Source organism: Toxorhynchites rutilus, chromosome 2, assembly GCF_029784135.1.
Source record: "Toxorhynchites rutilus septentrionalis strain SRP chromosome 2, ASM2978413v1, whole genome shotgun sequence".
Classification (NCBI taxonomy): domain Eukaryota; kingdom Metazoa; phylum Arthropoda; class Insecta; order Diptera; family Culicidae; genus Toxorhynchites; species Toxorhynchites rutilus.
The window spans coordinates 320566677-320638765 of record NC_073745.1 but is presented as its reverse complement, the minus strand read 5'-3'; the positions used below and the strand labels follow the sequence as shown (position 1 = coordinate 320638765).

Here is a 72089-nt window from a genome sequence, read left to right as displayed (position 1 = left end):
TGAAATTCTGTAAAATTACTAGTCCATTTAATAGGTAACTAATCCAAACAGTACTAATTGCGCATCCATTTCCTGTCTTGCAGATACGAGCGGTTGCTTCGCCGTGCGAAATCGGAAGACCTATCGGAAGTGTCCGGCATTGGCTGCCTGTACCAGAGTGGCGTGGATCGTCTTGGCCGACCGGTGATAGTGTTCTGTGGCAAATGGTTCCCCGCGCATAATATCGATCTGGAAAAGGTACTTGGGTGTAGTTTTTACTGTTCATAACTAATGATACACATTTTGATATTTTTTGTAGGCCCTACTGTATCTGATATATCTGCTGGATCCCATTGTCAAAGGTGATTACGTGATTGCCTATTTCCACACCCTCACCAGTTCGAACAATTACCCCTCGCTGCAGTGGTTGAAGGAAGTTTACAGCATATTGCCGTACAAGTGAGTATTGATTTACCATAATTCTGCGTTATGCCAGAAAATATTATAAGTTATTAGCCGAAACAAATCTATTTTGTCAATAATCATAAACGGTTTCACTAATAGGAATTTGATTTTTGTGAAGACATGACGACATAGTTTTGTCTTAAGAAAATATGAATCGATTGCACGGTTAGTATCGAGGGTCATTATGTTACGATCATCCCCTCTCGCTAGCATGTATTTCGTCTTAGACACACTGATACTAAGCCCAATCAGCCCTCATTCGTGTTTCAGTCGGCAATACAAGTCTGTTACCGTTGCATGTATACTTTCGATTATGGTTATGGCGAATCAGATAAGCTTCCATCGCCTTGTCGAAGTTTTTTGAGATTCTCAAACGGTTCCGACAGATTTCCTGAGATCCGCACACTGCACTGCACACCGTTCACCGTTGCCTGAACAAGTCCTGTCAGCTTTTGAGAAAACGCGTGCTCATTCGTGTTTCTTCATAGCTACCGTTGGTCGATAGTAATCATATGCGGCTTTGAAGTCGTTTAAGACGTGGGGCGTAGGAACTTGATATTTGTGACTCTTTTAGAAGATATGCCACAGGCTAAACAAATGGCCCGTCTCCAATCATCCGTCTCCACATGCAAATGGCGCTATTTTATAGGCAACATTCATGATCGTGATTGCACGACAGCATCTACCAACGTCTCCGAAGGCGTTATATGCGGAGAACAAAATACCCCGCTGCTGGACTGGTCATCCTGTACTTTAGATTGCAATCCCATTGAGAAGCTCGGGGGAATCTTGGCTTACAATTTTTTCCACTTTCCGTTTTTAAACGGTTTTATTTAGCTTGCCCTGTAATATGTTTATATGTTTGTAACATGTTTGTCTGTAGCGCTGACCCATATTAATAGAAATTTGACCCCCTTTCTGTTGATCGATTGATCTGTAGTTTGGAACACACCTTTATCTCTGTAGTTATTATAAAACTGTGTATTTCATTATCTTGAAAATCCAAGATAGCGGCCACTACAAAATGGCAGTTCACAAATTTTCTCAAAACCTAATCAATATGGATTTTCCTAAACCCCATCAATACGAGGGTCGTTCAAAAAGTTTCAGTGCCTCAGAAATCGCGGAAAAACAAATTTAGGACAAAAAACAAGGTGATTTTCGTAAGCTACGTTTTATTTTCTATATTTGTACATAATCGCCGTAACGTTCGAGGCATTTTTCATAGCGTGGCACAAGTTTTTCTATTCCGAGCGCGAAGTGCGGGGCGTCCACGTTTTTAAGTACGATGTAACGAATCGTTGACATCAAAACTCCATTAATATGAAAGGGCTTGAATAGTAGATTACAGTAGATCATAAAAAATCCAAATCCAAGATGGCCGCAATCACAAAATAGCAAATTACATTATTAAACGGTTTTATTCAGCTTGAACTGTTTGTATGTCTGTAGGGTTGTCCCGCATTAATAGAAATTTGACCAATAGGAACTGACCGAACTTATAAAACACCTTTATCTCTGCTGTCATCTTGAAACTGCCTATACCATGATCTTGAAAAATCCAATTTGACCACCGCTACAAAAAAGCTGATTCCATATTATCTCAAAAAAAAGTTGAATGTGATATGTGTATCAAACGAACGGACTTGACTTGTTAAACACACTATGTATTTTTTTGCAATCCACTCAATATCGGTATCAAATTAAATTATTTGATTAATAGAATACATTACAATGGTTTTATTGTAGAGAAATATTCTAATTAAACAGATAATGTACTAAAAAACTAGAAAAAAAATAAGTAAAAAAAACTTTTTAAGTTAAACGGTTTCATTGTGATTAAACATAATAACGTACTAAAAGCTAGAAAATATCTAGGCAAGTAGCAGTTAGCAGTTATCACACCTCTTCTTCATTATTCTAGGGCATTGATAAGACTAAAATGAAATCGTGGGGCACGTTGGATTTACATTATCCACAATTAGCGACTTCATCATATGGTTCCAACAGGACATTTACCCCTCCCCAAATTCACCTCGAAGGTTGCGAAGCGCTATTTCCAGTCCAAAAAGATTAAAATGCTTGAGTGGCCACCCCAGTCCCCAGACCTCAACCCCAGTGAGCATCTATGGACAATACTGGATAAAAAATCCATTGTACGAGTATGCATGCAGCGTAGGATGCGATTCCTCAAAAAATGTTGCATAATTTGATCGAAAGTATGCCCAAACGACTAATAGCAGTAATGGATCTTGGAGGACATACTTAATATTGATATATTATCCAAGAGCGTCGTTTCATTTTCAATGTTCTGTTTTTATCATGTTTATTACTTTTTTTTTATTTCCTAAGCTAAATCACTGATATTTGAAACAAAAAAAGAAGAATGGTTTGGAGTAATATAAATTTGAAAATGAATACAAACAACAATGGCTTGTTTTGCATACAAATTACAGTGAATTTTCCAAAAAAAATCATGAAAAAGTATTTTGCGTAATACTCTTTATTTTTTTTCTTTCCAAAACTGTATTTTACTGTGTGATTTCCCTTTTAGTTTCACTCTAGATAGCTATCAGCCAAAACCATGTGTTGAGGATGAGATTTTATATTAAAACTAGCTGACCAGGCAAACTTCGTCCCGCCCAAAATTTGTTTTTTGTTATCAATACCTTCAAACATCCACGTTTTCTTACTATGAGCAAGTTCATGGGTCCAATCGCAGAACTTTTCATTGATTGATCTTCTAATCGACCCCGTTGAATTTACCTTTTACTATAAAATTCCTAGTATTACTAACAAAGCTCACCATTATAATATCAGATCATTTTCAGACATAATTCTCGTTCAAGATTTTTCAGCCACTTGCAAATACCATGTTTCTCCCTTACATGGAATAAATGTTTTATACAGAAAATATGATAGAATAAAAAAAGCCTTAAATCGGACAATTCTTTCCTCGAGTTCTGCTCGTATCAACACATTCGGTGATACTTTTTTATTGGTGTAGATAGAAGAAGATATAGGAGTGCGTTTCATCACATTAAAATCCATTTCCAGTTTCGAACAAAGATCAAAGACCAAATCACCTACGCTCCAATGTTATTCCGTCGATATTTTCGGAAAAATATGGGAAAGTTGGATCTGATAAAATGTTCTTTACTGACGGTTCATTCATAAACGGGTCAACTGGCTTCGGCATCTTCAATGAAAATTCCAGTGCCTCTTTCAAACTCAAAGATCCTTGTTCCGTGTATGTCGCTGAACTGGGTGCGATATATTACGCATTAGGGATCATTGAAACATTGCCCATCGACCACTATTTTATTTTTTCAGACAGTCTCAGCTCAATAGAGGCAATCCGCTCAATGAAAGTTGATAAACGCTCATCTTATTTCCTAACAAGAATAAGGCATCTATTGAGTGTTTTGGTCGAAAAATTATTCAAGATTACCTTAGCATGGGTTCCCTCTCATTGCTCGATTCCGGGGAATGAGAAAGCGGACTCGCTAGCTAAGGTGGGCGCTTCAGAAGGCACACTTTTTGAAAGGCAAATTGCTTATAACGAATTTTTTCACATTCCTCGTCAGGACACACTCGTTAGTTGGCAGCGCATGTGGAGTGAAGATGAGTTCGGTCGTTGGTTACACACGATTATCCCTAAGGTCTCGACGAGTGCATGGTTCAAGAGATTGAATGTAGGTCGTGATTTCATTCGCGTGATATCTCGGCTTATGTCCAATCACTACAACCTAAACGCGCATCTCTATCGCATTGGGCTCGCAGCAAACAATCTTTGTGATTGTGGCGATGGCTACCACGACATCGAGCATGTTGTCTGGTCGTGTATCCGGTTCCATGCTGCTCGCAGACAGACAATCGGATATCCCCGTCCGGGATATCTTAGGTAGCCGGGATCCTGATCTTCTGCTTCATCTATACCTGTTCCTCAGAAACGCCGATGTCAACGTTTAATGATGTTTCCTTCGTTGTGTCCCCGTTTCATATCCCTCCTATCCGATCGATAAACTTTTACTTAGTCGCGGCAATACATACACACACTCTTTACAGATGCACGGGCCAAAGGTTGTGCAGTCCACTGATCGTTCAACAAGAGCCAAAGGTTGTACCGCTCATGACAACTCTACACGAACTGATGATTGCGCCGGCTAGTGACCATTCTATCCTGGATTCCTCGAGTCGAGAAAGACGCACCACGCTAGATATGGGGTACAGACTAGGGAGCGTTGCTGATTAATGGTCAGCTGCATCCCAATAGGAAGTAGCCCGTGTCGGGCACACGTATAGAGCATCGAAGACTGCAACATACCAATTATGAGAACACTTGTAATACTAACCTCGAGCCAACCGCGAGTAATCGGTTACATATTACTAACATAGTTGTAAGACAAAAATTGTCAAAGTATTGGACTCCCGGCCCCGTCAGGCTAACGCCACATGTGCCTTAATAAAAAATATATTTTGGAAAAAAAAAGATCAATTTCGCTAGCGCATCACATCAAATGGACTAACAGCACTTGTAGTATATAATGTAATTGTAGAACATATGGGAATTTAATTTTCTGAATTTTCCCTTTTTCGTTCAGAGTTTTCCAAAAACTTTCAGTTGTCATGTTTGGTTGGAATATTTTTGGTTGAAATTTATGTAATATTTTTATGGGACCCCCTCTCCATTCCAGAGGAGGGAGGGATGTCCTACCATCATAGAAACATTTATCATACCCAAAAACCCTCACATCCTAAATTGTGCGTGATTAGTTCTCGAGTTATGCAGAAATTTGTGTTTCATTTGTATGGCAGCCCCCCCTAAAAGAGGAGGGAGGAGTATCTAACCACCGTAAAAACATTTATTGCACCCTAAAACCTCCACATTCCAAATTTGGCTCAATTTGATTGATTAGTTTTCTAGTAATGCAGAAATTTGTGTTTCATTTGTATGGCAGCTCCCCCTTAGAGAAGGGGGTGGAGTGTCTAACCACCGTGAAAACATTTATTGCACCCTAAAACCTCCACATGCCAAATTTAGTTTCATTTGCTTGATTAATTCCCGAGTAATGTAGAAATTTGTGTTTAATTTGTATTGCAACTATTGAAATGTACGTTATCGCAAATAGCTGCCAAGTTTATTATGGCGAAAGTATAGAGACATGTTTTATGGACGTTTTTCGAGCACTGAACAGACAAACCAATGATATTTTCAATATGAATTATTTTACTTTTTAATTCCTCTTTTCAGAATATAACAATATTTAACAAAAAATAAGTGGGTTGAGTTGAAAGAGTCCCAATTCCATGGCGTACCACAAAAAAATCCAGTAGATTCCTAATCAGTAGACTCTGCTATGGTTTGAATCTCATATAAGCCTAAAAATGTTTTTCACCAAAATGGCCGCAGTTTGAAAGTAAAAACAACTTTTTTTTTGCAAATCTTCCTCAACTGTACTTTTTTTTCAGAAATCTGTACTGAAACCGCTACCATTGGAATGTTAGTTGCAAAGAAAAATCTGTTTTCTTAGCATAACATATATTTCTTTAGCCTCAATTTTCTCATCTGTTTGATGATATTTATACTTACTCTTGCTAAACTTAGACTGCTTACTAATAGTTGTTTAACAATTTCGAGCTTCCACACAAATGCCTACACCCTAAATTGATTTTTAGCTCATGTTTTGTCATCCTGATTTATGACATTAAATGAGACATTACATAACAGAAAATGTCATGACTCACACATACTGGTAAGCATTTGTATAATTGTCATTTCCACGATCCGTACACAATAAAAACATTGTATATTACATACGTCAGATCAATTCTCGAATACTGTAGTATTGTATGGTCCCCCTACATAACTTCACACGAAGACAGAATTGAATCTGTACAAAAACAATTTTTGTTATTTGCACTTCGTAAACTAGGCTGGTTTTCATATCATCTACCTCCATATGAAGCACGCTGTATGCTAAAAAATATTAAAAGCCTAAAAGAACGTCGGAACTCTGCCATGATTCTATTTATTATTGATATCATATCACAACGAGTGGACTCAAAAGAAATATTAGGAAACCTAAATTTTTACGCACCGATTAGGAACCTGAGGAACTCTAACATTTTTTACATAGATTATCGAACAACGAATTATGCCAAATACAGTCCTATTAATCGTATGATGAGCCTCTGTAACGAACACAGTGAAACAATTGATGTAAGCATGTCAAGGTCAATGCTCAAAGACTATCTGAATAGAATAAGATATCGTTAAATTTCACTGTAATATTTGGGCAGCATATTTAGTCTACGCTGGTTTGACGAAATAAATAAATAAATAAAAAAAAAATTTATTCTGTTAAAATTGTCTTTTAAATTAAACGGATAAATTATCCAGCCAGCTCTCTTTAGATTTTTAGTTTTAAGTAGTATTAAGAATGTATCGGTCTACAATTTAGATTGACGACAATAAAATAAAAAATAAAATATACATGGTACAGCAATATAAGATTAATACGAGCGAGCGAAACAAAAGACTAATAGATATTGTTCTCCTTCATGCGCTCCTTTTTTACTCTTAGAAAACACCTCCCAACTTTATTTTATAATCAGGTGCAATATTATCACGTATTTGCTGAACAACTGCTGAAGCATCATTAGACATGTGGATAGCGTGGTCGTGTAAAATAGCTTTGCATTCCAGCCGGCCTTGGTTCGATCCCCATTGACGTCGTATGGACTTTTTTTTTGGCACAATCCCAAAAGAAATGAGAAAAGAGAACTGAAAGAGATGTCTGCACGCATACATAAAAACCATTTTTAAGCTTTTAAAACAGCTCATTATTTGCGCATTTGACTCTCCAGCACACAAAATGGCATCATTTCTGCCAAAGATGACATGTTTTCTGCCAACGCTAGTTTAGGTGTAGAAGCTCACCCGATAAACACTCATTAACTGTTATAAAACTATTCAGTTGAATAATGGCCGAACAACAGCATTAAGTGCTTAATGAAACGATATGCTTAACTACACCTGCTATGCTTGTTAAACAGAATAAAATTAAATCGAACAAATTTTGACAAACATTTAGAACGTTCTTTAGACAGCTGCATTTGCCAATGATTCCTTTGAGAATATCCCCCTGTAGTAGTAAGATAGAAGGTGGTTTTTCAGTTGTCTAGCAAAGCAAGTGGTGCGATGGAGGTGATAAGTTTGTATCTCGGTCATTTTATTGGGTTTTTTTCCAAAAGCTTATAGAAAGCTGAGCAAGTTTCGTCTAGCAGCCGTAAAAGACTTTTGCAAGCGCCTGACAAGGTGCTGAAAAGCGAATTCTATTTATAGGAATTTATAGAATAGAAAAGAGAAAATAATGCAGTCAGACGAAGATCGTCCTTTTCATAGCGCCGTCTAAGTACAACTAAACAAATCAAAAGATGGCTGAACAACCGTTTCCACCACCAATTGGATAAATGTTTTCCTAACTTTTTGAATGTAACGAACAAGACTAACTAAATCGTTTAAGTTGAATAATTTCTTCTTATTTGCGTGTGGTTTTGATGGCAAATAGTTCAAACATAGTACCAATATTGAAGATTAGCCATCGAAGCGTCAAAGTGCGAAAATCAGTCCTTTTGAGACTTCCAATTTTTTCATTAATAATGTACATGTGTCTTTTCTGCAACAGTAATTTCATCTCGTATCAGTTTCATTTTTGGGGCACGGTAATCGTTTTCCAGCTTTCGTAAATCTCCATCGTAGAGACCCAAAAACGATTCCACGATTACATTGATGCTTATTAGATTGGAAAAGATTCTGTACCCTACAGAATCTGCACCGAAAAAATCTGTCTTGTAGACAATCAAGAAACATGATGAAAACTTGTTCGAATTTCTAAACTAAAATACCCCCCCTAACTACATTGACCAACAAAGTTGCACATACACGACAATGAAACTGCATACCAACAATTTAATCAGACATTTCTGAACCTTGCGCACCGTGGTTTTGTAGAAACAGTTGAAGCTGATTCATTTTCTTCGCGAGAACAATACACAAGCAGATCATGTGTTGCAATTGGTTCCCGTATGTCAATGTTAAATTAATATTTCACTGAGTATTCTACTTGAACCATAGCGGAGATTTTTCTCACAGTTGACGCTCACTTGGTCACAGGTGATTATATTTTGTTCCGCCAGAACCATTTTTTCATTCGCAACCACTTCAATTTACCGTTAGCAACGCATAAAAACAACAATAAAGTGCGGGTGACGCAAAAATACAGGAGCAACCTCCAACAGGCGGCACGACGATCGAACAAAATTTCATTTTCCTTTATTTGGAGCAGAACCGCTGCTTAAAATCACGAATGGCTTATTTAGAACCAATAAGTTGATAATGGGCAGAAGCCTTAATTGCAATATTTCATCTCTCCGTATTATTTGTAGAACGAACGCAGCTTTTGAATTTTGTGTGACCGATTTACACGTGTTCGATTCATAGTGGTGAAGGATATTGTACCCTCCTTCCTTTTTTATTAAAGATGCTTTAAACTTGGAAGATCATTCGACAATTCCCGATTCGATTAATATGTTTATATGTTTGCAGCAAAAATAGTTACTAACATAGAAGCAATTTCATAATAAAAAGACCCATTTCTGATATGGCAAGCTCACTAAAAGACGTAGTACCACGTTAAAAACCAATGGTTATTCCAAAATGGTAGTGATTGGTAAGCCGCGAAGGGCTGTTATAGACCTGCACCGGCACCTGCATTGAATAACTAAAGCTGACACACTGCAGAACTTTCCACCTTCTAGTTTGTTTCATTGAGTGCGTTTGAAATACAACAACGAAAGAGATTTTTAGAATTGTTTGAGTCATCGTGAATGAACATGAAAATGCGTGAACGTTACATGAAATGCTATACAATCAATATTGAGTGATGATTTGTCAATGAGAGTGACTTTGTGACCATTTCGGACTTGATACAAACAGAACAAATGATAGACCTCAACAGGGCCACAGCTTTATACTTCCGCCAAAAGTATATTGTGAAGAACGAGACTGTGAACTCCCGTGGTGAATATTATTCGTGCCAAGCAAGAATAGGTGTGAAGCCTTCCAAGAATCCCCAGGGAATCCGAGGAAAAACCCTAACCGAACCACTTTCATTACGATAAAAACTTTTGGAATCTGTTGTCATTCACACTTCCAAATATGTCCAAAATTGTGCTATCGATAGGGTGCTGTCTGTCTTAGTTGCTATGAAGTGGCCTCAATCTAATTTTATCGATGTTCTCCGATTTCGGTACAAGTTGTACTTGGCAGTTCGGATTGGCCATAGCTGCTCAATTAATTTTCATAAATTCTATTGAGATCTGCGGGAACGACTATTCGCTACCGCCTCTGAATATTTCTCTCTATATTTGCTAATTTCGATCTACTGCCTCTAAAGGGTGTCCCACATCAAATTGCATCACGAAAAAAAACGCGGTAGAAAATTACTCATTGGGTATTATCTCTTGAAAATTTGGGTAGAAGTAGTTTAGAGTGTAAACAATCACTATATTTGTGTCGTTGTCAGTTTTTGAAAATTGAAAAAATTAACTAATCCGAAAAGTAACGTCGCGAATCGCAGGTACCTGGAAAAACCTCGACTATCTCATTGGGACATGTGATAAACAACTCGGAATCGTGCTGTCAACGCTGAATCGTATGATTAAACGTTACTACGAAACTCTGAGCATCGAACGGAAGTAGAATAAGGATCACAAGCGTGTTGTGAAAGCGTTGAGGCGAAATCCCAATACTTCGGTCAGAGATATGGCCAAAGAGTTGAATCTGTCCAAGTCTCGTTCAGAGAGCCAAGGACCCGGAGGGGCTGCATACGTACGAAGTGCAGAAGACTTCAAATCGTGACGAGCGGAAAAATATGGTGGGAAAATCACTGACCCGGGAACTATACATAATTGTCTCATCATGGATGATGAGACTTACGTCAAGGTGGACATCCGGCAGCTTTCGGGACTACTGTTCTTCACCGCCTAGCACAAGTTTAATGTTCCGGAGGAAGTAAGGAAGTAGAAACTTTCAAAGTTTGCCAAAAAATACACGATGTAGCAAGCTCATGTAGCAAACGGAGTGTGCGGTTCGTGAATACCGGGACTGTAAACGGACAGATCTAACTCAAGGAGTTTCTACAGTAGCGTCTGCTTCCTCTGTTAGAGCAACACGAAGGCCCGACGATCATCTGGCCGGATCTAGCTTCATGCCACTATTCAATGAATGTCCTGGAGTGGTACGAAGCCAACGGGATCACTTTTGTACCCAATGACATAAAATATACCCACTCCCCCCCCCCCTCCACGCATAGGAACTTAGGCCCATTCATCGAAAAATCCTGGGCTATTATAAAGCAGGCACTTCGGAAGCATCCCAAGGAGGCCAATTCTGAGGAAGACATAAAGAAAAAGTGGGTTTCCGCCCAGAAAAAGCTGCAGCCAGATGTTGTACAGAGCTTTAAGAATGGAGTTAAGTGTAAGGTACGATCATACGGTTATGGTATCGAAGTTTAATGAAATGATTATGTCAAAAGTCTTCTAATGGGTTATGTTTTATTGTCTGAAAGTTTGAAAAGGATTGGTCAACAAGGAAATTTTCACAGCGTTTTTTCCGTGGTGTAATTTGGTGTGATTCTTTAATATTCCTTATATAATTACATTTTCTTCTCATTCCAGATACAAGAAGAACCTGAAGGCATTCTACATCGTCCACCCGACGTTCTGGACCAAGATGATGACCTGGTGGTTCACGACATTCATGGCACCGGCCATAAAGACGAAAGTTCATTCGCTGCCCGGCGTCGAGCATCTGTATTCAGCGATTGCGAAGGATCAGTTGGAAATACCCGCGTACATCACCGAATACGACATGGCGGTGAGTGATTCCTCCGACTTGGACTTTGAATGCTTCTTTACTCAATTTTTAACATTTATTCTTCTCAGACGAATGGTATTCACTACTTCCAACCGATCACCAATACCTCCTCGCCTGCGTCCTAAGTTGGGCCCCCTAGCCCAATTCGTAGTGTCGCATTTGAAGTACTTCTCCTCTTGTGGAGTCCTCATGTTTTATCCGAAATCCTCACCACATTCACATACACACACACTCACTCCAACCGTTCCATTCCGGTCATCGTCACGCAGATGTCATGTAATGAATTTTCATAATTCGGCAAACGCAAATATCGTGGGTGGATATTGATGTTCGCGATAAGTTGATTTCATCTAGTGAGAGGTGTATTAAGCGAAACAAAATGAAAACAAAATCCTGCTTCCTTTCCGCCGTTGAGAAAAATAAATTGAACAAAAAAACTAGCGTCTATATATATATACAGATAAATATATTCAGCAGGAGAGATAGCGAAATTTTGTAGTGAACGATGCGACGCAAGGAAATAAGGAATAAGTGAAAAACTATAGCTTACAGAACAAAAATGGAGAAAAATATTATTCTTATCGTTTTATCGAGATTATGGTTAAAACTATACACAATTAAAACATTCTAGTTACTAGAAGGGAGAGGGAGAGGGTATAAATAAAACGATGATACAGAAAAAAATATTACATTGTTACAAAATTATGATCAAAAACCCAAACAGAAGAAGGAGCCTCAGCAAACGTTAGCAATTGCCGTAGCGAAAAACGAATCGCCGAGAGAGAGGTCAGTAGCAATCGAGGCGACTACTTTTCTGTAGTGTGGAAGAAGTTTGCTTAAATTGAAACAATCCGAATATAGCGCAGAAGCAGCAGCAACATCATTTCCCGCGCTTATGGGATGGAACCAAAGCCTAGACAAATCCGTAGATACTGAATCTTAAAAAAAGGAGGGAAAAGGAGGAGACAAATGCAGCAGTAGCTTACGTGGCCCACATTTGGGACAGTTTGTTTGTAGTACTCAGTTCATAAGAAGAAAACAGAAGAAGCAAAAATCGAACGAGACAAACAAATAAAAACAAAAAGTCAGATAAATTACGAAGCAATTTCTTGAAAAGAAGCCACATTTTAGAAAACATTTAGGAAGTATGTTGTTAAAGCTAAATACGAGTTAAAGTCGGAATTCGAGTGCAAATTAGCAGAAAAGTGGGGGTGACTCGTTAAATTGGGTGGTATAGTCAAATAAATTCTTGCTTGAGTTTAAAACGGGATGCTCATTTAGTTCTATGGCCGAACATCGGAGAGCATCACACGCTCGAGTTGTTGACTACGGTACTTAAACTCTTCGTGGGGCACGAATGTGAAAAACGGTGTGCTTCGAAGTCTTTTTTGTTAAAGCATATAAAATAAGCGAGCGTTGCAAGGTTTTTAGTTTCCTCCCGATCGTTCTTATATTGTGAAGTATAAATAATCAAAGTTTGAAATGCTACCATAAGAGTATATTACTTTCGACAGTTTCCCCAAATTTGCGACTAGCATCTAAGTGTTACGTTGAGAAGACTTGTTTAACGTTTATAGGAGATTATAGGTTAACTAACATTGCGTATTATTATTATCCATCATAAACAAAACTATTATTATACAAATACGCATATAAGCATACTGGGAAAAGAGTACACATATTGCAGAATAGAGCAACAGCAACAACAAAAACAACCGCAAGGCAAGCCTACAAGTGCTGAATAGTAACATAGAAACCAATGGCAAAGCAACATTTTCATAGAAAAAGTAACCGAAGAAATAACAGGAAATCGTAGAGTATATATTGTTGATGAATTACAGCCGAGCGTTTAGTTGAGTTGCAAAGCAAACTAGCAAACAAAACTGAGAACAAAATGAGTATATGTATAAGCAGATATTAGTAATTGATTTCGAGATGAGCAGCCAAAAATAAAGAAGAAACAAATATTACTTGTTGGTAAGGTTTTGAGACGAAAATTATGAAAAACAATGAGAACAGTTTTTTGATCCGAACATTCCCAGATGTTTCTTCTAGCTGATCAAATACTTGAGAGAAATGTTACAGACCATTATTAGCTTTACGTCAAGCCAAATCCTGGAGAAGCTGCAGAGGATTTTGTTAGAATCTACACAAAGATTGAAAAGATGAAACGTTGTGGGTGTAAAGACATGGATCATTTAAGCAACTTTGCATACTTCAAATCTTCAGAAAAGAATTAGAGAAGGAGAGTTTCTCGTGAGCAGCCATCGAAGACGGACTTCGTTGATTGCTCTGTGTTTTTTTTATTTTGTTGAAGTTCCGGTGATGTGCACTATTTCCTTTAAAGTCCAGAGGTTTCAACTAGAATTGTGTTGAAAATAATAACGAATGATAGTGACCAATAGCTAGTTTTCATTCTTCGGCATAAGCTTCGAGTAACCGGTCGTGTGCTGTGAGCGTCTCCGTTGAAGCATTGTTTTCGGTTACCGTTGGCTGTTATTATTTTTTTTTGTCGCCCGGGTGTGCTTTTTTCGCGCGTTTTCCAATTGTTCGAGATATCGTGGAACGCAGTGTGAACTCGGAATTGGTGAGAAAGGCTGAATCGTCAAAGCCTGGCAAGGCCAGCCGGCTTTCAGTTATCGCCGATTTGTCGCCATCGCAGTCGAAGTCGGACATCGGTGGTCAGTTGCACGCACACAATACCAGCGCGATTCGCTGCTAACTTACAGCAGTGTGAAGGAGAGCATCACTTCTTAGTGGTGTGTGATAGTGCCGAGCGCTCAAGCGCTCCGATTGAGAAGCAAGCAGCGGTTGCCAGTTCATCAGCACTGGGGTGCATTGTGGTGAATAGAAATAAATAAGATATAAGATTTATTTTGGCAGACTTATCTCACTTCTTAACTAGGTGAACCTAGCCAGAATTTTCACCTGCCCCCGGGCTTCTGAATGCCAAAGGGGGACTAGGCTCTGCGGAATGCACGTATCTGCATGCTCGTGCTGTTTCAGTCCTGACCGAGAAATTGTCGGACAATCGCGCAGGTGCTAAGGATGACCGACTTTTGGATGCCGGCCAATTCCTTCTCCATGTTCAACACCTTTAGCGCTTCCAGAAGTGTCTTCGGGACAATTCCAGTTCCAGAGAGAACGACTGGAACAATTCTTGGGACCTCTCTTAGCCCCCACAGTTCCTTGAGCTCCACGGCCAATGGTCGGTACTTGCAGATTTTGCGACCGTGGGTCTCCTCCAGATTCTGGTTCAGTGGAATAGCGACATCGATGATGGTGACTTTGCGGTCGCTCTTGTCGTAAACCATTATATCTGGGCGGTTGTGGTGGATCGAGAGGTCGGTCAGAACAGTGCGATCCCAGTACAGCTTGAAACGGTCATTTTCCAGGACAGGTGCAGGCAGGTACCGGTAGTTTGGTACGTTGTCTTCCAGTAGAGCACATTGGAGCGCCAGTTGTCGATGAACAATACGGGCCACGTTGTTGTGGCGCTCGGTGTAGGCTGCGTTGGCCAAAACGGGACAGCCTCCCATAATGTGCTCTATGTTTTCACCTGGTTGATGGCACATCCGGCAAATGTCATCAACGTCTTGATGCCAGACGTACCGCCTGCAGTTTCTCGTCGGCATTATCCTGTCCTGGATGGCTATCATGTCGGCTTCTACTACTGAAGAGAGTTCACCACGCGTTAGCCACAGATTAGATGCGGCCTTGTCGACGTGTGGCCGGTCCAGTTGATGCACTGCCTTCTGCTTCCAAGCTGCAATCTTCTCCTCCACTGTCTGCAGATTGCAGTTGAGTTGGTACTCCGCTTGCGCCAAGTGCAGAGCGCTGTATCCTCTGTCGGCGGCGCAGACAGCCCGGTATAGCGCGTTTTGGTTGGCGCGTTCTGCGAAGTACTCGCGCAGTTGTCGTACCTGGGCAACACACAGTGCAGATATGTCGACTATTCCAAGTCCCCCTTCTTTGCGTGGCAGTGAAACTCTCTCCAGTGCCGATTGAGGATGGTGCATTCCGGCCTCTTTGAATGCTTTCCTCATCCTCCTCTCAAGGTCCTCTAGGTTAGTTTTGCTCCATTTGACTACACCAAAACTGAAGGTCAGTAGGGGAACCGCGAATGTGTTGATCGCGCGTACCTTGTTCCCCGCGTTGAGGAAAGTCCTCAGGACACAGTTCACTCGACTCAAGAACTTGTCTCGCAGCTCCGTCTTGATGTCGGAGTGGCGAATCCCGGTGAGCTGTCGGAATCCAAGATATTTATAGGATTCGCCACGAACCATGTCTCTTATGAACTCGCCGTCATAGACCTCGTAACCTCCGGATTCGGTAAGCTGCCCTTTCAGCAGATGGACACAGCGGCACTTGTCGAGGCCGAACTCCATGCAGATGTCCCTGCTTATGTCTTCGACAACCCGGATAGCTACACCTAGACGCTGACGTGAATCAGCGTAGACCTTGAGATCATCCATGTAGAAGGTATGGGTCACTTCTTCGTGGGCGCCGTCGCCATACCTTATTTTATAGCCATGACCGTTTCTATTGAGCGTCCTACTGAGGGGGTTCAGTGCCAGACAAAACCAAAGCGGGCTGAAAGAGTCGCCTTGGAATATCCCCCTCTTTATCTGCAGCGTTCTAGACTGCAACACATTTTCCCCATCACTGAGGTGCAGAGACGTGCTCCACTGCCTCATCGCATGCTGCAGGAACCTAACGACGACGGGATCAATCTTGTATAGCTCCAATACCCGGACGAGAAACGAGTGAGGTATGGAGTCATAAGCCTTCCTGTAATCGATGTAGGCCATACTTAGGTTCCGCTGGTTATATACCGCCTGGCCGACTATGGCTGCGTCGATGATGGCCTGGTCTTTGCAGCCATGCGTATTTTTCCTGCATCCTTTCTGCTCTTCTGCGATGATATGGTGTTGTTCGCAGTGGGCAGAAACTTTGGCGGTTATGATGCTGCTTAATATCTTGTACAGACTCGATAGGCACGTTATCGGCCTGTACTTTGATGGGTTCAATGTGTTGCTGTCTTTCGGGAGGAGGAATGTGACGCCACGGGTGGCGAATTCAGGGAGGTTGTGTGGGTCACGTAGCACCTTGTTGAAGCACTCAGCTATCTTTTGATGTGCGACGGTCAGCTTCTTGTGCCAGAAGTTCTGAACACCATCGGGGCCCGGTGCTGCCCAGTTCCTCAGGTACCACGAGGCTTCGCGGACATCGTTCTCTTCGACGATGATAGCTGGCATCTCTCCAATTTCACCACAACTCTCCTCCTCCCGTCTTAACCACATTTGCCCGTCGCGATGTTGTACTGGGGTCTCCCAAATACCAGCCCAGAAGTTCGTCACATCGCTAATATCTGGCAAACCTTCGCGGTAGTCGGGCTTCTCGTCGCTAATGTGGTCGTAGAACGCTTTTTCGTTATCTCTGAACATCCGATTTTGTTCCTGGCGCTTTGCAGAGTCAGAGTAACGTTTCAGCCGTTTAGTTAGGACGCTCAATTGCTGTACCAGTGTGTCGAGTTTTTCCGTCAGCTGGTGAGCTCCCAGCTGGCGAAGTTCAGTAGGCCGCACGATCACAGCAACTTGGCGACATAATTTCGCCGATCTGCTGCCTCTTTTGTACGCCATCAGTCTTCCAATTGCGGCGCGCTTGTTTAGGATCCGTTGCTCCAATCTCCTTCGCCATGGAGGCTCACGCCTTTCACGGAGATGTTGGAGCAGTCCGCCTCTTGGCCTAATACGGTATCCTAAACTTTTGGCGGTCGCCACAGCAGCACAGTAAACTTTCAGTTGCAGCTCCTCCATGTTCTCAGCATCAACCAAGTGCAGCGGAAGAACGTGCTCGTTCATGAGCTTTACTGCACTTGTCAGCCTGCGGGAATGCTGCAACTTCGGGATCCTGGGGCGCGACAATGGGTCTGTGTCGCGGAACTGTGAGATCGCCTCGTCGTAGTGGAAGACCAGATCGCGTAGTAGTTGTTGATCTGGCTGTGGGTCTTCCGGCTCAGGGGGTTGTTGTACTGTGGCCTCCACTGGCGCTGATTCGCGTGCCCCACTCGCGAATGAATTGCTCAGCCGTACTGAACTTCGTCTCGACACATCGCTTGCTCTGTTGTTCCTGGAGCTTATTTCTCTCTGCACCTGCTGCTTGATCTCGTCGATTTGCGTTTGGGAGAGCATGTTGTTGCGTACTATCGCTCTACGCCTCGCGTTCATCGCGTTCTGATCAAGCCTCCCGACGAACTCTGGATACGCTTCCTCGAACATTGTTAGTATTCGAGGGCGACCGCTCATGTCCGTCTCCAAAGCAGTGCAGATGTAATAGGCGCGGATCACGAATTCATTCATTTCGTGTGTCCACATGATCCGGCGCCTAGTGGTACCCACAAGTGTGGACGACTGTCGTCTGGCAGTCGCAACACGTCTCGTAGGCGCAGCGTTTCTTGGGTGATGTCGATGGCTGCTGTTTCCGTGTGGCGGTAGCTCTTCGGGTTGAACCCGGCTGGTGGCCCGCTCTTGCACATCGCCCTCCAGCCGCTGGCCGCTCGCTCTTACGCCCGTTCCAGGACCAGCTCCAGTTCGGGGACCCTCCTCGGGTGATCGCATTCTAATTAATCTTCGTGATCGTAGCTCCATGTTATTGGGTGTATCTCCTTTGCCCGGGAGACAGCGGGTTGGCAAGGCCTCCATGACCCGGGAGGCCTTCCCCGGGAGAGATATAGCGCTCTGACTCGCTCGCACCCCCTCACTTAGCCACTTTCGACACCCGTTCTCGGAGCCAAGACCAGGTGTGTGTTTCCAGTTCACGCCCGATCTAAAAATGTCGTCATATGATCTTCGTGGAGGCGTGAGATAGGAACATTTGAGACCAACAGGCAGGCTCCTACCCTATGTTGCTCCCCATTTGAGAACCAATTAAGCACACAAGACACATATTTTTTTTTTTATTTTTTTTTTTTAATTATTATTATTATTATTAAAAACAAATTATTAGAATATAAGTACGAATTACAGAATGGCAGAAGGAGGGGGAGGATCTCCAGATATGGAGATCTCTGATGATGACTCCCCTCTGGTTGAAAAAAGTTCTAATAAAGGAACAGCGAAGACACTTAAACGCGTTCCTACATCAGAGGATGTTTCGTCCGGGGACGAGTCTGCTAACTCTAGCAAGCCCCCCTCTAAAAAACCTGCAAATACCTCCTCTCCAACCCCCCTCGCTCCTACAACAGCTCAGATTTCGCCTCCCCATCCTGTTGTCCCCGATCCCCTTCAATCCTCGTCATCTCCTTCTCGTCCTGTAGTCTTCTCTCCACGTGTCAAGGTCTATCCTGAAGATGCACCTGGAACTGGTCCGTGGGTTGTTTTCTTCAGGCCTAAGCCAAACGGAAAAGCACTTAATGTTATTCAGATCATGAAAGATCTGGCAAGATACTCCTCCGTGACAGAAATTTCGAAGGTTAGACCGACCAAACTGCGTGTTGTCGTAGCTGATCGGAAAGACGCAAACGGTATTGTCGTCGACCAGAGGTTTACCCTGGAATATCGTGTCTACGTGCCTTCCCATGACGTAGAAATCTCGGGGGTGATAACCGAAACGGGTCTGACGTGCAAATCAATTATGGAAGGAGATGGCAGATTTAAAAAGCTGCCTTTGATTAAGGTTAAAATCTTAGAATGCCGACAACTCGGCAAAGTCTCCCAGGAAGGGAAAGAATCGAAATTTACGCCGTCCGACTCGTTTAGAGTCACTTTTGCTGGCTCCGCCCTCCCTGACTACGTTATGGTGGACAAATTGAGGCTACCGCTGCGACTCTTCGTGCCAAAGCCCATGACTTGCCTGAAATGCAAGTCAGTTGGTCACACAGCAGCTTACTGCGCCAACAAGGAGCGCTGTGCCACTTGCGGAGAGCAACATGTGGACAAATCCTGCAGTGCGATTGAGCAAAAGTGTCCATATTGCGGAGGAACTCCGCACGTGCTCTCGGCTTGTGAAACTTACAAGAGTCGCTGGGAGAAGCAGAAGTGCTCTTTAAAGGAACGCTCGAAGCGCACTTTTGCGGAAATTTTAAAGGGCGCTTCTCCATTGGCCCAACAGCAACAACCTTTAACCGCAAACAATGTCTTCGCTTCGCTGCCAGTTGACGAAATGGAAGCGGATACAGCTAACGAGGGCACACCGTACATCTTCCAAGGGAATCCCCGGCGCAAAAATGTGACCACTCCCAAAGTTCAAGTACAAGCCCCTCCGGTTATACCCTCTGTTAGCATGCCTAAAAAATCGAGTGCAGCGGATAAGCAAAATCAGGTTCCTCCTGGTTTCCGTGGGAATAATTCACCTTCGAACGACTCAGCACTCGAAGGAACATCAAAAACCCCAACTGTCCCTATTTTACCGTCAAGTTCAACTTCCCAATCGGGATTTATAAAGTTGACTGACCTTGTGGCTCAAATCTTCACATGCTTTAATGTTTCCGACTCCATCAGAACCATTGTCATATCAATGCTTCCAGTATTAAAGACAATTTTGCAACAATTGATGCAAACATGGCCCCTCCTTGCAATGATTATCTCTCTTGATGTCTAATTCAAATAGAGAGGTCGGAGATATCACTGTTTTACAGTGGAATTGTCGTAGTCTTATCCCTAAATTGGATACATTCAAATTTTTAATTCATAAGTTCAATTGTGATGTTTTTGCTCTGTCCGAAACTTGGCTTTCTTCGCGAGATGATCTCTCTTTCCACGATTTTAATATTATACGCTTGGACCGTGATGACAGATACGGAGGGGTGCTATTGGGGATCAATAAGTGCCACTCATTTTTTCGAATTGACCTTCCACCTATTGGAGGGATTGAAGCTGTTGCTTGTCATGCAAACATCGGAGGAAAAGACCTCTGTATTGTCAGCTTGTATTGGCCTCCGAGAGCTGCGGTTAGCCGCAAGCAACTTGTTGACATATGCTCACTCCTTCCTGAGCCACGATTGATCTTGGGAGACTTCAACTCTCACGGAACTGCCTGGGGGGAACAGTACGACGACAATCGTTCACTGTTGATATATGATCTTTGTAACAGCTTCAATATGACACTTTTGAACACTGGGGAAACAACACGTGTACCTAAACCTCCTGCTAACCCAAGTGCTCTTGACCTCTCGCTTTGCTCGAATTCACTATCGTTAGATTGCAAGTGGAATGTAATCCAGGACCCCAACGGTAGTGATCACTTGCCAATCAAAATTTCCATCACCATTGGGTCGAATTCTTCTGAATCTATAAACATGGCATATGACCTCACAAGACACATTGACTGGAAAAAATATGCGGACGCGATTGCTCTAGCCATCAATTCCAGAGATGGTTTACCTCCATTGGAGGAGTATAACTTCCTTTCTCGTTTGATCTATGACAGCGCGGTTCGCGCTCAAACGAAACCCATCCCAGGTTCCACCATTTCCCGAAGGCCTCCCAATCTATGGTGGGATAGCCAATGTTCCAAGCTTTATGTAGAAAAATCGAATGCATTTAAAGCTTTTCGGAAACGTGGAACCCCTGAAAATTTTCAAATGTATTTAGCCCTTGAAGATCAATTTAAAAACTTAATCAAAGGGAAAAAACGTGCTTATTGGCGAAATTTCGTGGGAGGTTTGTCACGAGAAACGTCAATGAAAAAATTATGGAAAGTGGCTCGAAACATGAGAAATCGCTCTTCAACGAATGAAAGCGAAGAATATTCACATCGATGGATTTTTAATTTTGCACGGAAGGTTTGTCCTGATTCCGCTCCTGTGCAAAAAATTGTTCGAGATATACCACAAGATAGGTGCGATCTTGATTCCGAGTTTTCGATGGTAGAATTCTCTCTTGCTCTCCTTTCATGTAACAATTCTGCTCCGGGATCGGATAGAATTAAGTTCAACTTGCTGAAAAACCTCCCTGATGTGGCGAAACATCGCTTGTTGAATTTATTCAATCGGTTTCTGGAGAATAATATTGTTCCAGATGATTGGAGACAAGTACGAGTTATAGCTATTCAAAAACCCGGAAAACCCGCGTCCGACTTCAATTCGTACCGCCCAATAGCAATGCTGTCTTGTATACGGAAATTGTTGGAGAAAATGATCTTGTTTCGCCTTGATCGATGGGTTGAAACGAATGGCCTACTCTCAGATACACAATATGGGTTCCGCAGGGCCAAGGGGACGAATGATTGTCTTGCGTTGCTTTCTTCAGAAATTCAAATGGCTTACGCCGAAAAAAAACAAATGGCTTCAGTATTCTTGGACATAAAGGGGGCCTTTGATTCTGTTTCAATAGAGGTTTTGTCAGACAAATTACACTCTCGGGGTCTTCCGCCTCTATTGAATAATATTTTATATAACTTGCTTTGTGAGAAGCATTTGAACTTTTCTCACGGAGATTCGGCAGTAAGTCGGGTCTCTTACATGGGACTCCCCCAGGGCTCATGTTTAAGCCCCCTTTTGTACAACTTCTATGTAAGCGACATCGACAATTGCCTTACACAAAATTGCAGCCTAAGACAACTTGCAGATGATGGAGTGGTGTCTGTCGTAGGATCAAACGAATCCGACCTGCAAGGACCCTTACAAGATACTTTGAACAATTTTTCAACCTGGGCCATTGGGCTAGGGATCGAATTCTCCACGGAGAAAACAGAGATGGTGGTTTTTTCTAGGAAGCATAGACCAGCAAAACCAAAGCTTCAACTTTTGGGTAAACCGATCACTCATGCTATGTCATTCAAGTATCTTGGGGTCTGGTTCGACTCCAAATGTACTTGGGGGGCCCATATTAGGTATCTGAGTAAAAAATGTCAACAAAGAATAAACTTTCTCCGTACAATTACCGGCACCTGGTGGGGAGCCCATCCCGAAGATCTTATAATGTTGTATCGAACAACTATTCTCTCAGTGATGGAGTATGGCAGTTTCTGTTTTCAATCAGCTGCCAAAACACACCTCATTAAACTCGAGCGAATTCAGTATCTTTGTCTCCGTATCGCGTTGGGATGTATGCCCTCAACGCATACCATGAGTCTCGAGGTTTTGGCAGGCCTACTCCCACTAAAAGATCGCTTCAATTTATTATCTCTTCGGTTCTTCATCCGGTGTAAGGTCATGAACCCATTGGTGATCGGAAATTTTGAGCAGCTGATCGAGCTAAATTTTCACTCCGGATTCATGAGTTCATATCATGAATTCATCTCCATGCAGGTTGATCCTTCTTCGTATATTCCCAACCGTGTTTGTTTCCCTGACTACATCAATTCCTCTGTGCATTTTGATCTGTCCATGAAGCAAGATATCCATGGATATTCAGATTACCAACGATCGAGGATCGCTCCAACGATCTTCGATGAAAAGTATGGGGGTATCAATTGTGATAATATGTACTTTACTGATGGGTCCACTATAAATGAGTCCACAGGATTTGGAGTGTTCAACGAATTTTTTAGCACCTCACACAGTCTTCAGAATCCTTGCTCAGTGTATATTGCTGAATTGGCAGCAATTCATTGGGCGCTGGACAGCGTCGCCTCACGACCTGTTGAACACTATTACATTGTAACGGATAATCTTAGCTCTGTCGAAGCTATCCGTTCAGTGAGGCCGGAAAAGCACTCGCCGTACTTCCTTGAGAGAATACGAGAAAATTTGAGTGCTTTATCCAGACGCTGTTATGTCAATACCTTTGTGTGGGTCCCTTCTCATTGCTCAATTCCGGGTAATGAGAGGGCTGACTCATTAGCAAAGGTAGGTGCGATTGAAGGCGATATTTATCAGCGTCAAATCGCCTTCAATGAATTTTGTGTCCCAATGTGCCAATGTGCCCAATGTGCCGGTGAGAGATGTGTTGGCTCGGTTAGACCTTGATTACATGTCCCAAATATATGTTTTCCTTAAATCTATCGATGTTCGTGTGTGATTATCCTTATATCCTTATACCCTCCATTTCTTCCTTTATGAGTAATTGGTCCGCTTGCTATAAACAGGAGAATGAAATGTAAATTCACAATAGATGTACGAATAGATTTAAGAATTGAGTGTGTGTGATTATCAACATTGTAATAATTTCCTTATACCCCATCCTTTTCCTGAGAAAAATATGTCACCCTTCTAATCTCGAGTTCACCGCGAGTAATCGGTTTCCCACATTACTAACCATAGATTTAAGAAAATTGTTCATATATATAGTTTTAAAAATATATTTAAGATTTCGGCTCCTTTAAACTTATGCAACTGAGCCTGTAAAAATAAACGAATTTATAAAAAAAAAATAGCTAGTTTTCCAACGTTGTTTCTATAAATGTGAAAAGTGCATATATCTGGTGAAGAGCCATTATCCTCCGACATGTTTCGACGTGATCGAGCTTCATCTGTTATGTTACCGGTGTATAGAGTCGATTAGCAGCTAAATCAGAAGTGATTGAAATATCAGCGGAAAGAAAATGTGGTCCCAGTTAACAGGAAATGTAATGCTTAAGCATGCAGGATAAGTGTTTTTCTATTCTATTTCGTAATCATTTTTATTTTCAAATGGCGGAGTGATTGTAACATCCAAATCTATAAACTCTCCCTTTACCTTTATTATTGTTTAGATGGGAGAGTGAGAGAGGTTGAAGTGCTGAGAGTTTTGCGTTTGTATAAGTGGGCTTGTGTATGTATTGCGGTGGTTGCGAGTGTGTTCAGGGTGTTGTGAGGAGGTGAATGCAGTTGTGCCGATTGAATCTCGGAGACTTTGGGTGGTTTTCTAATGCTCGCTCTTTCACTGGGGACAAGTTTTCTTCTCATGGGGGTCTCCGTAGCCACATTGGTTGCGCGTTCGCTTAGTAAGCGATCGATCGTGAGTTCAAAACTCAGGACCCTCATTGACCATCTTTGTGTTGTTACAGAAGAATAGCTACGTCCACGCAACAATCATCAGCGATGGAGATCGATCCACGGTCGAAATAAGATCGATTCATCCATACAACTGCTCTGCTCTGCAAGACACATCGGGCTGCTGTTCTATAAATAACTCAACAATGATCAATCAACTGTCTCTGCTGTCCGGTGGTCCAACTGGATAATGGAAGAACAGACAGAATACTCTTACGCCTAAATGGCTACTGTGTGAATGTACCATATGTAATGGTATAGAAGGAATACTGGCGAACGGCAACTGTGTAATGTGCTAATTATAGATATGATAACCATGTGACATGTACACGATTAAAATTCGGCTCTGTTACAGCTGAAATGCTAATGAGCCTTAAATAAATAAATGGGATAAAAAAAAAAAAGTTTTCTTCTCTTCTATCTCTGTTCATCTTACGCTGGGCTTAGTAGTGGACTGTCTGAGGTGCCGATCGGGGAGAGCTTTTGGAGTCGTTAGCTCGGTGAATGAGGCTTGTTAGTGTGTGCAGGGTCCTTTGGGTGCATTCACCTCTAATTCGCTCTGAGGGGAGCATGGGGCTCAGTGGTTCTGAGGGGACCATGCATTTGAAAATATCTATGCAAGCGAACGCAAAAGTATTTTCAATTACCAATATAAAAACTATTCAATAAAGGTAAAATTATTTCAATTCTTATGATTTTCCGTTGCTCTACGTGCGGTGTGGAATAGAAATTTATAGTAAATATAGGAGTGACTGTGTAAAACGTTCGCTGTGCAGAAAAAGGGTGATAGTTGCTCTAAATAGATTTATTATAGATGGAGAAGATGCGTATATTTCTGGTTTTAGAGGTCTCTCGGTTACCTTCTCAGGTTTCCCACAGAAAGGGAGTTATGTTGTACTGTAGTTGTGGGAATATTTATGTGAAAATAATGTGTTTTCGTTTGTGGAAAGTTCAAAAATATTGTATTTCGGTGTCGCGTCTACAAGCATAGGATTGAAATTTAATCGCCCGTTTGTTTAAAATATGCGATTACTCCCGGTTCATTTTAAGGGCCGATTATGGAGATCTTTCGTGTATATGCCGAAAAATCAACGCACGATAAATCATGAATTATAAAGTTTATACGGATTTCTCGCGCGGTTGACTTTTTAGAGCTCTTGTTGAGATTATTCGCTGTCGCATAAATGTTCAATAAATTACAAAATATAAAGTTGGTGCGTTCTTTGTTCAACTTCGCTGGTTCTGGTCAATCACGGAGAGCAACTACGAAGTCTATTCCAGCTCAAATCATCAAATATAAACTCGATTCGGATTGTTTTAAAAGAGTTCTCCCGGTTGTCTTTATACTTCTGTCGTTGCGTAATGGTTCAATGGAAGAATAAACGTACGATGAATCAAGATACATATAGTAGGAACGTTATGTTATAGAACATTTCTACCGGTTGCTTATTTGATAACGAGAGATGTTGAGGGAGATGTGTTCAGTGGATTTTGCTCGCATTCGCAGGGTCCGTCTGCCGGTCGGGTGATTCTGGGGGTTTGCTTTGGTCGGCACTTCGAACAGTCTACGGTTGGGCTTGGCGTGGGATGAGTGAAGGTGGAGGAGAGCAGATGTTGTCTTTGGTGGGGGAGCGATGGTGACAGAACCGTGTAGGCTATTAATTCCAAAAATTTCAAATTCAATAATCTAAAACCGAAAAATTAAAAATGTGATATTCAAAATCTAAAATCGGAAATTCTTAAATTTTATGGTTTTTATAGTTTAATTCATACATCGCGACTAGAATTCGATAAAAAATATGCTCCGGTTCAAGTGATTTAAGAGGAGTTCTCCCTGTTACCTTCTCAGGTCTTCAAAAGAGGACTCCGCGATAACAATTGGAGTTTAATGAAGAATACGTGCGATGAATAACAATATACAATATATATTTCCGGTCTTATTGATTTTAGAGATCTCTCGGTCTGTCGGTTACCTTCTCAGGTTTCCCACAGTTAGTTCTCCGACATCGTGATTGGACTTTGATGAACGTTTTGTTGTGTGGTCGATAGTTCATGTTCACAAAATCACATCACTTACCTCAGTGAATCCTGATTCATACCTTTCCCACTAACCACTATCCCTTCCATGATAATCGCTAGGGAACCACGCTATAGAGGCGACCCTTCTGGCCTTCGGGCGGCGATTATTATACTAACATTCCTTCCCTTCCCCTGGTGACTGTAAGGACGTGGCCGGCGTCGTTATTGACCATTTAAAGCACGAATCACCGAAAATTGCACAACGAGAATGATTTGCTAGTCCCAAGCGTCATTCTGTGTGTTCTTTGTGCAATTTGGTTGGTTAAGGTCAATCACGGAGAGCAATTACGAATTGTACAGTCTACCCAAGCTCAAGCTCAAGCTCAAGCTCAAGCTCAAATCTTCAGAAAAGAATTAGAATACTTTTTGAAAAGAAGCAAAATTTTTTTCTTAATTTTCTAAAAAAAAATCAACTTGAAAACTATGATACCTACAAAATTCTGATCAAAGAATGAAATGTATGACCTAATTTTTCATAAAAAAATACAAAAAACATTTTTTGAAAAAGTTTTGCTGAAAAAAATATTTAAAAAATTAAAACTCATTTTTCTTAAAAACATATTTTTTTAATTCTTAAAAAAGTATATGTGAATAACCTTTTTAAATGACTTATTGGAAATTGTAAGGGCTATCTATTCTCTCAGAGTATTAAAAACACATAACTATTTTATTTTTCAAAATATTTTTTCAATGAATTTTGATTTTTTTTTTCAAAAATTCGTTTGATATTTTTTAATGAAAACCTAAACAATTTCCTACATTTCATTCATTAACTATCATTTTGTAGATTTTGTAGTTTTTAAATTAGGATGTTTAAAAAAAATGTTGAAAAAACTCAAAATTTCAAAAAATTCCACACATAATCTATTCGACCTACAAATTTTTAGTCAAAGAATGGAAAGTAGGAAATTCTTTATGTTTTTATCAAAAAATGTTTTTAGAAACTTAAAAGTCATGAATAGCCCTTACAATTTTCAACAAGTCATTCATACATCGGAAGATGGGCACTTTTACAGGGAAAAAGTTTTTCGAACAACAACATTTTTCATGTTGTTCATTGAAAAATTGCTATCAATTTTTAATTCGTAACATTTTTATGTATAAACTAGCTGACCCGGCAAACTTCGTCCCGCCCAAAATGTATTTTTCGCTCTCACTTTCTCGTTTTTTTACTAAGCGCACGATCATAGGTCCAATCGCAGAACTGTTCATTGATTGATTTTTAATCTACCCTTTAAAATTACCTTTCACTATAAAATTCCTAGCACTTCTACCAAAACTCGTGATTATAATATCATTAGGGGATTATTTTCAGACACAATTCTCGTTCAAGATTTTCCAACCACTTGCAAATAACATGTTTCTCCGTTACATGGAATAAATGTTTGATACAGAAAATATGATAGAATGAAGACAGCCCTAAATCGGACAATTCCTTTCTAGAGTTTTGCTCTAATCAACACATTCGGTGATCCATTTTTATTTATATAGATAGAAGACGATATAGAAGTGCGTTTTATCACACAAAAAAAAAATTGTCATGTTTGGTTGGAATATGTGTTGGGGGGAGGGGTCTAAAACTGTCACGAAAACCTTCCCCGGCCCCAAAAACTTCTACGTTCCAATTTTCATGTCGACCGGTTCAGTAGTTTCCGAGTCCATAAGAATCAGACAGACAGAAAGACAGACAGACATCACTCCATTTTTATATATCTAGATTATCTCAATTTACATGCTCTGTAACTTGTTTCTATTGAGAAACATGTCAAACGCGAGAATTTACACACAAAAATATTACGAGTAAAACATATTTTTTTCAGGTGTATCCATTCAAAAATGCTTTGTATTCCAGAAACTATAAAAGATAGAAAGTTGACGTCTTCGACGAAAGTTTATAAAGGGTGTGTCACATCAAATTGCATCACGGAAAAAACGCTGTAGAAATTTAATTTTTAGGAATTATATCTTCCGCTTTCGGTTATAATCAGATAAGAGTGTATAGATCACGTTGGCCATGCTTCACTGTCAATTTTTCGTAAATTTGGAAAAATGTCGTCGAACGAAAAAGAGCGTCGTGAATTAATCCTGTGCACTCATTTCGAGAATCCGGAGTTTTGACATCGGGACATCGGTAAGATGCTGGGAATCGTCCAATCCACGGTCAGCAGAGAACTAAAACGATACTTCGAGAACCTAACCATCGACCGGAAGGTGAAGAACGGCAAAAATGGATGCTTAGTCAGTGAAAAAGATCACAAGTTAAGCAGGTCACGTAGTTAAGCAGTTTAGACGTGATCCGAGAAGTTCGGTCCGGGATGTCGCCAATAAGCTGAATTTATCAAGTTCATTCGTCCAGCGGACCAAGCAGCGGGAGGGCCTGCGTACATACAAGGTTCAGAAGGCTCCTAACCGCGACGAAAGGCAAAACATGGTGGGGAAGACGCGAGCCCGGAAGCTGTACACCGAAATGCTGACGAATCCGCATTGCCTGGTAATGGACGACGAAACCTACGTCAAAGCGGACTTTCGTCAGCTGCCGGGACTGTTGTTCTTCTCCGCAGAGGACAAATTCAGCATTCCGGAGGAGATTCGCAAGCAGAAACTATCCAAGTTTGCCAAAAAGTACATGGTGTGGCGAGTGATCTGCTCTTGCGGAAAGCGGAGCGCCCCCTTCGTGATGACCGGCACGGTAAACGGGCAGGTTTACCTTAAGGAGTGCCTATAGAAGCGCTTACTACCACTATTGAAGCAGCACGAGGGCCCGACCATCTTCTGGCCGAATCTCGCTTCGTGCCACTATTCAAAGGACGTGTTGGAGTGGTACGAAGCCAACGGGGTCACCTTCGTGCCAAAGGAAATGAACCCGCCCAACGCGCCGGAGCTTCGCCCAATAGGGAAATATTGGGCGATTATGAAGCAGTCCCTCCGGAAGAACCCAAAAGTTGTCAAATCGGAGGGCGGACTTCAAGAGAAAATGGATTTCTGTTCAAAAAAAACTACAACCTGACGTTGTACAGAACCTTATGGACGGGGTAAAGAGGAAGGTGCGAGCATACGGGCTTGGGCTCGAAGTATGAATAAAAAGAAAATGCCAAAAGTTGTTTAATAGTTTTTATTTTACTGTCTAAAATTTTCAAAAGGATCGGTCTACTGTGCGAATTTCTACAGCGTTTTTTCCGTGATGCAATTTGATGTGACACACCCTTTACTTTAATAATATCTAAAACTTTGTCGAATTTATTGGGTGTACCGGTATGTTTCTTCGGTTTTACAACAGATGGCGTTACTTGATTATTATTCCAATGAATCAAATTTCCAGTCATTCGTTGGAAAGCTACTGCCATTGCGCGTCTTTTTCAGTATATATCAAAAAGTTGAAGCGTAAACGACATAGTTTTTTGCCACTTCGAATATGTCGAATTTCGTACCAACGAGAATGTTTTTGCGGGGAGTGTTACTTCATTACTTCAATATGAAGAAAAAATCTGCGGAAAGTCATCGCATTTTGGTGGATGTTTTTGGTGACCATGCTCAAACTGAACGAACGTGTCAGACGTGATTTGCACGGTGGTAATTTTGACATGGAAGAACGTTCCGGACCGCCAAAAAAGTTTGAAGATGATGAATTGGAGGCTTTACTCGATCAAGATCCGTCACAAACGCAACAAGAACTTGCAGATACACTTGGAGTAGCTCAGCAAATCATATCCGATCGTTTAAAAGCAATGGGAATGATCCGAAAGGTAGGACATTGGGTGCCGTATGAATTGAAGCCACGAGACGTCGAACGCCGTTTTTTTCACGTGCGAACAACTGCTCCAACGGCGTAAAAGAAAGGGTGTTTTACATCGAATCGTTACTGGCGATGAAAAGTGGGTCCATTACGACAATCCTAAACGTCGGGCAACGTATGGATACCCCGGCCGTGCTTCAATATCGACGGCCGCGCGGAACATCCACGGTCAGAAGGTTATGCTGTCTATTTGATGGGACCAGCTGGGTGTATGAGCTGCTAAAACCAAATGAAACCATTACGGGGTACCTCTACCGACGACAATTGATGCGTTTGAGCCGTGCACTGACAAGGACACGCAAAGACACGATAAAGTTATTTTGCAGCACGACAATGCTCGGCCGCTTGTCGCGAAACCTGTCAAAACATACTTGGAAACGCCGAAATGGGGGATCCTATTCCACCCGCCGTATTCTTCAGACATTGCTCCGTCCGATTACAAACTTTTTCGATCGATGCAACTTGGCCTGGTTGACCAGCACTTCTCCAATTTTGATGAAGTCAAAAATTGGATCGATTCATGGTTAGCCGACAAACCGGCCGATTATTTCCGCAAAGGGATCCGTGAACTGCCATCACACGTGATCTTAGCCACTCGAACTTTAATTTAAAGTTGTTTTCAATCACTTATTACTGGCAGTGATTCAAAGAAATGCACCAATTAGGAAAAAAAAGTAATTTCTGATCCTGGTGCCCCATGGATTAATTCTCAAATTCGACAATTGTTTAAGTTGGAAGCAAGAAAAAGGAAATGAGACAAAATGGAACACTTTTGCTCGATTAAGAAATACAACAAATCGTGAAATTCGTTCATTTAAGCGAGAATTTTTCACTTCTCAGCTGAATGCAAACCTTCCAGCAAATATTTAAATTACGGCACAAGCGACTTGGCCTCAAACGAACCCCAACTAGAGCCGATGGCGGTGACGTATCAGCAACTAGTTTGAATAACTTTTTCGTCTCTCACTACATTCCGCGTAGTTTTACCGGGTTCCCCTTGGAAATTAGTTATACAACAATATTTTCTTTCCGCTATATTACCACAAATGAGGTTCTTACAGAGATTTCTTCTGCTACGTGTAAATCGGTTGGAAATGATGAAACCCCCTTGAAAATCCTGAAAATGTCTATCTCAGTAACACTACCCTTTATTACAGATCTTTTGAATTTTTGTATCACTACATCAACATTTCCAAGGTTGCCGAAAATTGCTCGAGTCATTCCGATTGGAAAAGTTGATAATCCTGTAAAGGAGTCAAAATACCGACCAACCAGCATACTTCCAGCACTCTCTAAACTTTTGGAAAAGCTTCTCTCAAACCAGTTGAAGGTATTCCTCAATAAGCATGAACTACTCTGTCGCTTTCAATCAGGATATCGCATTGCAGCCCCACAACCGCTCTCATTAAAATTGATAATGACATTCGACGCGCTCTTGACAAAAAAAAAATGTTCACTGTGCTAGTGTTGCTCGACTTTAGTAAAGCATTTGATTCTATAAATCATCTTTTACTTTGTAAAAAAAATTGAACGCTGTTATATGCTGTATGATTCTGCTGTTGCGTTGATGTTAAGCTATTTGTCGAACCGCTCTCGATATGTTGATTTCGACGCTACGAAATCTGATATTGTCCAGATGAAAGTGGCATACCGCAAGGGTCTATCTTAGGCCCCTTTATTTTTTCAATATTCATCAATGACCTACCTAATCAAATGAACTACTGCACGGTTCATCAGTATGCCGATGACTGCCAGTTATACCTATCAGGGAAGCCTAATGATTTAACAAATATTGTAGTCATGATCAACATTGATATTCAAAATATGATATCTTGGAGCAATAACAATGGCTTGATTCTCAGTGCTCGTAAGATTCAAGCTATAATCTTTGAAACTAGACACATGAATATACACGGAGTACCGTTTATCAAAATGAACAACGAGGAAATTACTTACTCTGAAGTTGTTAAAAACCTTGGCATTTTAATGGACAGTAGCTTAAACTGGAATGCTCAGACTAATACAGTTTGTCAAAAAGTTTACTATGCGATGCAGACCTTGGTGGCACTCAAACAATTCACCCCTCAACATATCAAATTAAAACTTGTTCGATCATTGATTATTCCACTATTTGAATACGGTGATATACGTTAGCCTAAATCAATGAATGAAAATTTTCGAAAACTACAATTAGCTTTTAATTCTATTACCAGATTTTTGTATGGACTTGATAGATTTGACCATATTTCAGAATTTTCTAAATTAATACTCAACTGTAGTTATAGCGAATATTTAGATCTTCGAACGTGTACAATGACATTTAAAATTCTAAACAACGCCCCAAAATACTTGGAAAACTTTTTCATTGCGTCATCTCTTCCACGAACTCATAATTTGCTATTTTCAAGGTGCGAAACAAATATTTTAAGAGTTTCTTTCGACTATCGAGCAATAACGCTATGGAACAGCCTACCACGTGCGATTAAAGCAACAACTTCACTAGCTTGTAAAAAGCATTTATGTAATTTGAACCATTTTCGCAGAATAAAGCATTAATTTTTGAAAAAACGAAGAAACTTGCCCGTACTCCTATTATAAAAGATGGACTCGGAAACTACTGAACTGATCGACTTGAAAATTGGTATGTAGGGGTTTTTGGGGTCGGGGATGGTTCTAATGATAGTTCGAGACCCCTCCCTCCTCTCTAAGGGGGGGCTTCCATACGAATGAAACTCAAATTTCTGCATTACTCGAGAATTAATCAAGCAAATGAAACCAAATTTGGCATGTGGAGGTTTTAGGGAGCAATAAATCTTTTTATGGTGGTAAGACACTCCTTTCTAACGAGAGGAGGGGGGGAGGTTGCTGAACAACTCGAGAACTAATCAAACAAATGGAATCAAACTTAGCATATAGAGGTTTTAGGGATCGATAAACGTTTCTATGGTAGTTTGACACTCCTCCCCCATCTCTTAAGGGGGGCTCCAAATGAGAGCCATATTTGGCATGTAGAAGTGTTAGGGGGCACGAAACGTTTCTATGATGGTTCGACACACCTACCCCCTCTCATGGGGGCATGGGGGCTGCTGGATCCATGAACGTGCGCTTAGTAAGAAACCGTGAATCTGATAACGAAACATAAATTTTGGGCGAGACGAAGTTTTCCGGGTCAGCTAGTTTTTTTTATGAAAATATAAACAATTTTCTTTGACCAGATTTTTGCAGGTGTTATGGTTTTTGAGTTATATATTTTTTTTAAAATCAAGAAAAAAATTTTTGGCCCCATTCAAAAAGTAATCTAATCCTTTTTTGAATATTTCAAGTATGCGAAGTTTCTTAAAATACCCATGTATTCACACCCACAACGTTGCACTACTATCTGAGATGGTACTGCCAACGGTCAGTCGGGTTGGCATAAAATTCGTCGATTCTAACAAAATCCTCTACAGTTCCTTCAGGATTTGGCTTGACGTAAAGCTAATTTGCTACTTCCACAGAGAGTGGGCAACAAAGAACGGGTGAAGCAGTCAATAACTGGGATGTGCGAGACTTGTTATCTTATCGGAGCAGGCAATACGAAAACAAAATAATGCAATTGATATGAAGGGTTCTCCAATCGATGATCGAAAGTGAAAGATATTGGACCGATTTGCTCATGTTCGAGTGGCAATTGTCCGCAGTCGATAGCGAGCCCGGGAGACGTTAAGTAGTCGCGAAACAGTGAGTGCACTCCGCGGTGGTTTCAAGAAGTTAATCAGGAAGTGGAACTGCGTTCAGTTTGAGAATGTGATATACAGTATATGTGATTTTGAAAAATTGTGTAAAATGGATAAACAGAAATGGAACAAATCAACTCGAGTGTGGCGTATCAAACAGGAATGCATCAATTTGATAGGATTTTTCTGCTTAATTGTGGTAAACTTTTCTAGTGCACAAGGTATGTTCGAAAACGATAGAAATATGTCTATTCGCCAAATTCTTTGAATCGTTTGGAACGTTGTTTGTGATTAGATTCGTATCATTCCGACAGGAACAGTCATCAACGTCTGTTCGATCACTGATCAATCGAAAGGTTTGTGATGAAACAGATGAGAAGAGCTGTGCCGACGTTAAGTGTTAGCCATGTTCTGCTGGCAGTTACATGATTGTTGTTTGTGATTGTTGCGCAAAGACTTGCCAATGATATGAAAAATGATGGGAATTGGCATGCACTCTGGAGTAGTCGTTTTGTAGGCATGACATCTGATGTTGGTATGATGACAACGCATTCGTCCTGAGATTGGGAAATGATGATTGATAGGAATATGGGCTATACACTCGGAAATCAGCTTCTCACCACTCTGCTGAATACTATGTTCCTATGAGAGCATACAATTTTAGTCGACAGAGATCTTCTGTGAATGGTCTCTTTTTCTGCTGACAATCACTCACATATCGCTGATTCCGCTGAACACGGAGCGCTGTCCTCAGGTAACGAATAAGCCCAGAATCGACAAGTTATCAGCTTTATATGGTGTTTAAGACCATCTTTTGGAAAAATATACAGCTACTCCACCATGCTACCATAAAACCCTTCTAAATGTAGTTGTGCGGTCAAAATGCTGATTGCTGACAAGGAGTATTTGAATAGACTGTATACGCTGCTATACAACAGCTATACGTTCAAATATTTGCGGAAGTAAGTAACTGAAACGCAAATATAGGATTAGCTTGCTACACATGCTAATGCTCAATAGTTACCTGGATCTTCTGCTGAGACATTTTGGTTTGTAATAGATGTTGAAGGATGATGAGTGCTTTGTCTCGGTTGGTACGTTTTGATCGAAGATTTGACCCAGGAAACTTCTCTTTATGTGTCTTTTTAGCAGCACTATACATGTAACAATTGAACTCCCTCTTTTGTTTTCTAGTCGAATCATGTGGTTCCCATTCCTCTTCTTCCTTCCGATTATTACTCACCGTTCGTTGTTTCTGAAAGTTCGCTATATTGATTCACATTCATCTTCAATCTGAATGAAGTGTGTGAGTAATTCCATTGGTTTAAGACTAGCTGTACCTGGAGCCGAGCGACGCGACTAAAAATTATTAAAATGGTTTAAATGGAAGTCGATATAACAATATTTATTCTATTTTGGAATCAGTTATTCTGTCTAGTGCGTTCATAAACAAATAAGATAATTTTCCCATTCATGAGCAGGACGCATACTAAATTTGGAAAACTCGTGCTTCTCACATGAACTTCCAAATTTAGTTCACATGTTGTGGTGATTATCTCTATATCCTGGCCATGCAAAAGCAAGAGTTTGAATTCGGAATTCGACTGACGTATTACCTTCGATGGGACTTTGCATAAGCTTTTTAACTGAAAGCTCCCATTGTAAAGTGGTGGTGGGTTTATTGTGATGATATGTTGTACCAACTCCCATCCAAAACATTATCGTCGCCCTCTCAAACCATTTGGGACACCCCTATATTCAAGATCGAAAACATCCCAAACAATACTCCGCACTCCGCAACACGTTTCCGTTTTATTGCATCCTCTTCGGAAACGGTTCCGAGGACGAACCTAGCATGAATTTGAATTCGTAAATGCTATCAACGGATTACCTTCTTCAGAACAAACTTACAGTTGGTTTCTTTATTCTTGATTTTTTATTTGAAAACTCGAAAAAAAAAAAAACTATACGATAAGGGTACAAAATTTTCCAAATTAACCTACGATCTAAGGCGCATTTTCCGCGATCGATCCAAATCGCTCAAATTATAATTCAAACTAGATAAAGTAGCTGCTGGTTGCTACTTTTTCCCTTTGAAAGTCGATACTCGCGATTGAATCTACCAACGATTTGTTTAAGCGACGATTATCCCCTTGATTAGATAAGAACTCTTCAATCCATTAAAAAAAGTCACAGGAGAGTTACTTCCGAGACACGACCGCATAGTTGACGTAGGATTCCGTTAGGCCATCTCTTTATTTTGGATATGTTTGAAGAATTACATCGTTAAACTCTTTAATAATGATTTAATAATGACATCAAGTCTCTGTTAGGGAATACATTTCGGTGGGGGCGAAGGCTCCCCCTACTTTCATGTATTTGTAATGCCGAATTCTCTCAGGCAGGTTGGCAGCATTTTCACGGTGTGCTCAATTTTCGATTTTCAATTTGTAGCCCAATATGTTCCCGAAAGACGTAATCCTACGTCAAAATAAATTGCAGCATGGCATTCACAACTGGAAATCTGGAGTTATACGATTACAGTTCACAACTCAGATGTTATCTGCTTCTGGCTGCTAAAGGTTTCTGAGCCTTTCTTCTGTAACTCAAGGTCTGGTCGAAACAGTAGAAACAATTATGTTTCTCGAAGAAAGACAACAAGTGTTTTTGAAACATATAATCTCACGTCTCTCCGGTTATTTCCTCGACATTACCTACCCGTCGTTTTTTTGAAGGATATTACGCTACATATCGACTGAACAACGTTAAACCGATTAGGTGTGTCAATAAAGCAGGGTTTATTTTGGTTTATTGATGATAAACGACAAGGGTTCAGAAATGGCGAAGACTGACGGAGAAAGAACAATGAATTTTAAGGTTGTTCAAAGAGGACGGTCGGATAAAAGTTAAAAGTATGCGGAATCGAGTGTCCCGCTCTAAAATAAAGGAAAAACTGGGAGTCGAATATATGTGTGATATAACCGTAAGGTTAATAATAGAATAGGGCAAAGAATTTTTAAAGCTGAAAACATTGCGCTTCACTTTAGACTTACACCCCAGTACAGAAATGGAATACGTAGTCTTACGCCAAAATTGAGTGTTATAGTGACTTCAGTTAAATTGAATGAATAGCTGAACATCGAATGGATACTTCAAGCAAAACCGAAGCTTGTAATCACCCATAAGCAGAATCGGCTCATGTTTACCCCCAAATACAGGGTGTGAAAGGCAGAAAAAGTGGCGTTGTGTTTTCTGAGGAGAAAAAATATAAGTTTGGACGGACAGGACTGTTACAGTTGTTATTGGCATGATTTAGTTCAAACCAGCGTCATGAGATATGAACGGAACGTTACGGATGGAAGTTTGATGGTTTAGGGTACCTTTTCTCACCATGTAAAACTTCCTATTCGTTTCATCTCAACCCGAATGAATTCCAAAATAAATCTGGAGCTTTTGGAAGTCGTTTCAATCTGTTGTTACGTTGATGGCGCTGGATCGCCTTTTCCTTAGAAGCTAAAAACTGAAATATGACTCTTGAAGTTAATAATTGACATTCAGCATGTAAATAAATCAGGATGCATAACTTCTTCGTAACTATCATGTCCATTCCTATCTTCCCCTAGAATGCGAATCGCCAACATTCGACTTCACCCGTCTTTCGGTTGTGAACGGCGAAATCTCCGCCCGCGATGTAAATGTGGCGATCGCCACTCACAATGTCAGCAACGTGCGGAAGGTGGAAATAAGTGCCCTCGAGGGATTCAATCTCTACATCAACGCTGCCCTCAACTCGCAGTCGTCCCAACTGGTGATCAGTACCAACCAGGAGTTCGAGCACTTTCTGGAGACCGAAACCATTCCAACGCTCTTCAGCCAGCTTCAGTTCACTTGTGCTTCCGATTCGATCAAAATCATCCGCTTCCAGGTGCCGATTCGGGAGGAAAACCTTTACGCGCCAACCTTTAGCCGGATGGTGTACAGTATCGAGCTACCGTTGCCGCTGCCGAAAAATTTCGATCTCTCGCAGTACATTGATGGGGTGAGTTTTTGGATTTTTTCCGGTCTTTATGTTCTAGTTTTCTATACATTACAGGGGAACGGAATCCGAGCATACGACTACGACTTGTTCGGGAATGAAGTCAGCTTCACGCTGGACGAAAACCCGTACTTTCTAGTGGAGCAGCAGAAAGGGTCCACGGACAAGGAGTTCATAGCCAGACTTAGAACGAAGAGCACTCTGACGCGGCTCGACGAGCTTTCTCTAAAGATCACTGGAACGGTAAAGACCTGTTTTCACTGTATCGATTGAACCTCTACCGAACCATATTTGTAGGACGCCGGAACACCTCCCAAATCGGGCTCAGCGCAGCTGAACATCTCGGGTGATCCCTTTATTCGATACACCGAGCCGCCCCAGTTCCAACAATCGCTGTACGAAATCAGCCACAAAAAGCCGCAAGCCTTCGTTCCCATCGAGGTCACGCTTGAGACGAACACGTACGACGGAACGGTCACGTTCCGGCTGGGCGGGGAAGATGCGGGATTGTTCGCCATGACACCTAAGGCGGATCGCAGTGGTGCTACCATAACGTTGCGTCCGGGGATGGACATCCCAGGAGGGACATCTTTCGCCAGCTTGGTTGTTAGTGCCAACAGAACCGGTGCAGAACTAGAAGGAAGGACTGCTGTAGTGATCCAAATCGAGCAGGAAACGCCACCAGCGTTCGAACAGTCGGTGTACACCGGTAAGGTGAATAAGGAAGGTGTTGTTTCGGTGGATAGTGCGATCGCTCTGCTGCTGGAGAACTCTATGGGTGAGCTCACTGTGAAACTCATCGGATCGGACGCGCAGTATTTTACTGTGATACGTTCCGGCAATTCTGTCAATTTGGGAGTTTCTGACAATCTGACGGAGGAGGTTTTAGAGGATAGATTCTTTTTCCACCTCGAGTTGGAGGCCAGTAAGATCGATGTGGGTTTCGGTAGGGCGTTTGTCGTACTAGAGATTCTCAAAGAAGAGTTGCTCACACCACGGTTCGAGCAACTTTTCTACGAGGGAACTGTGACCGAGGAAGGGGTGGCCGTAATTCCAGAGATTAAAATAGTGGATGAAACGTTCGTAGATGAGTTATCTTTTGCGTTCAGCGGCGATCATACTATGTTTACGGTTGTAAATGAGCAGAATAAGATTACGCTCACGCCGAAGGGGATCACCGAGGAACAGCTGAAGGGGAAACAGTATCTGCTTGTAGGTGCGAGCGCCTCGCTCAGAAACATAACTGTTTCGGAAACGATCGTGATCGTGAAGGTCCTCCGACAAGAAATTATTACCCCGCGCTTCACACCAAATTTCCTTCAAGGTCGACTAGAAGAAAGTACGCACAGTCTGACGCCGATTAAAGTTGTACTCGACCCAGCTACCATTACAACCCTCACTGTAATAAACCTCTTCGATTCGAGCAGCATTTTTGAGTTGAATGCGACAACTGTCGCAAATGAGTTTGTAATCAGCTTACGGCCTGGAGTCTCCCTTCCGAACGATTCTCATATCACGCTGATTGTGGAAGCCACCACTCCCAAAGCACCCACGGTAATCTGCTTCGTGTTGGTTGAGGTTATCCGGGTACCTCCGGTACCACCCCAGTTCGAGCAGCTTCTGTACGAAGGACAGATTGACAGCAGCCATAAGCTGCAGGATTTTAAACTGAGGTTGAAGCAGGAGTCGTACGATGACACGGTCACGTTCAGCCTGCTCGAGGATGATGCGGATATGTTTAACTTGCAAAAGTTGGACGGTAACGAGATTCAGATTAGGCTTGCGAACTCCACGACCGAAGAGGATCTCACTGACAGGGATAGTCTGCGGTTCAATGTGCGTGCCGTGAAGGCGGATGGTTTGAACACCGCGGTTCCGGTGGTGATATTCATCGAGAAGGTGGACGTTAAGATCCCTAGGTTCGAGAAACAACTATACACTTCGAGTATTGGGACCGATCTCCGGCTGATCCCATTCGAAACGATCGAATTGGTGGAAGGAGGCATCGAAGATGGGTTGCAAACGTTTATCTTGCTCAACAATACAGATCTGTTCGTGGTGGAGTTGAAGAATGATTTGAAGGTTAACATTAGCTTGAAGAAACAGTTGACACCGGATGATTTGGAAGGATTCGAGCGATTCGAGCTTGTGATCGAGGTACGGAATCCGGTGGTTGGTTCAGGCTATGCCACGATTTTGGTAGATATAATTCGGGCAGCAATTGTATTCCCTGAGTTCACGGCTGCTTTTTACACGGGAGTGATCAATGAGGGTTCGAAGGAAATGATATTCCCCGAGAAAATTACTCTACAGGAAGCAACGATCACCGGGGATGTGAGTTACAACGTTTTGGGGGCAGACTCCCATTTTATTGTCATGAATGTGAACCAAGATCTTAGTTTGAAGTTCTCACTGAAAAATGAAGTAACTGACGAGGAATTGAAGAACAAACACCACCTCACCTTCCTCATTCAAGCCACCAATCCAGGAAGTACCGCATCCTCGGCAAGTGTTGTGGTTAACATAATTCGCCCGATCATGGCTGTTTTCACAAACTCCTCGTTCTCTGGTTTGCTAAAAGAAGGACAACCGACAGTTGATTTTGAATCCGATAAAATCACTTTGCTCGAAGGCACCTTTTTAAACGACACAACATTTACAACCGCCGGCGAGGACTCAACTCTGTTCGAAGTATCGGTAAGCTCGGAAAAAGTCGTTCAGCTTCTACTCAAGCCGACCCTCAGTTGGGATCAAATCCGTTACCGTTCATACCTCCGATTGTTCCTCCAGGCGACAAACCCCGAGGCTGCGCCAGCTGCTTGCACGATCATCATCGGCGTGGTGAACAACCCAGTGCCGACGCCCATCTTCACCAAGGCTGTCTACCGAGGTTCCCTCCATAAAGGGTATCCCGAGGTCGCCTTTGATGCACCAGAAGTGATTACGCTCGATCCGGCTACGATAACTGCCACACTGACGTTCGAAGTGAGTGAGAACGACCACTCAATGTTCAACGTCACCCGTAAAGACAACAAGTTCCAGGTTTCGCTCAAACCGACAGTTGGCGAAGAAGACATCGAAGGACGGGATATGTTGAGTTTCATCATTGAGGCCAACAACAGGTATGGACTTAGTGACACGGCAACGATCATCGTGGGCGTTCAACAGGATGTGTTTATCACTCCGGTTTTCATGGAAGCAATCTACTACGGATCGATTGAAGAAAACAGCACCGAACTGATCATACCATCGGAGATCTCGTTCCGACCAGGTACCACCACAAACAACACTGAAGTGGGGTTGATTGCCGGTGATTCGGATTGGTTCGCGGCGGTGATTGTAGACGCAAAAGTTAACATTACGCTCAAAGCCAACGACTCGATCAGCTGGGAAAGCATCAGTGATCGGAATCAGCTGAGCTTTTTACTGCAGGCCATCAATCCAGGAAGCGTGGCGGCATCTACGTTCATACTGTTAGACATTGGACGAGCATCACCCGTTGTACCGAGATTCAAAAAAATATCCTTCCGTGGCTACCTGGAAGTTAACTCCCGTGTGGTGCAGTTTTCTGAGAATGAAACCATTGAACTCGAGCAAGGAACGGTTCTGCCCGGTTCTACAGTTGAACTGCTCGATTTCGATTACGAGCTGTTCGATGCAATCGTGGAGAATAGCCAAGTCTTCATCTTACTGAAGGATTCGGTAGCCGTCGATGGTTTAACCGACGCACTGTATCTTCAATTCAGTGTGACGGTGGCGAACCCCAACGGTGAATCCGATTCGGCAACTGTAGTGGTAGATGTGAAGCGTGACACCACTCCCGTAAAGATCCCAGCATTCGAGAAGTCAACTTACAACGGCACGATTGGGAACGACTTCCGCCTACGTTTACATGAAACAATCTTCGTAACAGAAAACACGTTTACCGAGGGCACTTCATTCAACATTATCGAATCCAACAGTGATCTTATAGAGGTCATTACACGTGGACGGGAAGCTTTTGTACAGCTGACGAAGGCCGTTTCCACTGAAGATTTGCAGCAATTCGATAATTTGTATGTCACAATTGAAGCTATGAGCGATCAGAATGCTCGAAGTTCATGCTTTCTGGTCATTTCTCTCCCCATTGAAGAACACGGTAAGGGTATCACATCTCCCAAATTAACATCTTGGATACTCAGTTTCAGATCTTACAGAAACTTGCACCCCAACACCCCCCGTTATCGAGTGTACGGAATGCTACAACTGCTCAACCGGAGAACCGCTGGATGACGTTCCCGTATTCGCGTATGGAAACTATCGTTTCAATCTGAAGTCGGACAGCGTGGGAATGATCGGGGTTGTCAAAGCATCCGTTAAGGATCCTTCAGTGCTGTTGGAACATCGAATGGACACAAATGAGGGTGTGAATCATCAATCTACAAATAACAACCAGCGTTTTAATAGGTTCAATCTCTTGTATTCACTAGACTATCTGAGCGCCAACGTAGTCATCTCAACCGATGGTATCCTTCACATTGCGAACCCCCTTCTTCCCCGGAAGTACACCTTCCTAGTGATCGCCTCCAGTCCCCGTTCGGGAAAACAATCCACAGCGAACGTCACACTGGACATAGTCCAGGACTCGGAATGCCCCGCAAATCCGGAGGATCCAAAGATCACAACCGTAGAGCGGCTGCTAGTGATCGAGCACCTTCTCGAAGAAATGCCCCATCCTAACATATTCCCTTCGCAGCTCGGAACGTGCGAGTACGAGCTCGTCGATGAGAAACCCTACCAGAATTACAGCTATTTTGAGATAGACCCCGACACCCATTGGCTCGGCTCGCGATCGTTCGACAGAGAGAACACGACGCTTTTCCAAGGGATGAGCATTCCCCAGTTCCAACTGCGCCTACGGTTGATTTGCCCCGATCAAGGGAAGCAATCCCGCTTCCGGAAGCGAGCCCTCATCGAAACCGATAGTCTGCACTACGCTCGCGATGTCACCGTGATGAACGTGATCGTGGTGGATATTAACGATAACGATCCGCAGTTTGTGTATCCGCCGCCAGATCAAAAAGCATTCCACATAGGTTTCCCAAGTCCATCGATGGCAGCGAAGCTCATGCTGCCCGAGTTGATCACTGTCGTGGCGACTGATTTGGACGAGGGGTTGAACGCCAAGATCCGGTACAGTCTAGGCACAAACGATCATTTTGATATAAACCCGGAGCGTGGGGTGATCTACCCCATGAAGGACGCAATGAAATCAAGTGCCGTTGTTAGGCTTAACGTCAAAGCGACGGATCGGGATGGTGCTGTTGATGGGAGGAGTTCGGAAGTTACGCTTAGTGTTCATAGGTTGGAAGAGGAACAGTTGGTGTTGATGACCGTCATGGGCGAAGAAGATGCGGACAATGTGGTTAATCAGGTAAATGCTAAGACCAACACTGTTCAGTTAAGGGCATTGGTGCACGCTAGGGTACCTTCCACGGACCAAATTGACAGCAAGAATGTACTAATGGCAAGAAGCAGAGAAACCACCGTACTCCGCATTCTCGTATACGCATTCAACGAGCAGCACGAGTTGCAGGATTCGAGCACAATAGAAAGGTTGTTAAATTAATATTCTCATTAAAACTATTCTTGTCAAAGTATCGATATTTCCAGCATCATTCGTTCTTCGCCACTGTCGGAGAGTATAGAAACAGACTCATACAACGGAGCGGTTTGTTCAGACGTTACGTGCGAGCGACATAACCAGCTGGATTCAACCAACACGGGGCTCATCGTTGCCAGCTCTGTGCTGGGAGTACTGTTTCTACTCAGTGCTGGATTGGCTGTCTTCCTGTATTTACGGTTCATACGGCCACTCAATGCAGCGCCGACTGAAACTTCCGACGCGGTTCAGTTGGAGAATGATTTCGAAATATCGCCACCTCCTTCTCCCCCTATGGTGGGAGTGAAAAAGCTGGACAATGGGCCCGATCCCGATGATCGGAGGATCTCCATTAATATCTCTGGAATTACGGAACAAGGTATGTATAGTTCGAAAGCATCCATCTGATATTCGTGAAGAAAAAGCTTGATTCTAATAATTAGTGAATAAACAATAGCGCATGGTTCTGGTCGTGAATCCAAGATGGGTCTATGGTACTAGGTGAGGCCGTTTTATCACTAAGTTGGCTAGGGGAAAGGTATATGAAAACAGTACGGAAGAAAGCAATAAACGCGGGAATTATTTACCTGAAGCGTGAGAGAGAGAGAGGCTGATCGCGAGTGAGGTTATTCACAAGTGTATTGTGTTTTGTTTACTAACAGAACTTGCTTGTAGAAGTCTCCATTGTTGGTTTGACCAAGTTTTAGTAGCTTATCCCGCCAAATACGGAGCACTACTTTGGCATCGTGGATATTCGGCTTCCGCCTCAATGTTCAAGGTTGTCGGGCTTTACGTATGATCCTTGCTTTTAGGATTATGGTTGATTGTGATTGTGGCCATTTCCCGTTCCAGGTAACGAGTCGATGCAAAAATGACTTTCTTTTGTGTTGAACGGCAAGATTTCGGGCACGCAAAATCAGCGTTCAACATCTCTCGCTTTCAACCCATATGGCACATAATTTCCTTGATTTTGGATATGTCCTGTGGCTTTGAGTCGCTTAGAAATAGCTTGTCTAGTAACTCCCAATGATTCTACAAGCACAAATTTTGATCAGTAATGTCTTTAATTTTTCGGTTGTTTCGGGCGCTCTTTGTGATTGAAACTAAAATCACCACTTTTCAATCGTCCAAACGCTTCCCTACAAAATCTATCCGATAGTGCAGAGTCACCATAAACTTTCACAAGCATTCGATGCGCTTCAGTTGCACTTTTCTTCCAACGAAAACAGCAAACCTAAACTTTCCGCAGTAAAAATTGAACTTGTTTTGCAAGACTTATGGGTTTGTAAACAATATTTGGTTGACAGATGTCGACACTTCATAATTCACCAAACATTTGCTGTAATGGTCGACTATTTATAGCACTTTGAGCCATCTTGTGGAACGGAACGAATAAAGTTACACACCCAATACTTAAAGGCATTCCACACTCTCTACTGAATTTAGGGGTAAAAGTTATTGATTTAACCCTAGATTCTTATGCTCGAAGGAAACCCTTCAAATGCTTGGTTCTCATTTTGAAAGTAGCAAATTATGAGTTCGTGGAAGTGATGACGCAACGAAAAAGTTTTCCACATATTTTGGGGCATTTTTTAATATTTTAAAGATCATGGTGCACATTCGGAAATCGAAATATTTGTTATAGATACAGTTGAGGATTAATTAAAAAAAAAAATTGTAATGGGTTGTGTCTAGGACACGATCGCATATTTTCGACGTAGAACAACGCAATTACATTATGCAATCCACTTGTTTACCACTTCGAATATTTTTTTATTTTTTATTTCTCATAGATTATGTTCTTCGTTACAAATAAATTTGATGAACGTCCTTTTTTGTTTAATATGATGCCTAGAATTACCAAAATATGTGAACGGAAGAGTTGTCAAACGATCATTGTATCTTACATTTTCCTCTGAAATTATTGCACATCTCATGTTTACGTAGTTCTCGAACCGCGAAAGTTCATTCACCTCTAGTATCTGAAATGACTATTTTCTCAGGCTTCTCAGTTCAAAAGTATGTTTTAGGGAAACCTTTTCCGGTCTGCACAACGACAAGCGAGTACAAGAGTACTCAATACCAAGAAATACCCCCGACTTGCATGTGTTGCTTAGCGGATTCCCCCAGACACATTGTTTTTGGAGTATATATAATCGGTATATAAGCGAGCGCCGCTCGAAAATCCACTCAGTTATAATTGAACAGCGATTGGAACTTCGTTCATCATGAAAGTGCTGATGAACGGTGTCACCAAGAGCCTGTTTGTGCACCTTAGGCCAGAAGGGAATCCATCGGGAGGAGAATGATGCCACTGAAAAGGCGACCAAGAAAGTAACAGCATCGAAAATTGGTTCTCCTTTAGGCATCGGAGCAGCCGCCACACACACATATACACGCGCGCAACCCTTTTCGTTTGGTGGTTATCGAGTTAGCATTAACCACTGATGGACTTCGAGAATAATCTGGAGAGATGTCATCGTTACTGAAAAATAATCTGCCAGTTCCCCTTGGAATTGAAAACTACATTCAAGCGAAATAGTTTATTTTAATGTTTTCCATCCATATAATATTGCGACCAAATGCACTTTGTTTTGTGATTTTTCAATCAAGTGCAATTAGCAGGGAAGCTTCTGAAAATTATTCTTCCCATCAGTACAATATTTTCGTATCCAATATTGGATGCGCGCGCAACGGAAAATGTTTCGCATCGCGAAAATCTTATAATTTTCAATCGATTATTGCTCAGTCGCTGAAAGTTGCAAACTAAGATAGTTCATTCACCTCTAGTTCTCTCGATTCCATCACGGACAAAAAACATACTTAAGCGATATGCTGATGGTGAAAAGCGTTCATTCTTCGTGAGGACACCGACTGGACAACATCGTTGCTGGACTAGCTGGACGGCGAGGGATCGAATGCCTTTCTCAAGGCAATGATGGTGGAGGTGAAATGCTGGAAGAGTAAAATTTTCCAAGGGTCTTTTTCAAGGCTAGATACGAATGAACTGAAAAAGTTTGAAGTCTCTATAATTCAATACCTGCCTGCCTGCCTGATGAAAAGGCGATCAAGAGAGTACTAGAATTGAAAATTAGTTCCGTTTGATGCATCGTAGCAGCCGCCACAAACATACACGCGCGTAACTCTTTTCATTTGGTGCTTATCGAGTTAGCATTAACCACTGGTGGACTTCGAGAATAATCGAAAAGAATCCGGAAAGATGTCATCGTTGCTGAAAAATAATCTGCCAGTTTCCCTTGGAATTGAAAATTACACTCAAGCGAAAGAGTTTATTTTAATGTTTTCTATTCATATACAATATATTCAATACTACGATCAAATCCATTTCGTTTTGTGATTTTTTAGTCAAGTGCAATTAACAGGAAAACTTCCGAAGATTATGCTTCCCCATTTGTAGAATATTTTCTTATCCAATATTGGATGCATAAAACCTTGTGCCTTCAACGTAACGCTCTCGTTTTCGAAGTCCCCCAAATATTAATTGGGATCAGAATGGATTCAGATTAAACTTCAAACAAATGATCACTAAATCAACGATAGTCTTACGTCAACCTTGCAGTTATACCACAGATATAACCCACTTCCTGTTTTTCCATTTTCTATACGAATGCTCTGATAGATACACTTAAACATCTGTAATTTGTGAACAAATTATCGAAATGTCACGAAACTTCACACATAAGCTGGTGACAGTTGAACCTACCGATGTGAATTCTATACATTTTTGATGGCGCCATCTGTTGAAATATTCCGGGACTTTTCAGCCCATGTAGTATATTCATTTTTTTCCATTCAGATTGCAAATTACAGGTGTATACGCTCATAAGAATTAGCTGTATGTAGTTGAACTGTATTATATATTTTATTAAAAATAGAAGTTTTCCAGATGAATTTAAAAACAGATGGTTTAATGAGGAAACTGATACATCTCGCGCGCTTGTAGACTGCTGACTAGCGATGGGCGAGCGCTCACGAGCCGCTCATTTGAGCTGGTTCGTCAGAAAGAGCGTACGATCCACGGTTCTTTAAAAATGAGCCGCGGCTCTCAAATGAACGGTTCTTTTGTGAGCCGTGGCTCTTTCTCGAACCGTGGTTCATTTAAGAGACGTCCATTTGAGAACCACGGTTCAAAAAAGATCTGCGGTTCATAAAAGATCCATGTATCTTTTAAGAGCCGGCTTATTGGTAAAGAACCGTGGATCGTACGCTCGTTCTGATGAACCGTGGCCTGCAGCAGTGCGGAAGAAATACATGTTTCCCATGCTCCTTTTAAGCGGTTTTATTTAGCTGTTTGTATGTTCGTAAATTTTGGCGGATTACATATTCTCACGAAACCCTATAAATATGGGTATCTAATGAAAGGGCATGACTAGTAGGATACAGTCATTTATGTAAGTTTGAAATCCAAGATGGCGGCCGTTTCAAAATGGCAGATAACAAATTTCGTCAAAACCCCATCAATGTGGGTATCAAATGAAAGGACTTGACTAGTAGAACACAGTTATTTTTGGAAAATGTAAATCCAGAATGGCGACCTTTACAAAATGGCAGACTACATTTCTTCTGAAACCCCATCATATGGGTATCAGATGAAAGGGTTTGACTAGAGGAGCACAGTTATTTATGATAAATCCAACTACAAAATGGCCAATTACTTTTTTTATGCAACTCCCGCAAATAGGTATCGAATAAGATGATTTGACTAATATAATACAGTTATTCATAAAAACATTCCATTCGAAACATTTTAAAAATGTTTGGGATATAAAACGAGGAGAAAACTGAAAACAACAATATATCAATAGAAATGAGTTCTATTTTTTTTTTTTTGAAAATATTAAGTATTCCGGCGACTTCAGTACCATGTGAGCGAATTTTCCCGAAAGCAGGACATGTTTGCACTGAAAGATGTAGTCGACCTCAGCCAATAACGATTTTCTCTTTCATCTAAACTCGTTTTCTATCAAAAGCAGATCGACTGGGTTTTGACTTTTAATGGAAAAAGTCACAGAAGGTTGTGTCCGAGACACGACCGCATAGTTGACGTAGGATAACGTTAGGCTATCTGTCGCATGCTGATTTTGGATGTTTGAAAAAATATATTGTTAAACTCTATGATAATGATCTGATGGCCCTGAAAAGGGCCGTTTGGTTTGGTTGTTGGGTATTTTTTTGTTTTTTGGCAGCGGTAGCTTTTTCGGAGCCGCTGCTGCCTATTTCTGTTTTTATTTTGGTGGTTTTCGTTGACACCATCACGTCGAGCCAAACGGCGAATAGCGAGTTTGATTCACTGGATATTGTCATGTAGAACCTTGCGATACGCTTCGATCCTCCTTTGCCTTCCTTGCCGCATGAGGTCATGTTGGTTGATGTTGATCTGATGTGACCACACTTAAAACACTAAAAACATATATGTTTACCGATCTGAGCGTCGAACAAAATGAGAAATCTGACTGAGCAGCAGCATCAGCAGAAAGAGAGAACATGCCTAAAACTTTCTGCTCATGATGTTTGCTGTTGCCATCAGTACTGGACCGATGCGGAACACAGCACGATTGTTGATGTTAGGCCTCGATGTTTACCGCCGCTGCTGCTGCTACTGCCACTTAAGTTCGATATGAGACACAGCTCAATTGTTGGCCGCTCAGATTTGATGCTTCGATGTCTTGAAGTTCACTGCTGCACTTTCACGATTCCAAGAAGCGTGTGCTCGCACTTCTGATGGAGAGAGCGTGCCCGAAATGCTCCGCTCGCGATGCTTGCTGCTGCCACTAGTAGTAGTAGTAGTAGTTTGCCGCTGCTTATACTGCCATAGAAGCTTGATGTGAGGCACAGCTAGCCTATTGACCACACAGCTTCGATGCACGTCTATATATTAGCCGCGTCCACTGATGCTGCTCTCCACTGTTGTCCGTTCCACGTCCGTTGTAAAAATGAATAAAATCCACGAACGCTCCATCCTTTTATATCATTTGGTATGTGTGAAGTAGGCGCCTCCTACTCGATTGTCATGCAGCTTGCCGGTGAACGAACGAATCGGGCGCGAAAAAGAAATGACGTCAATTTCGATCAATCAGGCCTAGGTATCTTCTGTTTGGATAGTGGTTGAGATTTTTTAATTGTTCGATTGTTAGTTACATGATATATATTATTTTATTCAATGTGAAAAATTATTATGGAATGCCGACAACGTATGATGCAAACATCTCATCAATCCATCATGAAATGGATGAGCAATAAGCGTTTGAAATTGGACGGGTCGCTCATTTATTTTCTAACCGGGAAGCAGTTGACATACTACGCCGTCTATAGACGACATCCGCGCGACGAGCTGTGTGTACGAGCGTCGTCTTTAGACGACATGAAATTCATACTGCTCTTCGATCACACCAGCGCGATGTGCATACTTTTCGGCGCAATGCTCCGTACAGGGGTAGCACTTCGGCGGAGCACACTGCCGTAATGAAAGGGTTAAACCGACGCCGAACCGAATAGCGATGAACGCACCCATATCACGAACTTCGACATTTGATTTGCTATTATGGTGCTACTCGCCCGTGTAGTTCGCGCAAAGGCATTGGCAAAATATTATTTTAGAAAATTCCTTGAGCCATGACCGGAGCCGTTCTGCTATATATATATATATATATATATATATATATATATATATATATATATATATATATATATATATATATATATATATATATATATATATGCATACATATGTCATTCGCCTCCCTTACCGCATCCAGTCAGGTTGGTTGATGGAAAGTATGTTTCTGACGTGATAAGTTTCCTGTTAGTTGCACATGATCAAAGAAAATATAAAAGTAAACAGTATTTTTGATCGTAGTTTTATATCATTTTTATGATAAGTGGATAACAATAACATTAACTCTTTCGTTTCAAAGCAATATCGAAAGTCCTGAAAAGGACTGGAATGGTTAAATGGATTGTACGGAATCTGTTGCGTGCTAATGTGAGGTTTCAGTCAGATGTAGCAGTTGTTAACTTTTTGGCAGCGGTAGTTTTTTCCGAGTCGCTGCTGCTTTCCTTGGCTTTGACATCTTCGGCTTCTGTGCGTCGGTTTGCAAGTTAACACCATCGCGGTGAGCTAAACAACGGATAGCGGGTTTGATACACTGGATGTTGTCATGTGGAACCTTGCGATACACTCTTCCTCAACCGGATCCTTTGTCTCCTTTACCTCCATAACCGCATCCAATTGTATTGGTTGATGTGAACAGGAGTATCAGCAATGCACACTAGAAACACATTTGTTTATTGATCTGAGCGTCCAACAAGAATGAGAAATCTGACTGAGTAGCAACAGCAGCAGCAATAGAGAAAGAGAGCATGCCTGAAACTCTCTACTCATGATGTTTGTTGTTGCCAACAGTAGTGGACCGATGCGAAACACAGCTCGATTGTTGAGGTTCAGCCTTGATGTTTACCGCCGCTGCTGCTGCTACTGCCACTTATGTGAGACACAGCTCAATTGTTGGTCGCTCAGATTCAATACTGTACTTTCACGATGCCAAGAAACGTTCTCGCACTTCTGACGGAGAGAGTGTCCCTGAAACGATCCGCTCGTGATGCTTGCTGCTGCCACTAGTAGTAGATCGGTTTCAACAACCGTTGCTACTGTTTGCCGCTGCTTATGCTGCCATAGAAGCTCGATGTGAGACACAGCTCGCATTTTGACCGCTCAACTTCTATGCTCGCCTATATATTAGCCGCTTTCACTGTTGCTGCTCTCCACTTGTTGTCCGTTCCACGTCCGTTGTAAGAATGAATAAAATCCACGAATGCTCCTTCCTTTTATATCATTTGGTATGTGTGAAGTAGGCGCCTCCTACTCGATTGCCATGCAGCTTGCCGGTGAGAGAACGAATCGGGCGCGAAAAAGAAATGACGTCAATTTCGACCAATCAGGACTGGGTATCTCTGTTTGGATAGGGGTTGAATTTTTTCAATTGTTCGATAGTTAGTTATATGATATATACTATTTTATTCAATGTGAAAAATTGTTATGGAGTGCCGTAATCGTTGGATGCAAAAATTTCATCAATCCATCATGAAATGAATGAGTAACAAGCGTTTGAAATTGGACATTTTTCATGATGCGATCGATTTTCATTTTTCAATTTGTACCCCAATATGTTCCCGAAAGACGTAATCCTACGTCAAAAGCTTTCGTTTCGGGCTAAACTAAGAAATAATGACGAAAAGTTTTGATATCAAGAGTGTTTCTAGAAGCTCCCTTCTTGCGTGAACACCAGGCTCCACCTGCAAATATGAAGTTCGACTCCTGGACTTTGAAAAATAAATCATAACCTCATTTTGAAAAATAAGTCATATCCCCATTTAATTAGGCCTGATTTTCATTAATGTTTAGCTCAAATCTCATGAAGCTGAGAGTTTCCTGAGTATACTTCTTAAAACTTGTATTCCATAATCGTCTAAAACCAATTTCCACACAACTTAACTCCAACTCAGCTCCAACCCACAGATAGCCGAAGCTAATCATAACTGTGTCAGTCGATCGAATGTTTAGTTCGATTGCCTCGAATAAGGCCACAGCATATCCAAATCAAAACACAAATCTGAGTGATTCAGGGTATATGACTTATGTTTGTTTAAACTTAGCGTAACGTTCACGCTTTTGTGGGAACTAATCAAATTGATTGTTAGTTATTTATGGTTGTTAACTTTTTACGGACCGCTCACGAGATTTCTCGTTTTCGCGTTCCTTCTTTACGGACTTGTGTGAAATTAGCGGATAAAAGTTTTTGTTGCGTGCAAGTTTCTGTTCAACGTCTTGCTGGATTTAATGAATAATTAATTATTTCAGTTGAAATAAATTGTTTGTTTGTCAAGTAACAACCTTCAAAATCATGCTAATTAGATAGAGAATTGAATCATTCGTCTTTCAACATTATTTTTTTTTCTTCATCGTGACAGAGAAAAATTATAGACTGAAACGTGCGTATGGTTCAATATAGGAAAATATACAGAATTTTGAAAATCAAAAAAAGTTGTTAGAATAGAGTTATCGAAGTTATTCGATGGAGGAATATTTTATCTATCTTCCAGCCTCAATTTTATTATTCGAAAAAGGGTATGAGAAAAGTCATAGGCCAAGTTGTATGTAAGAAATTAAATATGTTAAAGAAAATTGAAAAAAAGTTATTAGAAAGGACCCAAAACACATTCTCGAGATAGTACTTAATCGATATAGAATATTCTTATCTATCTTTAGCAAAAATTCCATTGGTCGGAAAAATTTTCCACCCAAATTTTCGTTGGCCGGAAAAGAGTCTGAGAAAAGGTATGAGCCAAAATTTATACAAGTTGTAGGAGGGAAATCAATAAATTTAACGAAAATGGAAATAGAACTTTTTCACACCAAAAAAAAAAAAATTGAAGAAACAGAGTGCGAAGTCGAAATTTTTAGGCGAATTTTGAAATACTTTAAAATCGTGAAATATCAACGCATGGAGATGGGATATAAACTTCTTTAAAGCATAATTTACATGGATTTACATGGAATATTTTACAGGGACATTTGTATTTCGATGTATGTAGATGTAGTGGACAAAAATATCGGGCATGAAATGAGAAATCGATTTCTTTCTGTCTGTCTGATAGCAAATCCAATTAACGTTATCAACTATCTTTCATTTGATTTCTAAAACGTTGGTGTAGGACCATTCAGTACTGATATATTATTGTATGAACGAAAAATTTCGAATTCGTATTTGATAATAAATAGTTCAATAAATAATCATCGAAAAACAGTTTTGAAAACTCTAATAAATTCTAAACACCCAGAATTTTTCAGGCGGGTGATAGAATTTTGCTATAATTTCTCAAATTTTCTTTTCAGAGCCTATTGAGAATGTGGAAAAAAAGAAAAACTAATTTTTTTACTCTAGCTCTTATAGTGAACCATATAGGAGAATTATCTTATTATTATCTGAAAAAAAAAATCACACATCTATAAAAGGCGTTGGCACACATTTAAATACGAATTATATTAGTACTGAATCTCTAAATCATCAAAAAAAAAATCAATATTTCATGATTTTTATTGTACTTAAATTTTTTAGAAATTTATTTTTTGATTAGATTTCTCGATATATCATAGTAAGATGCACTTTTATTTTTTTTTAAAATTTTGTATCTCGAAGGCTATTGAAAATGGCGTGCTAAAAGTTGAAAGGCACGTTTTTCACCATAGATCCTATGATGAATTACACAGGGATTCGAAAAATAGTCTAAATTTCTATACAATACAAATTTTTACTTTCTTTTTACTTTTTACTTCCTTACCCAGCCAGACCCTTCCCCTGGTACAACTCGTGAACGTTTTCGGCCAATAACTTTTCTCATACCCTTTTCAGACCAATGAATTTAGCTACAGATAAAAAAAATATTCTTCATCAAATGAGTACTATCTCGAAAATGTGTTTAGGGTCCTTTCAAATAACTTTTTTCAATTTTCTTAAAATAATTTATTTCACCCATACAAGTTCTACCCTATAACATTTCTTTGAACCTTTTTCGACCAATTAAAATTTAGTTAAAGATAAATAAAAATATTCTTTATCGAATTTGTACTATCTCGAGAATGTGTTTTCGGTCCTTTCAAATAACGTTTTTCAATTTTCTTTAACATAATTAATTTTATCCATACAACTTGGCCTATGACTTTTCTCAGACCCTTTTCCGATTAATAAAATTGTGGCTGGAAGATAGATAAAATATTTCTCTATCGAATAACTTCGATAACTCTATTCGAACAACCTTTTTTGATTTTCAAAATTCTGTATATTTTCCTATATTGACTCATGCTCACGTTTCAGTCTATAACTATTCTCTGTCACGATCAAGAAAAAATGAATTATGTGGAAAGATGAATGATTCAATTCTCTATCTAATGAACATGATTTTGAAGGTTGTTACTTGATAAACAATCAATTTATTTCAACTGTAATAATCGGCCCTAGGGCATCCATATACTAATACACTGCATTTGACAGCGTCAAACATGTCCGGGTCGCAAATGTAATTTGCGACCACTGTCACTCGCGAGAACTGTTAAACTCGCAAGCTGGTGTAAATCAAGGCGCCTAATATACTACCAGGTGGGTCAAAATGAGAAATCCACTCTACAGCCATTAATTTACAGGATGACATTCACACTCTTCTAAAATAAAAGATAATGAATGAAAATTTGCCTTTCTATTTCGAATATGTATTCTATGCAATACAGTATTACGTAATATTAAACTGGAATTGTGTCTGATGATGATTTTATATTATAAATGTTGTGTGTTGTGAAACATATAGTCAAATGGTAAAGAGAGCGTCGTGTTTCAAGTAATCGAATAACTTAATAATCTCCATTCAAATTTTAAAATTGCAAAACTGCCTTCTTTAAATTTTCGCGAATTTGACGATTGTTTCGAGTTAAATATGATTAGCGAATGGGCGCACCTTGTTACGTAAATCTGCCTTGAGCTCACCGAGAAGTTTGATAGTTTGGCAATGACAGGTAAATTTGCGACACATCTTGACTCGCGGATCATATCCTCTTGGCCGGGGCCTGGTACTAATTCATTATTCATTGAATCTAGCAAGACGTTGAACAGAAACTTGCACGCAACAAAAACTTTTATCCGCTGAACTTTCATCCGCTAACTTCACACATAGAGGCAAGTATGGAAAAGTTCATTCGCTCATTTCTCCCCACCTAATTATAAATCACACTTGTATCCAGAGATGCCAACCTTCCTGATTTTTCAGGATTTCCCAGACTTTTTAGCACGCTCCCTGATATCCTGACAAACACTCAATTTTCCCTGATTTTGACGTAGGACTACGTCTAACCGGAAGATATAGGGGGTGAAATGGAAATCTAGGCACTGAACAAGTAGGAAAAAATGCAAGATTTGGAACGCTTATAACTCGAGCATTTCTCAATAGATCGCAAAGGTTTTTGCATCAATTGATAGGAAATATATCTACGCATCTATCATAACGAATAACATTTAATTTTTCTTGAGATAAATAATTGAATAATTGTGAAATATCAAGCATTGCCAAAATGCACTATGTGCCCATTTTTGATTGGTCCATTTTGTGCTCCTCAAATCGTACCGACCAAAACGGGCAACCAGAGCAGCAGCGAAATAGAATGAAGCACAATTGGAAAGGAAAAAGAAAAAAATGAACGAAACATTGGTCGCAATCCCCGCTCCGCTGCCGTAACGATCATTCTCATTCAAACCGTACACCACATCGGTTCGCATCACAACACATCAACAAACCAACCCAAGCAGCCATGTCTGGACATGGTAAAGGAGGAAAAGTGAAGGGAAAGGCAAAATCCCGCTCGAACCGTGTTGATCTGGAGTTCCCCGCAAGGGTAGCTAGGCCGAGCGCGTTAGTACCAGTGCACTAGTCCACCTAGCCGGCGTTATATAGTTTCGGTCGCCGAAGTGATCGAGTTAGCTGGCAAAGATGCTCGCGACGATAAGAAAACCCGCATTCGGAACAGAACACATTCGGTTCGGTGGACATCAAGACAACAGGCAGTTGCAGCGAGTGGCGAGTGACAAACGCAATCGCAAAACGGCATCAGGTAGCAGAAGAAAAAAGTTTGTTCTTTATACAAACTGCTTTGGTGGCAAATCCAGAACAAGGCGGCATCGAGGGCGTTCGAAATGGTTTTTTTTCAAAACCACGAGTACAAAGTATACTAAATTGGAACCTTTCCATAAAACAAGGCGCTTTTCAGGGCCATTAAACCTTCCAAAAAAGAGTTTAGGAAATACAGTTCAATGCTTTCTAAAACATTATCCAAAATAATAATAAAACACAAATTGATTTTTTCATAATTTGTTTGCCAGGATCTGATGAGTATGTGAATTTGGCAGTTGTTCTGAGCTTATTGATAGTTGGGGACTTTCCTGATTATTCAATTTTCACCAATTCAGGTTAAAATCGCCTCCAATGCGACACTGAGTAGCGCTTCGGCAAGTCGCATTGAATGTAATTTACTGTACATGTCACAAAGCTGGATGAGAAGGACGCAACAAAGGAGGACAAGTTAAGGGAAAGGCAAAGTCTCACTCGAACCGTACAGGTCTCCAGTTCCCTGTTGGTCGCATTCACTGATTGCTCCGCAAGGGTAACTAGGCCGAACGGATTGGTGCCGGAGCACCAGTATACCTAACAGCGATTATAGAGTTTCGGCCGTCGGAGTGCTCGAGTTGGCTTGCAAAGCTGCTCACAACAATCAGAAAACCCGCATCAAGAACAGAGCAGCTTCGGTTCGGCGCTCATCAAGGCAACAATTAGTTTCAGTGAGTGGCAAAGTGTTTCTCCGGCACGTCGCATTAAATGTTATTTACTGAACAACATGTCACAAGCTGGATGGGAAGAAATTTTCCAACTGTGAAAGCTGTGGCGAGTGGCAAACGCAATAGCTAAACAGGAAGGTTTAACCGAACAAGATGAGAATATCGAGTGATAACAAAAACACAACAACAAAGGTTCTTTTCAGAACCATCAACATATTCATAAAGAGTAAACAGTAAACTAATCCATTTTTCAGGTAGATAGGTAGGTATTCATGTAGGAGAAGAAAATAAAACAATATATTTAAAATATATATTTAATAAAAGCTGTCCCCTTTGTATAGTCCTACGTCACTCCGGTTATGTCCCCGACATTACCCACCCGTCTTTTTTATAAAATGATCCTGATTTTCCCTGATTTTTTACTTTTTGCTTTTCGCATTTTATACTTTTTACTTTTTGCTCAGAAAAAAATATACTGGGAGTTTTGCTGGTTGTGTATGAGAACTGTCATAATAGTGTACATTAAAAAGCTTTCCGGTCCGCTCTTATATAATGCTTACTCTTCCTTTCGATTATACTTTATCTGTTCGCATTTTCGAAGGTACAGTGTCGACATTTTTTGAATTTTGAAGTTAACGTGAAAGAAATATAATCTATAAGAATCATATGCCCGAAGGTTCTCGCAATTCAATCTCAATAAAACGAAGATTAGAAACAGAATTGGAACGTAAACGATGAAAGGAATATTAGCGACCAAAATTTATGTACAGTTAAATAAAAACGATACAGGCTTCATTACATGTTCGCAGTAAACAACATCCAATGTACAAGAATTTTAGAAGTAAGAACGTGTGAGCATCTTTTTTTTTCTTACTTAACTGTAATTATTATTAAAAAGTGTTTTATTTATTGAAGAATATATATTAAATTGTTTGTAAAGCAAGAAGTTGTAAGAATGATACGTAAGATACGACAAATGAATTAGCAGGTACACTACATATGTTTAAAATCTCCGTTCATGTGCATCAGTTAAAACATGGTTACGTAAATCGTTACGACTTGTGCGTTTCATCTATTCATCGATTTTTTTTAAAGCAAACCGTGGCGGGTGATGAAAACAGGTCATTTCAAACAATCAGACTGACCCGGTATTCACCTGAAAAAAAATTATTATCTGGTTCAGGTGGTATTGGAGAGGAATTCTGTATTGTGATCTTCTACCATGCAACCAGTCGATACATTCCCACAAATATTGCTCGCAACTGGACAAATTAGCTTCCATAATTAGATAATGTTTAGAATTGTTAAGCTACCTGAAAGATTTCAGAACTTCCTGAACTGATTGCAAAACAACACTGTGCATATAAAATTCAAAAAATAATACTTTTGTTTTCTCAAAAATGGGTACGAACTTTCCGGACAACCCAATATGAGCTATCCTGATTTTCCCTGATTTTTTTTCATTCTCCCTGATTTTTCAAAAAAATAGTTGGCAACCCTACTTGTATCTGCTCGGAGTAATCATGGCGAAAAGAATGCAGCAAACAATCGTGAGATTGCACGATGAATCATTTTACAGTCCCCGACCATCTTCAATCGGGACTGATAGTGAACATAAAGACGCGTCCACATTACGCCAATCGGCCTTGGCCGCTCGGTAAAGCCGACTAAATGTGGACGTACCGCCCGGGCTTGCCGACGTGCCGAAAACCGACTCGAATCAAACCGAACCCAACCCGAAACAAGTGGGTCCGGTTCGAGAAAGTCGAACCAAAACAAAACGAAGTAAATTAGCGTTGACGACATTGTGCTTCGTGTGTTCTTGACGGCTTCGTGCACCCGATGGGGCGTCCACATTACATAACGAACCAAATATGCCGCCTGGTCAGCGTTGCCATTGTTCTAGTTTAAACTGGATTCTTCCAGTTTTTTTTTCTCGATCCAGTCAAACAGTTAAATCCTGAAATCTTCCAGTTTTTCGAAATATTATCCAGTTTTATCCAGTTTTTTCATATGTGTGCTTCATTTTTATCCTTGAATTCACAATGTATAAATATTATCCCTCTCTGGGTTGCCACAATAAAATCTGTGTTTTTAATCTAAAAAAAATCTCGGGTATGTTTTCATTCAAATTTATTTTTTTTTCGAACTTTCTTCGTTGAAACATTTGACGATTCCGCAGATAGTCTAAAATGTCATTTTTCTACCTCGTCCAGTTCAGTAGCTCCTGTTTCTACAACTTCAACACCGATGTAGATATATTTTGCTTCTTTAGACAGGTGTCTTCCATGCGTTTTCCAAAATATCCTTCGTTTCACCTCGAGAAATTTCACTTCTGCTTCTAGTAGCCGTTTCATTATTTTGTACCATTTGATGCAAAAGCTCTTTTCTCCGGCTTTCCTTGCCTTCTAAAAGAAGTGAATGAAAATTTATCGATAATCTGTTTTTCTCTCATGTAATTTGAATTAATTATTTCGACTTTTTTATTTATTTTATCCCTCCAACGTGAAACACATGTCGCATTGCACAATAGTATAGTATCTACTGATACGTCCAAATTTTGATAGGAGTCAATGACGGAAAGGTCAAGAGAGGATACGATTTTCGTCGTAGGATACATCAACGCTTTACATGTTTTTAAAATAGTGCGTTTAACATCCCTTCGCATCCCGGATGAAATTGCAAGATATATTTCTTTGGTACCATTAAACTTTCTAATTAATTCAATTTTTAAAATTATAATCGACGGAATTGCATTTTTCCCTTATTGGTGACGAATTTCCCTGATATTTCCTGATTTCAAGAATATTCCAGGTAGTCGCTGTTAGATACTGTTCAAAATTTCCTTAGATTTGTGTATTATTGTGGGCATATATTGTTCAAGAGAGAAAGATAAATTGTTGTGGTTTCCGAACTAATCTGAGTAAATTCGGGCGTTTCAGTTTGTTTGTTCGACTTAATAATCAATAGCGAAACGTTTAACAAAACACATGTTTGGTCTTCGAGTCGTTCAAATGATTCAAAATCACTATTTGGTTTTCGCCGTAGTTGAACCTGGAGGTTACGTTTAACGACGGATTCCAGCAAAAGCCATCTTGTTGCGTTTCAACTATCTACATATATTTTACTGCCGTGATCGAGGCTCAATGCTTGCTATTTGAATGAAAAACGAATGATTTTACAGAGACACTCGCTGGCCCAAGCAAAAGTTTCCAATTTGATTCTCTCACCATCTAACGTCATTCCGGGAGGCTATTTTGAGAGAATGCAAAATTCTCTGAGAATAGATGAGCGGAATCGAGACAGTATTTTTCTGTTTAACTCGAGTATGAACTTTGCGAAGATGATAAGCGGACCTTACACGGTCAACTTTATTGACAATATGATGACATTTGAGAGCATAATGACAGCTGAACATGGCCGAAGACGCAGAAATCCGGTTTTTCTGATTTTCGAGCATCAATATCGTGACATTTCATATGGATGCATGATGTTGAAGTTTTACCTCACGGACTTCCAGACTGAGTTGCCAGATATGCAAGCGCACATTTAATTTTTGTTAGTCTTTTTTGCGATTGCAATTAAAATTTATAAACTACTGAAATTGTAGGAATCATAAATGGAAGCTATTGGTTTGGAAAACCGATACTTTGAATAGCAAAATACGGTACTTTTCACGATACAAACCAAAACTTCAAAGTAAACTGACAATGTGATGGTGAGAGAGTGGATGAAACTTAACAACGTTTTAGGATTTTTTTAACGTTGAACTCGGTCATTCTTCGCGCTAGTGAGCGGGTTGTGTGTTTCTTCACACTCCGCCATAAAATTTGGAGTATGATCTGGGAAAATCACAGATGAAAAAACATCACGTGTTAATTCAAGCTACAGTAGAATCCCGATTATCCGCGGAATAGTCGGGCAAACTCACCGCGATTAACGAAAATCGCGGATGACCCATTAAAGGACAAAAAAATGCAAACACGAAAAGAGATGTTTCAACATAAAAACTATGTTCTATCAATACAGAAATCAATCAACTATCCATCTATAAGGTCGTGTACACCAGTGGCTAAATAATGTAAAAGCCATGACCACAACAAAAGAGCATGGGCCTACCACTCACTAACAAATTCCGGAAAGGCCTATTGATTTACTATGGAACTCGCAGTCACGAATAATCCGCACCCGCTCGCGGATAATCGGGGTTCTACTGTCATAGTCTCATTTATGGAATAAAAACATTTGCTTGCAGATAAAATAACTTGCATATATTTTCGCAAACTAAAATAATATGACATCTCTGAAACTGAAAGGAACAGTCTGTGTTTGTGAAACGAGTATTATGATGTATTTTTGAGAAGAAAAGCCGATTTCTAAAGTGTAAATTATGAATGAAAATTAACTTTTACGAATCAAATTAGTATTCTATGTGAATGCAAATCACTTTTTTTCTGCAAGTGGTGAGAAAATCCCATACAAAAATTATGTCTGAAATTGACGTTATATTCTAATAATACATTTTAGTAGGAATATCTGAAAATTCAGGGGAAATAGGTTAAGTTAAGGTTAGGACTACGCGCACCAATTAATAAATAATACCAAGTAGATATTTTCATTAAAATTTTACCAATTGAAAATTGCCTTTTAGCCTTCTAATCTGATAGAGAATAGTTTGGATCCCAAACTCAAATGTCGCCACTAGCCATCGCGGATATTTTCGTTGTCTCGGGTTGAGGGCGATATTGACCGTGTAAGATGGAAAAATATTGATTGAGGTTAGATCAGATGTTGAAAGCCTAGCTGTCACGATATTGAAGACACTTATTGTCAATCCGGTTGATCGTGTAAGGTGCCCAACAGGGGAATGTTTTATGTCTCAAATAAAGTGAGGCATAAACGGAGAATAAAAGGGTGAGTTTTATCTGTGAATGAGTGTTGTTGAACAAATTTAGATGTATAGAGGCGAATGAACTGCAAAGTTTAAAGCCTCTTAAATACTCGCAAGCGAAGCAAGCAACTGCACACAAGTCAAAACGTGCGGTCCCAGGCGTATGTCTTACAGATTTCTTCCCGGTCCTGGCTTGTGTGTGCGGATGGATTGCGTGAGAATACACCCTTTTGACCAGCTGATTGAGAACATGGAAATTAGTTTATTGGGAATTCAAAGAGAAGCTTGTTGTAATAAATGTAGAAATCAAGGGAACGAAAGATTACGATATTTCCAAACGTTTAAGGTTATCTCAGTCGATGGATTATTACTAATCTATGACTTTCAGTAATGATACCTTCTCAATATTATGTTGCCCCCTAAGCAATCATGAAACCAATTTAATAAAAATGTAAAATGATTCGAAAATAGTGAAATATTTCCTAAAAATCTGACCTAAGTACTATCTATTTCTTCCAGAATCTGAGGACTCCAAAATTCCAGCCGATCGGTTGGCACGTTCACTCAGCGATCGGCTCGAGAGAGTGGACGAATATGGACAGGCCATCCCCAGGACCCCACTTGGGAATTCAACAGAGACGGAGCCGAAAAATGTAAAATTCAACGAACTAGTGGAACGGATCGAAGTGGTCGAGCATCATCCGGACGGGGAGGACTTCGAGGACGATTCCGTCTACAGCGAACGATTGTGAGGAACCGTGTGTGTGTGTTTGATATCTGATTTATCTATGTATCTCAGGTGATATTTATAATAAACATAGCGTTAGTTTACGATAATTCTCTCCACATTTTTTGTTGAACTTATTTAATTTTTTCCTGTGGTTGTCTGAGTTAACCATTTTTTAAGCGTAGGTGGTTCGTTGTTGTTGTTCTTCTTCCTTAATGGCACTTACGTTCCTGGAGGAACTTCGTCATCTTATACTACGTTACTTCCGTCATTTGAAAATAAAAAACAGGAAGTGGGTTATATCTGTGGTATAACCGCAAGGGTGACGTAGGACTATCTTTGATTTAGTAATCATTTGTTTTTAGTTTTTAGTTGTATCTGAATCAGTTCTCAATGAATGGATGAAGGAATAAATTACGAGAATGGTGAAAGTTCTTGTAAATCTGTGAGCGGATGAGTATATGTATGAAATTATCATATATATTTAGAAAACTTAAATTTGAACTCTTTCAAAGTTGTGAAGTGGTCCTAAAAAGAACCGGTTTGGTGTTATGTGGACTTGAAATGAGTGATTGCCGGATGGTTTGATTGGTGAGCCCATGTGCGGATCTGAAAAGAAACAATTGGTATAAATAAAGTCATAACAAAATTTATGTGAAATGTGTGTGTATGTGTGTGTGTTCTAGTTTTCTTACCTGTCGGTACATTCCGAGTAGTTGTTTTCTTCTGGCCAAGGTTTTATGATGTTTTTCTGACTCGGGTATCGCAAGGATATTTTTCTTTGATGAGGGGTCTTCCTGGGCCGCTAAACCGCGCTCCATCAGTAGATTAAATGTTTGATGGTTCAGGTGCTTCGATTGCGAGCATAGACAACATTGGTCTGTGATACGAAAAGTATGCACAATATCGTTTACATTCCACGCTGATGTGTTTAGCAAACGTCAGATCGATGCAAGAACTACCAAGCGTGGTAGCCTCATTTCGATTATTTGCTAGCCTCAAATTTAAGTAGTTCTCCATGAAGTCGAGAAACTCTATGTTTTCTGGCTTGGAAACGTCAATGTTGAAGTCACCAGTGACCACCATTGGTATAACCTGTTTAGCATAACAAAACAGGTTGCGCGTCATAAACCACTTTATATTATTAGTGCTAGTACCTGGTGGAATATATACCGACACTAGCAGTACTTCGGTATTCATTACTATAACCTTAGCAGCACAAATGTCTCCAAATCCGTCAGCTACACCGAGCATTTCATCACGTTCCTCACTTAACTGTTGGATCGTGTGAGGTATAGCCAAAGTGGATGCCGTGGTTTTTTGGTAGATTGCTACACCTCCAGCTCTCGTATCGGTACGTTTGAACTGTATGATGCAGCTATAACCTTCGATCTCGACTGTAGTATGATTATCTTGCCAAGTCTCGCTTAGCGCGAATAACTCTACGCTGGTCAGAATTTTGTCTGTGGAGATGTCCAATGCGTGAGCGTTTAAACTCTGTACATTGATGCTCATCAATGTGCTTGCAGAGCCACTGCTGTTCACAACATCCCATAATTCATCTCCAAGCGTACGTAATTTGTGGTTGCCTAAGCGCTGCAATTCATTCCTTAGGTCTACCATCTTAGGCGAGTTACTTCCTTTAGCATGATAGAACCTAAATGAATTTTTGGAGTTTGTCAAATAAAGCCCCTGAAGCGACGATACGCGTGACAAACCAACGTACACCAACTGTTGATCCTGACTCTTGTCGTAGTCATATACAATCTCAGAGAAAGTACCACCTTGTGACTTATGTACAGTTAAAGCACAGGCACTAACCACTGGAAACTGAATACGCTTACATTTAATGATGCCGCTCAGTTTGATGTTTGCAGATCGTTTGGATATTGGAGTCCAATCGGATTGCAGAATATCAGGTCTCGAATAAACGGCTGGTCTCGACTTAATTCTAGCAGCAGCACCAATTGCGTCAGACTCGAATTTAAACCAGAGCTTCACAAATTGCTGCCCAGAATCATCTTCGTCTTGCTCGACGTATTTAAGTTCTCCTATGGCCCCGTTCACAATGCCATCCTCAACATCAACATTGGTAGTTACCATGTACGGCATACCAATGGAAAGGCGTAGCAAGTATGGTAACCCGCCGGTTTCCACACAGCTCATTTTGTAAAGTTTGATTCGAGAACTTGCGAGCTGACCAGCGTCCTTATATCCCGCAAAAATATCGTCGGCAATACAGTCTAATGCATCCTGACCATTCAACGCTTCGTTGTTGTACTGCTCAACATCCATATTGCGATGATAAAGTCTTATTGCTCTTGGTGCATTTTGTTTGCACCATTCGGCTGTTCGAAATCGACTTTCAATCAGCTTGGTTTCTTCGACCGTAAATTGCTCTCCGTTACCAATCTTGGTGAGTATGCTGGAAAATTCCACATCGGTCTGACGCATAACTCTAACCAGTGGGAAGAATTTAAGCGATTGCCATAGAACAGCACCGTGGAAGGAATTACCAGTTGGCTTATAGACGGATCTTGCATTGACTGGCGGGAGTTGCCGCAGATCACCGCAGAATATAATATTTATTCCACCGAATGGATCTTCATAATTTCCGGTTATATCTTGGAGGCGCGCATGTATAGTGTTTAAAATATCCGCACCAATCATGCTGACCTCATCTATGATAACCGCTTTTACATCTTTGAACGCATTACGGTACATTTGAAGCATTTCAAAGCTAAGCTTGGAGTTGCTCCGTCGCGACATAGTGATCCGAAATGCCGAATGCACTGTAGTCCCTCCAATAGCGACAGCTGCCTTCCCTGTAGAAGCACAAGCAACATATGCGTTCTTCTGGGAAATATGAGTCTGGCAGTAACGGTTGATCGTCTCCATGAGTATACGCAACGTGAACGTTTTACCGCACCCAGCAGGACCAGTGAAGAAAATTTGCAACGACTTGTTATTTTCGCTATAGCTATGTAATACATCGATCACATGCAAGATCAAGTTACGCTGCTCCTCATTTGTAGTCCGCATCATAGCACAGTAATCTTGCTTCGACATGACATTCGTTCGCTGTCTGATTACTGCTCTTAGGGCTCCTGTTGGTATTTGTTCAATATCATCGTCGTTGGGCTCCATGGAAATCGCCCGCACAAACTCATCATGTTTTCTAGCTGCAGCGCTCTCTTGCTCACCAGCTTCTTCGTTTTCACAGGTACGAAGATATTCTTCGACAGTTTGTTCCAGATTCAGATCGCAATCATATTCCCTTCGTTTTCTCAGGAGATTTGATTCATGCGTATCATAAAGCTGAAGGAACTTGTTACCATCGACAATGTCACACAGCTCATTTCTGAACGGTAAGAATAGAAGTACAGACTCTCGCTTGTACTCAACCAGTTCATTCATGCTGTAGCCGCGCCACTTCAGTATTCGTGGAACTTTTCGTTTGTTGTAATTATTCGTACCTCTACTTGGAGTATATTGCGCTGCGAAATCAGCCAAACAAACATCTTCCAGGCCATTGCGCTCTTCATATTTCTGGATGATGTTCTTGGTCCAGACATCTGTTGAGTCTTCAGCAATACCTTCTTCGTCCATTTGCTTGATGTGCTTTCTGGACCTGATTCGCTCATGAGGCCACATTGTTGGAAGAAATTCCACTTTCCTGCTGGCCTCAGACATTGGCAGGCGAAGGAGGTACCATGCAGCTTCTTGTCCACACATCTCTACAGAGTTCAACATCTTCAAGCTGACTTTCTTCAACAGGGCCGTATAGTCCTGGTCAGGGTACTGTTCCTGAAGAGAGATAAGCTCCCGATGCAAACCACTTATGCCTCGATTTGACTTATTGACATAATCAACCAAGTAACATGCACAAGAGTACACATCGAGTATAAGCTGTAGATCCGTGTTGGAGCGAAGTTTCTGAGCAATCCAAGGGTTGAAAGGATTCGTCCAGAGTTCATTCATCGCTCGCTTCAAGAAAATTGTTGGTCGTTGAATGGAAGACCGGAGCACATCAAGATAATATTCATAAGTGCATCCACAGTCAACAAGAAATTCCTCTAGAGTGTCAAAAGCTTTGGTTTCCAAAGTCTGACGCATTTCTGAGGCACGTTTCCTTAATCGAACACGGCGACCGTCCTCAGCCGTAAGAGGAATTAATGACCGCTCTTCGTTCATTGGCCAGTACGGTATATTGAAGCGGCATCGCTTTTCATTGCGTTTATAGCAAGTAGGCGTATGCTTATGAATCTGCTTGTGAATAGTTTCTGGCAAGTGCACAGATCTAATGGAACAAACTTTTCTAATAAGTTCCATTGTAGCAGGCATATGCTCGGAAACAGTTTCACATGGATCGTTTGCAAGCCATAGCATAATGTGTGCATGTGGGCTACCCCGATGTTGGAATTCGATGCGCTTGAAGAAGTCAACAACGTAATGCTCTCCAAACGGACTGTATCTCGATGAAGACAGAATGGTCATGAGAACATCTACGAGTTTGTTGAAATATAAGCAGCATGTCACGGCGTCATCGTTGACGAGCGTCGCTCGCTGCAGTGCACTGAGCTCCTGCAACGGGTCAGTCAGCTCAATGCCTCTATATTCATTCGACAGCTTGTGCAGTTGTTTCAATAGAAGTGGCCATTGAGTTTCACTAGCACTTAATGTCAGGAACATTGTTGGCTTACCCAGTTGTCGTATCATGGCGAAAAGGTCCTGTTTTCGTTGAAACCAATACTGCACAGAGTTTGGAATCGACTTCATAAAGGACAGATTTCGTTCCATGAGGCTTTCTACAAAGCTTTTGTCGCTGAGCTGACCTCGGGTTATGTTTGCAGTTCTCATACACTTGAAGGAATGCTGCAACCCTTCAGCAACACGAAGACGGAGAATTTTCATAGCCATATATAACAAATGGTTTGGCTTAGCTCCACGTCTGTCGCGTCGTCTCAGTTCACTGGTAGCCTGCATAAATCGTGTCACGTGAGTGCCGTCTCTGTATTTCCTAGGATATCCAAGATAAATATCCGGAAAAGAAAGCTCCTCAGCATACTCATCATAAATGATAGACACTGGTCTCCTGTTCTGAGCAGGTGCAAGTTCTAAGTACTTGTCCTCGTTCCATATAAGTGTTTGTTGCTGACCAGCGAACAACTCTGTATCATTGCTTGCTTCAATGACTTCAAGTTGGATCGCTTCTCCATTCTGAGGTATAGCAGCTCTAGGCTCTGTGTGGAGTGCTTCTAAGCGTTGCTGATTGAGAACTATACCCTCCCGCCGGTACAAAGGCTTGGTAATTAGAAATTCAAGCCACTTCTTAACATCTGACTTCTTGACGAATCCAGACAAATAATGTGATTTATGGACCAAATGTTTCTTGATACACACATTAAAAGCGTGATCATCTTCCAGCTCGCGGGGAAGTTCCCGAACCATCTCATCTACATCTACTGGTATATTGATCACCTGACCAATAATCGTGTAACTACCTAAAATTTTATTCATTTTTTAAAAAATAAAGAATCAAAAAAATTATATTGAACAGACCTTGAGCGCGGCGCAGACGGCGAATCTGCATGAACGGCAGTCGTGGTGAAATCAGTCTTTCGCAAATCGGATTAAGAGGCGGAAGATCCGGTGGATAACTAGGATACCTGAATCCATTTGAAGTGGACAGATTCGGCACCGTACCACGCTGCAAGCTGCATCGACATGTTTGACAAATCATAAATCCCTCAACTGACTCGAAATGACCTGACTCCAGGAGAAATCTCCCGGCGTTTGCGGTGATCGGCTTTAGATCGTTGGTGAACCAAAGTCTATCACACACGCTACATGCAACACCAAATTCGTTCTGAATGAAACGTTTGGAAAATTCAGAGTCAGCTCTTTCAAAACGTTGACCGTCTTGAGTAGGGCGAGATGGGCTACTTTCTGTAAAATCATATTTACATTATTTAGTACACATTCGTTGGTCACATAAGAATGCAACAGACTCACCCTGTCTGTTGGGAGGAATTTGGGTACACTCATTCTCCACATAACCAAGTGGAACAATTTCTGTAAACATGAACCAAAAGTTGAGATTTAGTGATTACTTCAGATTTTGTAGTAATCTGTAGTGAGAAATTTATCCCCGATTATGATTCGCGTTGACGACAGTAAGCTTTGTGCGCCATTATTGTAAAAATTGCGTAAAAAAATGTGGATTAAAATCAACTTTTCCATACCGAGTATGTACTCTATGAAACACATTTTCTACAAGTAGGAAGAAATCGTGAAAAACTTTGGTATGATAGCGATTATACATAAGAATGATGAACTTTTACCACAAACATTAGAAAAATCATAGAAATATTTGAGTAAGGGTCAAGACTGCAAGTTTCATGTACGGTCAAACCTTTTCTGTGCGAATTTCTGTTCTTGTGCGGTGTATGAAAAGAAGTATATTTGACGAAGTTATCTTCCATTTTGTTCGATGTGTTATATGCGTTTCAGGGCGAAAAAGACGTATTTGCGTTTAATTTATCCACTTCTCAAAACATGCCCATCCTTCCATCAAATGCTCTTAGTTGCGCATGACATGGTTCTTAATAGCAACAAGTTTCAACATGATACTAAGAGCACAACACAGCCACGCGGTCCCCATTTCCCGCACAAAATGTTTTTGTCAAAATGTATTTGAATAGCATTAAGTAATCATTTTATTTCGAATTTTACCAATTTAACAAAAATGTTTATTGGAACAAACTGCCTTCCTGGATTTCTTCAGAGAGCAAATTGTTCCACACAAACGGATGTCAACACTGTACATCCGTCTTCGAGAGTCATTGTGAAACCAATGTGATACCTACCAGAGTGAAGTACTTATAGTAGGCAAAGTTTATAAAAAAGATATAGTGCCGTCATTAATTGCCTTGAATATGAAGTTTATATGAAAGAAACAAAGAATAGTTTCATGATATTTGAGCCTAAATTCCGTGGAATCATGAATAAAATTGATCATTTTTATCATATTTATCATATTTTCACACTCATCTTCAGCGGACATAAAAAAAACGTTTCGCTTTTAATAGATAAATGATACAAATTGATAAATCTTATTTATAACGATTTAACAAAAACACAAAATTACAAATTACAAAGAGTATAAATTTCTTCAAATTTATTTCGTTGCCAATTTTGAAACGAAAATTCAGCATTATGCAACGTTTATTTAGAACAAATTCAGGAACTTCTTCGCGAGCACAACGCTATGAAACTACTGTGCATGAATGAATAAACCCAAGAAGCCATACATGAAAAATTACATCCAACATTATTCATTGCAACGAAGAACTTGAATTGACGTAACATGTGATTAGAGATGTCGGTTAATCGTTCGATTAAATGTACATATTACTTCGGAGTAGTAATTATAAGTGTCAGATAGAAATTTTCAAACAAATATGCTATCCCAAGAGCATTCGACGAACAGGAAAAATCGTATGTTTTTTCGTACACAATGTGTTCATTGATCCGTCGTCGCAAAATCATAAATTGTTTAAATTTCCAGCAAACTGAAATACGATTTCATCCAAAAACTATTATTGTGTACTTCGATTTTATTTTGTAATTATATTTGATGTAACTTTTAAAAATATGACATCATAACCCTTTTCATTATCGATGCTTCTTCAACAAATATTCGCTCGATTGATCGAATTTGATACGTGAATATAAACACAGAACCACCCACATCATTACTTCGTTCCTTGATGTAAACACAAATCCACTTACCCAACCCGATGGATAAACAACACGACAATAAATAAGCTAGCTTAGTGAGATGATGTAGAGTTCCCGATAAACGATTCCCGATTCTGGATAATCAATCTCACGGTTCATCACGAAAGCCTAAACAATTCGATCAGGACGAAACGCGAATATTACGTCTATTATGAATAGTAGCGCAAATCGATTGTATGCTTAGTCTTACGATATCAATGAATAAATATACAAGTAGTGCAAGAGAAGTAAAAAAATGTTTTTTATTAGCGTGTAAGTATCAAATTACTTAAAAACAATTATTTGAATAAATCAATAATTGTTAAATGCCCCATCTATACATGTGATTACATTAACCTTTTTTCTACGCTTTGAGTGAATAAAAAACATTGAATTCAATCGAATTCGAAAAAAAAATCAAAAAATCACTAAACTCGAGTGACGTAATTCAATTAATTTCACAAAAATACAATATGCATTTGCATCGCAGTACTTACCATAATGACATTGTTCCTCTGTGCAGTCTTTTTGACTTCCAGATGAAGCTGGAGTATTTCCTGTAACATGTAAGAAATAAAACACCACTAGTTCATTCCGTGATCATACTTTTTTCACACTTTTGCGATTATTTACCGTTAAGCGATTGGGTACCCTGTAGCATGCTTTCAACACAATCCACACCCGCAGCCGTGCAAGCATCTGCCACGCTGGTTGATGTCGCTAGTCGCTTTCTCTGCCTGTACAGCCTCATGCGGTCAGCATTGGGCATGGCAGGCCTCGGTACTTCGCTTGTACCGTTATTTCGCTTATCCTCCGCTTCTCGTTCCCGCTTCCGCTTGCGGTAGTTTGCATCGTATTTCGCTTGCAAATGCTGGGACATTTTCACTATAACCGTGTAACCTGTATAAACTCGGAAGTCAAAAAGGCAACTAAAACTCTGCACGGGCTCTTTTTATGCAAATGTCAATGCAACGTAAGCGCCGCCTTTTTTTCTATGATTCCTAGACAGAGAGATCCGAACGACATTGCATGCATACTTTTTTTTGGAGAGGGCGTTTCGAAAACGAGAGCGTTACTTTGGAGGCACAATATTCAGCACAAGAAGCAATAACGCAAAAGTTGTATAATACATGATACATTGCTTGTATTGTGATATGATTTGTTTTCCATTTCCAATAGACAAAATATCTGTTGCATCAAATCAGTCTACATAATTTTTGCGTTCGCTAATCCTCTCTCACAACACACATTTCTCGTTTGAGAAATTGTTGAGTAAACATCGTTTGCCAGTGCGCGTAGAGCGGGAATTCCTTAAGATTCATTGCACCTCTAATAAATTGCCAAAGACATGATCTTACGTTGGTCGCACTTGATTGAAAAATTCAAAACGAAATGTATTTGGTCACAGCATTATATGAGCAGCAAGCAAATAATTGCTGGAAAATAATAGGATTTTCGCGATATAAACATTTTCCGTTTTTCATGTTATGCATCCAATATTGGATACGAAAATTTTCTACTGATGGAGAAGAATAATTTTCAGAAGCTTTCCTGTTAATTGCGATTGATTGAAAAATCACAAAACCAAATGTATTTGATTGCAGTGTTATATGGATAGAAAACATTAGAATTAACTATTTCGCATCAATGTATTTTTCAATTCCCAGGGGAACTGGCAGAGTATTTTTCAGCAATGATTAATTCTTTTCAGATTTTCCTCGATACTCG

At 40.7% G+C, this 72089-nt stretch overlaps 3 protein-coding genes across 9 annotated transcripts in view; 2 read left to right on the top strand and 1 right to left on the bottom strand.

The window, feature by feature from the left end:
- LOC129765053 (protein GDAP2 homolog) overlaps positions 1–13160 on the top strand; it is a 315411-nt gene extending 302251 nt beyond the window's left edge. For all 7 annotated transcript variants that reach the window (XM_055764883.1, XM_055764880.1, XM_055764879.1 and 4 more), the window contains 4 exons: positions 84–237; positions 299–438; positions 11188–11386; positions 11455–13160. In XM_055764883.1, coding sequence (XP_055620858.1) covers positions 84–237; positions 299–438; positions 11188–11386; positions 11455–11511 — 550 coding nt within the window. In that variant the 3' untranslated portion in view covers positions 11512–13160. The remainder of the gene's footprint in view (positions 1–83; positions 238–298; positions 439–11187; positions 11387–11454) is intronic.
- Positions 13161–33450: 20290 nt separating this feature from the next.
- On the top strand, positions 33451–62683 carry LOC129768730 (uncharacterized). The gene is made up of 8 exons (XM_055770569.1): positions 33451–34111; positions 37514–37929; positions 37984–38169; positions 38224–42064; positions 42123–42329; positions 42396–43521; positions 43579–43946; positions 62372–62683. The coding sequence occupies exons 1-8, from the start codon at positions 34000–34002 to the stop codon at positions 62602–62604; spliced, it is 6489 nt and encodes a 2162-aa protein (XP_055626544.1). The 5' UTR covers positions 33451–33999; the 3' UTR covers positions 62605–62683.
- Positions 62684–63128: 445 nt separating this feature from the next.
- On the bottom strand, positions 63129–71241 carry LOC129767083 (uncharacterized). The gene is made up of 7 exons (XM_055767701.1): positions 70995–71241; positions 70859–70918; positions 68595–68654; positions 68142–68528; positions 63542–68083; positions 63275–63459; positions 63129–63188 (listed from the first exon to the last, which is right to left on the bottom strand). The coding sequence occupies exons 1-7, from the start codon at positions 71239–71241 to the stop codon at positions 63129–63131; spliced, it is 5541 nt and encodes a 1846-aa protein (XP_055623676.1).
- Between the last annotated feature and the right edge of the window lie 848 nt (positions 71242–72089).

Bases quoted from the DNA above. Each gene is read 5' to 3' on its own strand.
- LOC129768730 (XM_055770569.1), top strand. From the start codon at position 34,000: ATGGATAAACAGAAATGGAACAAATCAACTCGAGTGTGGCGTATCAAA. The intron at 38,170-38,223 runs GTAAAGACCTGT...CCATATTTGTAG, and splicing joins CTCTAAAGATCACTGGAACG to GACGCCGGAACACCTCCCAA. The intron at 42,330-42,395 runs GTGTGAATCATC...TGTATTCACTAG, and splicing joins TCGAATGGACACAAATGAGG to ACTATCTGAGCGCCAACGTA.
- LOC129767083 (XM_055767701.1), bottom strand. From the start codon at position 71,241: ATGTCCCAGCATTTGCAAGCGAAATACGATGCAAACTACCGCAAGCGG. The intron at 68,529-68,594 runs GTGAGTCTGTTG...ATGATTTTACAG, and splicing joins AATTCCTCCCAACAGACAGG to AAAGTAGCCCATCTCGCCCT. The intron at 68,084-68,141 runs GTCTGTTCAATA...ATAAAATTTTAG, and splicing joins CCGTCTGCGCCGCGCTCAAG to GTAGTTACACGATTATTGGT.